Below are 70,464 nucleotides of genomic sequence, written 5' to 3'. Positions count from 1 at the left end.
CAACTACGACATCTCATAATAAGTGGGGAAGCATTTAGTAAATTACTTAAATAATATTATATTTAATGTTACTTCATGCGCAATTTTTGTGGTAATTTCTACTCAAAAAATCCATAATTTTTAGGGAAGTCCAATAGTAAAATATAAAAAGGTTTTCTAATAAGACAAGTGTTGTAAAATATGTCTGTTTAGGCCAACTAATCAACTGATTAGTTGTTGGCAGTAATCAAACTGTCGTGAATTTTTCTAATAAATTGGCCGATTATTCTCAATTATTATAGATTAATCACTTGGCGGTACCTTGTCCGATAACCGTATACAGTTATTTGTTAGTTTGTAATAATCTATAAGTCAATAATACGATAAATTATCATAAAGCTTTGTTCATAAATTGAATGTTTATTTATATATCATTTTGTTGCCTTGAGTATTATTGAATTTATGGATCATTTCGAGTTCATTACTGAAATTGTGAAACTCTATAATATAGATGATATATACTCTTAAAAGGTCACTGACCAAGGTAATTAGCAGGAACACTAATTACCGCGATAAAGTTAGTATGTGGATTAAAAGATGATTAAGTTTTACAAACCACCTGACACGAGATGTCATTTTAATCACATAGATACATGTTCTAGGAACATGGTATTTGACAGACCCCGAATGAAACATTAAATAGAATTGTGTTCGTGTCATTTATGTTTTCATTCAGTGTCAGGTTCTACAGTATGAGGTATTTATCGTTCCCACTGAGAAATATGTATGTGTGATTGTTATCTAACGCTGTCCGTAAAAAGCAGTCATAACGGTAGCTTTTCCATATGTATAGCTTAGCTGAGGAAGTGATAGTTTACCAATAATACTATTTGTCCCTCGTATTTTATATGAGCTATAGCATCACTGGGCCCCTTGATAGAGTAAGATTATCTACTAGCGGTATAATTACAAGAGTAATTATATTTGATAATCTGCTCAAGATCAAGAAAAGATTCAGTTAGCAAGGATGACACACATCTACCTTGAAACTAATCTGATAGCTATGAGACAGAAGAACAGACACAAGTAAATTGTTTACTGGATCGTGATATTGTACTGTACAACATCATCTGTGTAATTGGATGGTCATGATGTATACTGCCAGATACCGCTCATGATTATAGAAGTTAAAACAGTTTTAACTCTATTTACCAACATAACACAGATCCTATTGGGTCACACCATATAGGAGTTAATCGGAGAAACTTATTGTGATTGATTATAAATTGGTTATGATCAATAGTAAGATGGTTATAATTAATTATACGTGTTATAATTAAATTATAAATGTTATGTAAAAATAACAAGCAAAAACATTGGTTAATTTATAAACGTGTGTGACACGTTGTATAAAAGTTAACTGGTTAATTTATAAATGTGCAGGACACGTTGTATAAATTACCGAAACAACAACCGCAAGAACTATAATTGTTCAGAATAATTATACGAATATTATTTGTATTCGGGCCGAGGGCATTCGGGTCTTTTTAGATTCGTCATTATCCGCATGACACGTCATCGATCATATCCAGATGACACATCATCAATCCTATCCACATGACACCTCACCCCCCTAGGTGGCATGCCTTGTCATAGGGGTATTTTGGTCTTTTCACATTATTTTAGAGGCTATAAATAGAGGGGTGCATGAAGAGATTAAAATACTAATTCATTCGTATCGTTTCGTGTCGAAACGAATCAATATTTTCTCTCTTTCTCGGTTTCTCTCCCAAATAGTGTTTCGGTTGAGAAAAGAAAGTTATACGTAGTTGACGTATAATCTTGCGGGTTGTTGTGAAGTATATTTACGGGATTGATGAATAGTTTTTTCCCGAATTTCGCGGTATGTCAGTTTTGCTTATTTGTGAAACTGAGTAGCTGAAAATTCGTGTTTACGGGTTTTCGTCTTTTCCCCATGAATAGGTTTTTGCATAATACCGCGGTTTATAGTATTTCTGGCAAAAGAAATAAATCGCTCTCCGGTTAGTCCTGGTGGATAACCGATAAAGGCATAAGACGTCTGATGCTCCGAGGAGAATCATTCCCGTGATGTAGCTCTACTCGCTCGGTCTGCATTCCAACTGTGATTTGGAAACAAGGTATAAATATGTTATATTAATCTATTTAATTGGTAAGTAGATTAAAGTTTTAGAAATAAATCATGGAGTAGATCTGTAAAAGGATTAAATTGGGTTTTGATGCCAAAGGAATACTGAAGGTGGACCGCCTTGGAAAGTTTTCTGACATACCCCGTTTAATCCTGAGCTTAAGTTGGCCGTAGAAATTTTTGTTCTATGGTCATTCCGCAGCTTAAGCCTAAACGGATTTTGGTTACCCCGAAATCCAGCATTATTTACAACACTTAATAAGATAATAATTTATTAATAATATACTGTCATAAAATAGCATAGATAACGAACGGTTTCTTTGCGCGAAATAAAGGGAGGATTAAAGTTAGGAAGTTGATATGAGTACCCGCGCTACAGTACCCGCATAGTACCCGCATCTAAACTGCCATAACTGCACTTCAGATCTGTAACTTTTTTTTTAATATTAATAGTCAAATTTTGAAGTATGTAGTCCAAAGAACACAAGTATTTATATATATATAGTAAACAATATAAAATGATAAATTAATTATTTTTAAATAATCGTACCCGCACTTTTTTTTTTGAAATTTATGATGTCGTACCCGCACCTAAATTGCCATAATTACTTGTGGGGACCGCAACTGTTCCAGATCTGTAACTTTATTTTTAAATATTAATAGTCAAATCTTGAAGTATATAGTTCAAAGAACACAATTATTTATATCTATATAGTAAACAATGTAAATGATAAATTAATTATTTTTAAATAATCGTACCCGCACCTTTTTTTTTGAAATTTCTGACGTCGTACCCGCACCTAAACTGCCATAATTGCTTCTGGGGACTGCAATCGTTCCAGATCTATAACTTTTTTTTTAATATTAATAGTCAAATCTTGAAGTATATAGTTCAAAGAACACAAGTATTTATATCTATATAGTAAACAATGTTGTAATTTTTACATAACTGCTTGTGAGGACCTAAACTGCCATAATGTTGTAATTAGATCCCTCCTCTTTTTACATATGACACTGAAAATATTAATATCTAAGTATTGAAAGTATTTATTTCGATGCACTGAAGTATTTATTTTTATGAGGTTAACTATTTTTGTTAGAGAAATATTGACGCGGAATTAGTGCCGAGGCTTTGAAAGAGTGCTGCTGGAATTTTAGAATAATAATTAGTTGAGACTATATAATATCTTTTAAGAATAATAATTAGTGAACACAATATAATTAGTGGGGACCATAATACATTATTCCTCTAAATGCGGTACTGTAGCGCGAGTACTGTACGGGTATTGTAGTGCGGGTACATAAATAATTATTCTTAAAGTTAACATATAATAAGGGTTTTAAATAATTATTATGGGTTTTAGTAATGCGTGTAGAGTGCAGACCACGCATTGCATCTAGATCCAATAAAACCAAATTAAACTATTGATTACATTAATCATATTAATTTTTTCACGAGGGCTGATCCACAAATTAAATTCAAAGCATTTCTTTATTGTTCACCTCCCACATGGAGCATTAGTTGTAACCATCACTTCCATCATTAATTTAATTATAATAGAGAATTAAACAATTAAATCCCTAATTTTAAGAAAATAAATTATTCACTTGTCTATATTTTACTCTAACAAGTTAAGTTAAGAGACTTGACATGTACTAAAGTTGTTGGGTTGTACAGATCTCCTCAGAGAATCTCTGTGCACTGGCCCCAATATTTCTAGAAAGCATTAAATATTTTAGCAACTCATAGAGAGAGAAACAGAGAGCATGGTACATGCGCTTTAAATGCAATGCTCGGCTAGGCTTTGGGAATAAAGCTGGAATAAGTCAGGAAATTTTGTCCCTGATTAAATTAAACTATAATATTTTTAATCATGGAAATTTTGGGTAATGGTGGCTTCATGTAAGCATATTATTAATCTGTTTGAATTTAATTAAAAACCCACATTGTACCAAAAATATAATTTCGGCAAAATTTTGAGATGATCAGATAAACCATATTTAATTACATATGAATTTAACAACACTTCTTTTGCTCTTGTTTGCTTTCAAATTTCAGTGAATCCACAAAATGAAGGATTTTCTGCACATTTTTTTTTCAACTTTATTATAAAAAATATCATTATTGTAAGGAACTTCACAGAACAATAAAAATTATATAATGCTCCTGATAAAATTGATAACTACTTTTAAGCGTCTATGAAAGAGGTTGGAGGGTTTGAAACAAGGATCGAAGCGGTCAACGGACATTCACATCAAATTCTATTTGAAGTCCGATAAGAGAGGTTTGAACAACATCGAGATTCCTATTCACTTGATTCTCATGAATCTTAAAACTTTTCAATTTGTATCAAGATTCATGCATTTTTAAGGTTCGCGGAAATCAAGTAAATAGGAATCTCAATGCTGTTCAAATCGCTCTTATCAGACATTAAACATAATCGATATGATGTCCATTAGACCGCCCCTACTTTATGGAACAAATTGTATTATGCTATAAAGTAAAAATACATTTTGTAAAATAAAAAATTTATATTTTGAAAGGATAGTAATTAAGTAATCAACTCTTTTGGAAATGTAAATGTTCTTAGTTTTGGATATCTTAAAAGAAGAAACCGCCTAAAATTGAGGAATAAAGGGCCCGTCTATTATTTCACCCACATCTTCTTAATTCCATTTTGTTTATTCCCCGGCTCTCTCTCTTTCTCTTTCTCTCTCTAAAGTTTACACTTTGTCCAGTTGTAAAGTTAATGGACTACATGGTCCCTCGAAACTCCAACTCCAACTCCAACTCCAACTTGTAAGTTTGTGAGAAAAAGAGAAAGAGAGAGAGAGAGAGGGTAAAAGACAGAATAGAAGGTGCCCTTTTGTATTCTCTCTCGCCTCGCCTTGCTCTGTACTACAACCCCATTTGCCCAAGGCTTCAAGGAGAGATCAGATTAATAGCGTATTTGGTAGGATTAGGAGAGGTTTTGTGGGGTAGATTACGCCTAAATTGGTTGAATTATTGGGCCTTTTAGGTTGCAACTTGCAAATAAGGAGACTTTCCATGAAGGGGTTTATTGGTATTCTACCACTTGGGTTTTTTTAGCGAATTTATAGAGAGGGGGGCAGATTTTTGTGATTTGTGCTGAGAAGCTCTCTTCAAAGAAGCCATGGCGTGTGTGAAATTGGGTTCAAAGCCTGATTCTTTCAAGAGGCAGGGTCAAGCTTGGTACGACGTCTGTTTACTTTCACTTTCCTTCTTCTGAGACCAATTTTTGTTGTTGTTGTTTTGGTTTTATATTTTTTTTGTTTTTATAATCTTTTAATTCTATTTTCGTTTTCTCTATTTGATTGTTGCTGTTCCAAGTTTCTCTTTTTGTTCTTGAAGAATTTGGTAAAGTTCTTTCCTTTTAAGTAAATTTAATTCACAACAGGATCTGAAATTTAGGAAATATATAATAATCTTTTCTAGTAATAACTACATGAAGAAACAGAGCCAGTATATAACCTTCTTGAAAAAAAAATATTGCACTTTTAGTAGCAAGTTCTGTAAAGGGAGCTTGATTTTTTCTAGTTCACTATGCTTTACGAATGACAATCTTAAGAAATTGAGCTATAATTAGTAATTATTAGTTTCCAAAATGGAAATGTAGGTTCTACAAACCCACTGTCATTCTGATTTAAGACAATTGTTTCTTGAGAAAAAAAATGATGCAATTTTACACGAGAACTGAGATGTTCTAACTGTATGTTATACTGGCATCACATCAGTCTGGTTTAATTACCTTTACTCAGCATTTTTGCTGAACAAAGTCTTAATTAAGTTATATCTTTTGTAGTATCTGGTTACTGTATCAAGGAGGGGTACCAGCTATTTGGTACCCAACTCCTTTAACATTTGGTGATTTCAATGAAATTAAAAAAATAAAGTCTTAATAGAGTTCAACTGGCTTATATATGCCCAGTGAAGGTATTTGCTGGCTTTTGTAACTGATACAACAGAACAATATTTATTTCAGGTTATTTTTCATCTTTTAATACTAAGGTTTGATCTATACTGATGTGTGGATATTGTAGGTTTTGTACTACTGGGCTTCCAAGTGATGTCACCATTGAAGTTGGTGACATGTCATTTCACCTCCATAAGGTCTGGTTTTCCCTTTTATTTCTCAGAATTTTTTTTTTTCATGAACTTTTAGTTCTGGCCACAAAACTGCTTAAACTTCAAAATTCGATTTCTTGTATTCTTTGAATTTGTTTGGTGGCATATTAACAGATATTGTATGTCATATACCGGTTCTCTACCAGAAAACAAACACAAAAAATAAAGAATAAAAGAAAAAAAATAAACTTTTCGATCTTATTTAACAATGACATAATTTTTAATTTCAGTTTCCGCTACTATCAAAGAGCGGTGTCCTAGAAAAGCTAATTGAAGAGACTTCCAGTTCTTCCCCATCTGATGGGTCCTACGTAATAAAGCTCTCCGACCTACCAGGTGGTGCGAGGTCATTTGAGCTCGTGGCGAGGTTCTGCTATGGGGTAAAATTAGAACTTACTGCTGTAAATTCAGTACCTCTGCGGTGCGCTGCACAGCACCTTGACATGTCAGAGGATCTCTGCGAAGGCAACCTAATCTCACATACGGAATCCTTCTTGAACAAAGTCGTATTTCGCAGTTGGAAGGATTCATTAAAGGCATTACAATCTTGCGAAGAAATTTTACCGTATTCTGAAAAACTCGGCATTGTGAAAAGGTGCATCGACTCGTTGGCCGTGAAGGCGTGCACTGACCCGAATCTATTCAGTTGGCCCATGGAATATGGCGGGGCCATGCAGAGCCCGGGAGGGAGTGTTTTATGGAATGGGATAAGCACCGGGGCCCGCCCCAGAAATTTCAGTCCGGACTGGTGGTACGATGATGTGGCGAGTCTGAGTTTTTCAATGTATAGAAGGCTTGTACAGGCTATGGAGTTGAGAGGCATTAGGCAGGAGATCATTGCCGGCTCGTTGACTCATTACGCGAAGAAGTATCTGCCGGGGTTGACCAGGCGTCAGACAGCTGGTGCCACTGGTCTAATGACACAACTGTCAGAAGAGGAGCAGAGGAACCTTCTAGAAGAGATTGATGGGTTGTTGCCTGTCCAGAAGGGGCTGGTCCCCACCAAAGTTTTATTCGGGATGTTGCGCACTGCGATGATACTAAAGGCTGATGCCGCTTGTGCGTGGAACTTGGAGAAGAGAATCGGTTTACAACTCGACCAAGCAAGCTTAGAAGATTTATTATTGCCTAACTTCTCATACACAATGGAGACTTTGTACAATGTGGAGTGTGTACAAAGGATGCTAGAGCATTTCTTACAAATGGATCAATTGGAGAACAACGGCATGGCCTCACCGGGATTGATGGATGACGTAGCAGAGTCCCCGTCTCTGACGCCTCTCACGACCGTTGCAAGGTTGATTGATGGTTACCTAGCTGAGATTGCTCCAGATGTTAATTTGAAACTGCCAAAATTTCAGACTCTTGCCGGTATGGTGCCGGATTATGCACGGCCACTTGATGACGGGCTTTATCGGGCCATTGATATTTACTTGAAGGTATGTTTTCCCCTCTTTTTATGCGAATATTGGTACAGCTGGTTGAAATTCTGAATCCACTGGTACCAGTGATTGTGGTCATTTATTTTTTGTTATGAGTCATTATTTCTAGGGAAAATAATACATGAGAATGGTATAAAATGTATTTTTATTTGGGTTGTTAGTAGCAACCTTTGTGTAAACTGTGGTTGAAATATATCTCATTTGTGTAGACACACCCGTGGATGTCAGAAGGAGACAGAGAGCAGTTATGCCGGTTGATTGACTGCCAGAAACTCTCTCTCGAGGCCTGCACGCATGCTGCTCAGAATGAGCGCCTCCCCCTCCGGATTGTTGTTCAGGTTTCTCTCTCTCATTACTTAGGACTCAGTAACTTGTAGTAGCAAATGATGGTCCACAGTTCTGATGTCAGCGAGAAACATTTTATTTTTTTTGAGATACTTGAAGAAAATATAAACTTTGTATAGTATTGCAATTGGTGGGGAGCATATCTCTGTACGATTTTGTGACAATATAAAAGGATCCCTTGTCGTATGCCCCAAATGAAAACTACAACCTATTAATCAAATTGCGATGTTGGTCTTGATATTTCTGAGTTTATAGGGACATCAAGCTATTGATGAAATTATGCAAAGAGTCTAGGGGTAATTTCAGAAATTGTCAGCTTTTGGTTGCATATTTGATACAAACTTGGTGCTATTTTTCCAAATAAAAGGAAAATATAAAATTTGGAACTAATAAAATATTCCATTGCTTTCTTACAGGTACTCTTCTTCGAGCAGTTACAGCTGCGCACCTCAATTGCTGGGTGCTTGCTCATATCTGACAACCTAGATCGGTCCATCCCATTGCGCAGTGGTAACATACCTGTCTCAGGTGAGGCTGGTGGATGGGCCACAGCTGTCAGGGAAAACCAAGTCCTGAAGGTCGGCATGGATAACATGAGGATGAGACTAAACGAGCTTGAAAAGGAATGTTCTGACATGAGGCAAGAGATAGAGAAGCTCGGTAACAAAGGTAAAATTACTACAGGTGGCTGGGGCGGTGTCAGTAAAAAAATCGGATTTAAGTTAAAGTCAAACCAGATGTGTAGTGCACAAGACGGATCTGTTAGTGACCAGCAAAGAGGTTTTAGTGCTAAGTTAGAGAAGCTTCAAGCGAAGGTTACTAAACACAAGAAGCAATTATCTATTGAATAGTTGTAACATTTATTGGTTAGGTTTCAGGTTTCTGGTTAATGGTTGATTATTTAGTTGTAATTTTGGTGCAATTTTACTTAATTTGGTGTTTTGGAGCTTGATCTTGTGACCGCTTGTATTAGTTTCTCCTTCGGGCAGATGGTTTATAAGTTATAACTTGGAAGGAAAAATAGAAATTTGATGTAAGTTCTTTCTTAGACTTTCATTTGGAGTGACTTGTTTATATATATCAGTAAAAAAAATTTGGTGTCTACAATCGTTTAGAAATAAAATTTGGATCATGAAATAAGAGCCATAAGAAAATAATTGTGCAACAATAGCATGAATATAGCTGTACCGGTTGCATATGTGTACCGGGGGAGATAAATATCAGTGTTGTAAATAACGGTATGTGGTCCTTGGACGGACAGGTACCGTCAAGCGATTAATCGGAAATAATTGATTATAATTGGAAAAAATTGGCTGATTAGTTGGGAATATTCATGACGGTTTGGTCACCGCCAATGACTAATCAGCGGATTAATCGGCCTAAATGCATGTTTTTTACAACACCGATCAATGTGAAGAAATTTAGGTTTGAGAATAAATATGAAGAAATTTACCAGTTTAGATTTGAGAATAATGTGTCAGGGTTTGTTAGAAAAATATGCAATATTCCAACTACCATGCATATACTAGTTGTATTATATAAAAAATTGTCATCCTCCTGGTACAAGCTGTCAGAGGGGGGTTCACTTCTGAATCTGGTTAGTTATACTTCTTTTTCAAAGCCGGTTAGTTACAACTTCCAAGCTCCAAGTACATGTCCTACTACTATTTAAAGTGCTCTTGTTAAATGTAAATGACCTACTACTATTTATGGCCGAAATTTTTATTAATAAGAAATATATTAAAAAAATATCGAGATTAGAGAACGCTTTTGCGTTTTATCGAGAGAAACCGTTATGATTTATCACGGCCAGAATTAGCAACACTAATCACCGCACTATTTTAAAAATCCAAAGCCCAATTATATAGAGAGATATACCAGCTGTCTATTGCCTATTGAAGTATTGATAGACGAGACTAGAACCAATTCGGCCCAAATCAATTATCATGACCTCCCAAATAAGAGATACACAAAAACACAAACGGGCTCTATTTCTGAGGATTTGTATTACTTCAGGAAAACCAGCACAATTACATGATTCCTATCTTCTACTTTGCATATGAAAAAAATTACATCTCAGCAGTAATAGATGGAGAATTTAAACTGTAGGAGAATTAAGTTTTTTTTTTTTTTTTTTTTAAAATCTTTGACAGAGGTTGTTAAAGGTACATGGAAGTAAAATTTTGCAATTCGGTCCCTACAATAAACTGAAAATACAAACTTGCTTTACAACTAACAGAATTTAAACCACAGTTCACCCTCTTGCATTATCCTAGTTCCCAGTGTCATAGCTTCCATCCGTGTGCCGTTGAACACCACCGCATTTCTCTGACGCCATAGCAACCAACACATGCACAACATCCAAGACAGTTCCAGATAACCGGTACCGACTGATCCGATACTAGCATTTGTACCAGTAAGCGTTTTTTAATAGAATTTTGTGCAAAATTCATATACCGATAATGCATAGGAACAGGAGAATAGTAGATTTGCAACGGTCTCACGAGAGTTAAGTTTCACACTCCACTTATTTTATTTTTATTTTTATTTTTGCTCCACTTATTTTACATCTCGTTTGATAGTATAAATTGTGGATTAAATTAATTCATCTAAAAAAGTAAAATGTCAAAAATAAATCTATGACTATGATATTGTGCCTTATAGGTCAATTAAGTGTCGAGTATGCTAATTCACCAGTAAAGGAAGAGGAACTTATTCTGAATTAAGAATTCTGGATGTTGTTTTAATTTAAATTTTAGCAGCCTTTGTCAAATAAAAAAAATATTCTGAATTAACTCAGATTTAACTGCATCTTGCTTCTATTTTATTCATCGTTAGCTCATATTGGTACCAAAAGTCAAGCCCATGGGAAAATATGTGTGTTTTTTATTTCTAAGGACGCAACTAGTCACTGCAAATTGAGATTCTTTGTCACGCTGCAAAAGTTGAAAAATGTATAACAGGTCTCCTCGAGATTCGTGCACATATATTAAATTAAGACAACATTAAGCCGAACAGAGAATAATTTTGATAAGATTAATAAATTAATCTTTTCCATAGAAAAGAAGAAGATAAGAATTGAGTTTATTGGAGTAAATAGATACTTGTTTCTTTGTAAAACAAAACATATGCTCCAAAGTCCAAACCAGATTCTAGATTTAAAATTAGTCAATGAACCAAGGCTTGGTGTGAATCCTTGACTAGTGCAAGATAGAACCTAGAAATCCTTAGTTGACTTGTCTTCCCAAAGAAAAGAAAAAAGACAAATCAATTATAGGCAGCAAACAAGAAATCAGTGAGTTTCGTTTGACTGGATAACTGACACATCTCATGCCATAAGTGCGTTCTATCGTCGATGATGTTACCATTACCATGTGTTTGATCTCTATCGCACAATATAATTGTCAATGAACGAGACCGAATCTGAATACTTTTTTAATTTCTTACTATTTATCTCTTTAATTTGCTTCTCTCGTATGAACTCGCACAAACTAAATTAAACTTGTCAAATCCGGTTCTAATGTTCTCTATATCTCTATCTACATGACATCTCTCCTCGTATATACCTTATCAATCTCCATGTTCCTCTCAACAATTTCTTCTTCTTCTATCATTTACTACAAAAAGTTTTTTTTCCTTCTTATTTTTGTGATTTTTTTAAATAAGTAAAAATTATAGTTCGTACATGGAGTGGAAGTAGATAGCAAGAAAGAGGTGCTTGAATTATAAATTATAAATTTTATCCTTCAATTTTTTTAAGGAAAACAATTTAAAATATTTTTTTTGTAATTGTAAGAAAAATTAAAATATTTCTTTGCATGTTACAGAAAAATAAAATGTTTTGGTTAAACTCTTATCCCGGTTCAAAAGTCACTTCTGAGTAAACAAAAAAATTATCGTGATCCTTCTAATACATTCAAATTCTAAGTTATTACATCTATTTTTTTAGAAGTGATTTTAGGAAATATTAAAATATTAAAAATATAAAATAGCTTCTAGGTAAATAGATAGAGTACCTTAGAATTTGAATGTACCAGAAGGATCACGATAATTTCTTCATTTACTCAGAAGTGACTTTTGAATCGGAATCAATAATTAAGATTCAAAATATTTTTATCTTTTTCCTGTAACACATAAACAAATATTTTGATTTTTCTTACAACTGCAAAAAATTCCGACTGAGAAATGTTATCTTTTTTTTTTTTTTTTTGCCTTGACAAGTAATTTTTTTTTTCTATTTTGCTGACAATAATGCTCTTAATTGGTTACTTGTCAATGTAACAAATTATATTTATATTATATTTTTGTAAAAACCCTCTCTTAATATAGGTGTCTACTGTTATTGAAGGAGAGGATTTGTTTATTTTGTAGTTTTAGTTGTTTGTGTTGTTTAATATTAAGATTTAGATGTTAATATTTTCTATATATGGATATAGTTTGTTGTTGATGTTCTGGATGTAGAACGATATATATAATTTTATTTTTAATTAATAAAAATTATACTTGACAACCATTGCCAATATTTGAAAAAAAGAGAGCATAATAATTATATCCCAAACAAAATTCCCGAGCGCTTCTCCCATGTAGTTTAACAAAAAAAAACTTTCAATGCTATTTAACTTCCACTTCCAGCGCTAATATTCAAACATTTAAAGTTCTGTTTATAACATTTTACAATACTATTCACAAACATTTAAACCTCTATCTGCAAATAGTAATGAAACATAAATACATTAAATTAACTTATAAACTTTTTTAACCGCTTAATTTTATATTAAATTAATCCAAAAATTTATTAATTTTGCATGTAAATACATCACCGATAAATTAAATAATTTGAATTTATCGTTTGAAACTAACGTAATAAAAAGTTTTGATAATAAACTCATAAAAAAAACATGGCAAAGCGAGTTAAATAAACCCTACTTATATATATTTTATATTCGCTGAAACGCTGGCGTCAATTAACTAAAACTAAATATAGTTATTTGGTCAATACATTGGAATCCTATTTCTTGTAGATTCCTTAGAATCTCCAAGAGATTCATCAACAAATTCCCATTCCAATGAATCTGCCTGCCACTCAGTAGCCAGCACATATCCAACCTAATTCCCTTTGTTTAGCCAGCGCATACCCGATAACCCGAAATGGACCCGAATCATATCATATCACATCATATTCATATCTTGTACTTCCTAATTAAAGCCAATTTTAACATAAACAATGTATATTTAGCATTCAATGCTCCTAATTTTAAAAATTACTAAATGGCATGTCTTAATTTGTGATCGGATTTGGATTTGCGTATGATCCGATCCGATATGTTCCCGTGTTTCTATTTGTTGTATAAAATTGGTGAATCTAATTAAAGAAAGGAAAGGTTATTATTGGGGTGGTTTATTTTCTCCTTGAATTAACAATTCTCTCTTTCAAATTCCAATCAATCAAAAGGAGAGAAGAGATTCTCTTCAAGCAACAAATTCTTTCTTCCAGTTGAGTTGTAGATTCCAACAGGTTAGTAGTCTAATTTCAATGCTAATTATTTTAATTACTTGTAATTGACTTAAAGGCGATATCGATGATGACATGCACTGTTTCTTGGAATCATGGTTTTCTCCAATGCTTTGTGCTTGTGAGAATTTTAATTAGAAGATTGTGACATGCATATAAAAAATCAATATAATTTCTGGGGTTGGATGATTCTAAGAAATATTATACAACGCATGTAGCATTCATTCTAGATATATATATTTTTTTAAATACTTGACTAAATAAATTTTGGATACTATATTAGACTTTTAGCTGATACTTATTATATTATTGTTTGATATAAACAAGGTACTAATTGCTTGATATAATATTCCTTTTGGGGGAGAAAATCATGTTTAATTTTCACAAATCTTCTTTAATTAACTATGACGAATTATTTTCTACAAAGTATTATTGACATTTATTCATCTCAGTTTATGGGATATATATTTTGGTTAATTTTAAATTCAAATCTTCGAAAAAGAGATTGATTGTTTTTTTTTTCTCGCACCATTGGTACGGTATTGTTTCAGCAGCCTGTCCTTGATGGACCCATACTGTTAGTGCAGTTCCGTCTATTTTTGAAAAAAAAAAAATTCAACTCTGGATATTTGAATTTTAAATTTCTAAAAAAAATGAAAATTCTAGTTTGTCAACAAAGGTGGCAAAAATTCAATATCATATGCTCCACCATCCATTGAAGTAAAGTCTACTGCATGTTGCGTATATTTAATTTAGATTCACATATGCTTCTATGTGGACTTGAGGGATTTTTTTATGTGGACTTGAAAATTTAATTTATTATATACGAAAATTTAATCTATTATTAAAAAAATTGTTCTTCATTTGTTGTCCGTATATATAGTTACTATTTTTATTCCAAAAGACAACTCTTTTTTCTCAAGCTTAAAAAAAACTCAATAGAAATTAAGGCTCCTTAATAAAGGAGTCTTAATTTTTAATAAAGGAAAATAGTTAGGTATATCTAACTTTTATGTTATATAAAAATTAATTAAATCAATAAATTAAAATTTTAAATATTTTTTCAGTAATGTAGATAGGAAGTTTATGAAATTTGGATCGATTTGAAAGACGTTTCATTTATACTTTTAACCGTGGAAATTTTATAATTTTATGATGAATGAACAATTAAATTTTAAATTGACTCAAATTTAATCTACTTATATATAAACATATGTTTTATAAGTTATTTTTGCATTTTCAAAGTCTAAATAGCTAATTTGAAGCGCGCTTCAACATATATATTCTCCATATTGAATGTGCTTGGAGACCAAATTTTACATATTGTGAAAAAAATTTACTCTTCTTTTAAATTTTTTCAAACAATGTTTTAATATGATAAAAAAAAAATCTAAAAAACTAATAAAAAAATCTGAAACACACTGTTTTGAAAAAAAAATAGTAAACTTTAAAAAAAAAATGTAAAATTTGTTCTCTAAGTACATTATAATATGAAGAACATGTTAAGTGCTTCATATCGACTATTTAAATATTAAAAATGTAAAAATTACTTATAAACATATGCTCTCATATACTGATATACAAATGGAGTGGTCAATCTTGATTTAGTATTTGTACTATAAACATTTGATTCTTTTAATATCTGCAATATGTGAGGTTTTATGTACAAAATAAATAATAACTTATATGTGCACTTTTTTACTTCACATGTGAATATGTGATCGACTATGTCTTTACTCTTTCTCGTTTAATGTCCGGAAAGAGCATAAAAAAGTTGAACCATTTAAAAAAAACCCGGTTTTTCTTTGAAACGAGTTAGTGGTATTTCTCAAAAACCGGTTCATTAATCCGTTTTTTTCTCTATTCAATAGCATAAGTGGTCTTCTAATTCTAAACATAACAAACCGATAAAGGAGCCGGTTCCGGTTTATTCTGACCGGACCATCTGGTCAGATCCGATTTTAATAACAGTACTAATCACTGATATCTTCTCCTGAATAAACAGCTTATAGATCATATCAGGAGAAACCTTCTAACAAAAATTCATGGAGGTCACCAAAGGCGATGGCGGCCTCAAGAAGCGCAACTGCTGCGGCAAATTCAATTGCTCGAAAGCTGACTTCCTCCCTGAACCGTCCTTCAAGGACTGGCCGAGTTACTTTAAGGCACTGGGACAAACTGGTTCGAGGTTCAGGGACCGCATCACAGCACGATCGTCTGAGGATTTTGAGCTGCATGAGGTGCGGGCCAGGTCGGGCCATGAAATGAAGAAGGACCTGACATGGTGGGACCTCTGCTGGTTCGGCATTGGTGCGGTCATTGGATCTGGTATTTTTGTTTTAACAGGTGAGATGGCTAAAGAAGTTGTTGGACCTGCCGTCGTGCTCTCCTATGTTGTGTCGGGTGTGTCGGCCATGCTTTCGGTGTTTTGTTATACCGAGTTTGCCGTGGAGATCCCCAGTGCTGGTATGTTTTCAGGATATATGGTTTTATATATTTATCAGTTATATTTTTGTTTCATGCTTAACAGTTAATTTACACTAGAAAATAATGTCTTACTTTCTGAATCCTTCAATTTAGAAACTCTGGTTTTATATATCTGTTCAGTACAGACAGAGGCGAATCCACGTTTGATGAATTCATTTTCAATTTTTTTTTAATATTTATACTCTATTTTAATATAGTTTTAACTAAAATATCATGTATAATGTGAAATTGATCTCATTCGTAGTAGATTTTTTTTATAAATTTGACCCATTCAAGTTTGATTCTATAGTCTGAAAGTCTGGCTCCGCTCCGCCTGTGAGTACAAAGAAATATATATATATATATATATATATATATATATATATATATAAATGACAGTTCTCTCTCTATATATATAGAAAATATTTTCAGAAAAGGATAACCCTAGAATGCAACTTTATATATAAATGACAGTTCTATATATATATATATATAGAAAATATATTCAGAAAAGGATAACCCTAGAATGCAACTTTCAATAACTTTTTCCTTTAAGATATACTACATACATGCATGCATGACTATAGTTATGAATTAATATTTCTGAAAGTATATATATATATATCTTTAGGAGATTACATCTTAGTTGGTTACCATATGACCTCAGGACTTTAATTTTTTTTTTGAAAGCTTCAGGTTCTCGTCGAGTATTAAATATTGGTTCAGTTATTATATTCATTGTTGAGTTAATTAATTGGTTGCAAATCATTAGTATTAACCAATGTTCATTACTATCAAGTGCAACGCCAAAGGACCTATATAGCTAATTACAATATTCTCCAAGTATCTTTGACAATTCAATAACTCACCTAACAATATTATCATATTAGTATCATACCAACAAAATAAAATAAAAAGAAGAAGAATACATCATACACGCTAATTAACTAGTCCAACACACCCGCCCCCATGTGCACCTATCTTAGCATTAAATGCTTCATTCCATTCCATTTATATATTGAATTTTATATTCCATTTAGAGGTAATTAATTAATGCGTGTCTTGAAGTAGATAGTCAGTACTCTTTAGAGTGTGTATATATATATTAATAAGGTATTAACAGCTGTTGTTACGTACAAGGAGCTACAAATTAAACACATATATTGAACTTAAAGGCACCATTATTTCGTTGTTTCATCAGAAAACTATCGCATTGTAAGACATGCATACAGGCTGTAACAAATGATAGTGAACAATTAATCTGTGTAAAAAGAACAAATACAACATATGCACTTGCTAGAATAATAGTGGTGCAGTTATTAAAAACGAATCATTCTATCGTGTTTCTATTAGCTATTTATCTGTACATTTTTCTCTCAAGTTTTTGTGTTTGACTGTATAATATATTTTGTTTTAAAAACTCTGTGCAATGCATCTTCATTTTCTTCTGGAAAATCTGAATTGATTTGATTTAACACCTTTTCTTCTTATCAAAATTAAAATTTCTACTCCTAATACCTTATATATCTAGTATCGATCTTTGACTAAGCTAATAAACAACTATTACATTGATAGTCAACAAAAAGGAAAAACACGATCTCTCTGTTGAATTTTTTGTCAGATTGGACTGTTTATTGGACTTAATGTACCTTTTTTATAGAATTAATTTTCAAAGTCGCCTTCAAAATAGTTCTCATACATACATTACTAGTTTACTACAATGCATGTGAACTGTTTGACAAATTACCGACCCACCCAATTTTTATGACAGGCGGTTCGTTTGCGTACCTCAGAGTGGAGTTGGGAGATTTCATGGCATTCATAGGTGCTGGAAACATTCTACTCGAGTACGTCATAGGTGGGGCCGCCGTGGCCCGTTCGTGGACGTCATACTTTGCCACGCTATGCAATCACAAACCGAACGATTTCCGCATCCACGTATCCAGCATTCAAGAAAACTACAACGAGCTTGATCCCATTGCGGTTTTCGTCATTGTCGTTATCTGTCTCATTTCTGTTTACAGCACAAAGGTATGAATAAACCTTGAGATCAATGGATTAAATAATTAATCTTGATGTTAACACTTCTTGAATTTATAATTTAAAGCTTTAAACTTTTTGGTATGACAGGGCACATCGCGCTTTAATTACATCGCATCGATCCTTCATATGATCATTCTTGTATTCATCATCATTGCGGGTTTCACAAAGGCGGATACCAAAAATTACAGCGACTTCGCGCCACATGGTGCACGTGGTATCTTCGCTGCCTCAGCTGTTCTGTTCTTTGCATATATCGGCTTTGATGCGGTGTCGACCATGGCTGAAGAAACCAAAAAACCTAGTAAGGATATTCCAATTGGTCTCGTCGGCTCCATGACAATTACTACAGTACTGTACTGCACCCTTGCAGTTGTGCTTTGCCTCATGCAGCCTTATACAAAGATTGACATCGACGCGCCATTTTCAGTGGCCTTTAAGGTAATGCAACATCTCTTTCTTCCTTATTTTTTCTTATAGTGTACCTAAAATTAATTCACAAATTTCATTGGCATTAATTACAGGATGTTGGAATGGATTGGGCCCAGTACATTGTTGCATTTGGTGCACTCAAGGGAATGACGACTGTTCTCCTAGTCTCTGCCGTTGGCCAGGCCCGATACCTGACTCACATCGCCAGATCACACATGATCACACCATGGCTAGCTAATGTCAACTCGAAGACCGGTACACCGATCAATGCTACAATTGTCATGCTAACAGCAACCTCTATCATCGCTCTTTTCACCAACTTATCCATTCTCTCAAACCTTCTCTCCATTTCAACCCTCTTTATTTTCATGCTCGTAGCTGTTGCGCTCCTCGTACGACGCTACTATGCCACTGGCGAAACACTCGATGCTGATCGCAACAAACTCATAGCATTTATTGTGCTCATTATTGGTTCTTCGATTGCAACTGCTGCATACTGGGGTTTGGATTCAAGCGGTTGGATTGCGTATGTCATCACCTTACCAATTTGGTTTTTCTCGACACTGGGACTCTGGTTTTTTGTACCACAGGCCCGGGCGCCGAAAGTATGGGGTGTGCCTTTGGTACCATGGCTTCCCTCAGCATCCATCCTGATCAACATATTTTTACTTGGTTCGATTGATAAAGACTCGTTTGCCCGGTTTGGATTGTGGACCCTCCTGTTGTTGGTGTATTACTTCTTCATCGGTCTTCACGCATCGTATGATGTTGCGAAGGATGAGACGGTTGCTAGTGCCCCTCCAAGGTTGGAGGAGGGAATAGTTGACAAGTGAGGGTTTGTATCAATGTGCAGATAGTGTGTTTTTCTCTGTTTTATTTTAAAAGCATCATAGGTGTTGTAGGTGAAAGATGAAACACAAAGTGTGGTATAGTTAGTAAAAAATTAAGTTGTTTCAAATGAGCAAAAGAATGTTAATTTAGGCAAATTTAGGATTAATGTTTGGATTTTCTGATTCTTAATTACGAAAGAAAAGTCACCTTTTCTTTTTCATTTTCTCAATTTCTATTATTATTATTATTATTATTATTATTATTATTATTATTATTATTATTGTTATTGTTATTATGATTATGATTATTATTATTATGATTATGATTATGATTATGATTATGATGATGATGATGATGATGATGATTATTATGATTATGATGATTATGATGATGATGATGATGATGATGATTATTATTATTATTATTATTATTATTATTATTATTATTATTATTATTATTATTATTATTATTATTATTATGTAAATGAAAAGGAATCTAATTCTAGCATTAGTTTATTGTGAAGGTCGTTTGTGTAAAACTAGATAAGAATGTTAACAATTGTGAATTTGTGATGGGTTCATTACCAACAATGAAAAGTAGAAAAGTTAATTGGTCAAATTAAAGAAAAAGAAAAGGGAAGAGAAGAAGGATCATTTGCTTAATTACGAAGAACTAATAAAGGCTTCATCACTCATATATCACCATTCATTATTCAAGTTATAATTATGTTTGGATGATGAAGAAATAGCCGGGTTAGCAAAAAAGTTGAAGTTAGCGAAAAAAATATTTTGTTATTCTAATGTAGATGTTTCGAACAATAAAAATAACTCGGTTTAGTTCACTATTCTCTATTTTTATAATTTATTAGATTAACACAATTCTCAAATTTTGAATTAAGCTGCTCGCTGTTGTCGCTCCAAACATTTGTAGGGGTGTCAACGGACCAGGAGCGGATTCAGGATTTTCGTCAGAGGGGAGGCAAAAAAATATTGAATCGGGTTTAAATTGCTTATCGGATTTAAACCCATTAACTAATTGGGTACTCGATAAAAAATAATATTTTAACTTATATTTTTCAATACCCTGACTTATAATTTCTGATCCTATAACTTATAATTAATATTACCAATCATGATTCAAGAAATTTATTTTGATTTTAACACTAAATTTAACCCGAATTACAAATCAAATATCCAGAGGGGGGCAAAAAAATTTCTAGAGAAGGACAAAGTCGATCGGTACCAATAGATTACCACTAAAACTCGAAATCCAGTAGATCAGCCCCTGTCAACGGCTACGATGCGGGTTGGGTAAATAGATCTACCCCGTATCTATTTAAAACAAGAAAAAAAAAGAAAATAATAATGAATATAGTTAATTTGTATTATAATTTTTTTTTATTGTTTCATGTATCATTTTTATATAAATATATATTTATATAATTTTTTTTTTAAAATTATTTTTTACGAGAACGAATAAGATAACAAAAAAAATTATTCTTATCTATAAGTTAATAAAAAAAAAATTCTTACTCTTGTCCTTATTTTCAAATACAATACGATCCGAGTAATAGGGTGCCATTCACACTCTAAACATTTGTGGTCCATAGTTTGTAGAAGGTCAAATCACGTAGAATTCATTTTCGGCTCTTTCTTGGGTACTGCCAAAGCCAAAGCATATATGAGCGATGAAAATTTAATCTACTATATAAGAAACATAGTTATTACAAAAATTGTTCTTCATTTGCTGTCCATGTATTTAGTTACTATTTTATTCCATAAGACAACTCTTTTTCTCAAGCCTAATAAAAATTCAGTAGATCAAAGGCTCCTTAATAAAGGAAAATTCTTAGGTGTATATAAATTACTTAAACTAATAAATTTAAATTTTAAATATGTTTTCAGTTTTTTATAGGACGTTTATGAATTTTGGATCGATTTGAAAGACGTTTCATTTATACTTTTATCGTGGAAATTTTATAATTTTATGATGAATGAACAATTAAATTTTAAATTGAAATTGAGTCAAATTTAATATACACTCATATCTATATAATTAATAACATATATACACAACTAAATTTTTTAATTAATTTATTTTTCTTAAATACCATGTATCGTAAAATTTAAAATATAAGTTAGAATTAATCTAATATAAATAGAAATGAAACTTCTTCACGAAACCAAAACCAGTATTAAATTAAATTAATAGTACACATCATTCTCATATCAATCTCAATCTCATAGCTAGTCTCATTCTGCACTGTTTTGACCGCAACCAAAAATTGGTCAACTTAACGAATAAACCAAACATTAAATGCTACACCACATCTCATACGCTTGCTTCAACGGTTTAATCCATTGGCCTCATAAATTGCTCAATATATTATAATACTAATGACTCATATCTTCTCCTCAACAAACAGCTCATAAATCACATCAGGAGAAACCTCCTAACAAAAATTCATGGAGGCCACCAAACGCGATGGCGGCCTCAAGCAGCGCAACTGCTGCGGCAAATTCAATTGCTCGAAAGCTAATTTCCTCCCCGAGCCGTCCTTCCAGGACTGGCCGAGTTACTTAAAGGCACTGGGACAAACCGGTACGAGATTTAGGGACCGCATCATAGCACGATCGCCTGAGGATTTTGAGCTGCATGAGGTGCGGGCCAGGTCGGGCCATGAAATGAAGAAGAACCTGACATGGTGGGACCTCACTTGGTTTGGTATTGGTGCGGTTATCGGAGCGGGTATTTTTGTTTTAACGGGCCAGGAGGCGAGATATGTTGTCGGACCTGCCGTGGTGATCTCCTATGTGGTGTCGGGTGTGTCGGCCATGCTTTCGGTGTTTTGTTATACCGAGTTCGCCGTGGAGATCCCCAGTGCTGGTATGTTTTGCATGCCTTGTTAACTCAAATTCAGTATATATATATGTGGTTTTATATATTTATCAGAGTTATAATTTTTATGCTTAACAGTTAATTTACACAAGAAAATAATATCTTACTTTCTGAATCATTCAGTTTAGATACTCTTCTTTTATATAAATGACAGTTCCAAATAGAAAATATTTTCAGGAAAGGATAACCTAGAATGCAAATTTCAATACCTTTTTCCTTTAATGTTTAGTTTCAAGTTTCAACTGCAAAATTTTGATTAAATTACTCGATCAACTTAAGATATATTATAGAAATATATATACTACACACAGCATGGCCATAATTATGAATTAATATTGATGTACATCGTTGTGTATAATTTTCTTCTGAAAGAAGCTTTAGGAGATTACATCTTAATGGGTTTGCATATGGTCTCTTGACTTTTCTCTCAATTTTTTTTAAGCTTGAGGTTCTCGTTGAGTATTAAATATTGGTTCAGTATCATATTTTCGCCCAACAACAAATGTTCATTGTTGATTTAATTGGTTGCAAATTAATCATTAGTATCAACCATTGTTCATTAATTAGTATCGAGTGCAACGCCAAAGGACTTAGCTAATTACATTCTCCAAGTATCCTTGACAATTCAATAAGAGTAAGGCTACGGTGGTATGAGTTGCATAGAGGGCCTCTATGCAACGGCTCAATATTTGAGTTTTCAAAGTCTTAACGGTCGATTCAAACCGTTCAACAGGATCTTCATATGAATATGTACTTGCAAATCAAATTTTATATTTTTTAGAATTTTTTTACTATTTTTTTTAATTTTTATAAAATCAAATATCTGAATGGTGCGGAATTTTTTAGATCAATTGATTTTCTAAAATCTAAAAAAACAGTAAACTTTTTAAAAAAATATAAAATTTGGTTTGCAAGTACATATTCATATGGAGATCATGTTAAATGGTTCAGATTAACCGTTAGAATTTTAAAAACTTGAATATTGAACCATTTCATAGAGGCCATCTATGCAACCCATAGCACCGTAGCCTTGCTCATTCAATAAAGCACCTAACAATTAATATTATCATGTTAACAAGTTCAGTGATATTAATTAATTTTGAATTCAACTTTTAGTAAACGAAGTTGGGACGATCAATGACCGGACAAAATTAAAGGAAAAAAAAGAAGCAAGTGAATAATATGAAATAAAATATATTTTGGACTAGTTAACTGTTAAAATACATTGGATTCAACGGCATACTATATATATATATATAATATCCAAATATTGAGCTTTCAGAAGGTGTTCCTTTTTTCTTATTGTGGGACCCATCCGTTAGAAAGGGAGACGCTACCTAAGTCAACACAAAGACTAGTTTTCCCATATCAATTCATTCTAATACTATTCTATTTCTACTATTCAAAATTAAGAACAATAAACAAAATTTAATTAAGTCTTGGTACCAACTTTGCTGTAACATATTGATATAACACCGATTTTTTTATTTATATCTAAAAAAAATATAAATTTAAAAAACTAACCGAACCTCTTGTTTATTTCCAAAACTACCCAAACCGGAATTTTTTTTTCCAGTTTCAATACCAATTTCCAAAAATTAGATATTAAATCCGGAATAAATTTTTCCGGATTTAGAATTTTTTTTTTTAGGAAATTTTTTTTTAGGAATTTTTTTTTCGGATTCTTTATTTATTTTTTTAGTTTTTATAATTTATTTTTTTTTGTATTGAAGTATTACAAATATTTAATATATTTTTTTAAAAATAGATGGAATACTATATAATTTGATTTATTCGAAAGACTGCTACAAATAATGCGGATCAACATTTTTCATGCTGAATTTTTTATGGCCATAAGAAAAATTAATATAATATAATATATGTATATGTATATGTATATAATATAATATATGTATATGTATATATAATATAATATATATGTTAAAATGTGCTTGCATATCAAATTTTATATTTTTTTTGAATTTTTTTTACTATTTATTAAGTATTTAACAAAATCGCTATATTCAGACCATTGAATTTTTGTACCCATCTTAATAAATAGTAAAAAAATTTAGAAAAATGTAAATTTTGATCTGCAAGCACATTTTAAAATATCCATCATGTTGAACGGTTTGGATTGAATGTTTGGACTTTGAAAACTTTGAAAATACCGATCGTTGAATGCCTACCGTTGAACGAAAACTTAAACTGAATTTTTGAGGCACTAAACGAGGGTTCCAATGCCTCATTTTTTTATACCTCATCATACCTCATATTTTATATCTTCATTTTCTTCATATTCAAAGTCTAAATTGTCGATCCGAACCGTTCAACATGATATTCATACTAAAATACGGTTAGGGATGAAATTTTATAATTTTTGAAATTTTTTTACTATTTTTTAAGATGGGTAGAAAATCACTGTTTTTTGAACGGTTCGGATCAAATAAAAATTTTTGTTGAACGGTTCGGGTTGAATAAAAATGAAAAAAAAACAATTTCCTAAAAAAAAAAAAATCCTAAATCCGGAAAAAATTATTCCGGATTTAATATCCAATTTCTGGAAATTTTTTTTCCGGAAATTGGTATTGAAACCGGAAATTTTTTTCCGGTTTGAGTAGTTTTGGAAATAAACAAGAGGTTTGGTTAGTTTTTTAAATTTATATATTTTTTTGGATATAAATAAAAAAAATCGGGATATAACACCTCCATAGAGCCTTAAAAATATTTAAGTTACAACAAACATGTTGATAAAAGTTCTGGACGAATTTTGTGAAACAATGTATATTTGGTTGTAATCAAAATATATAATTTTTTATTTAATGATGCCTTTTACATATAAGATATGATTTCTTCATAATTGAATTAATTGACAATCTTCGAGGTACTTTCAAGTCAACTTAAAAAGTTTATTTTATTTTATTTGCCAACTCACAAGTATTTCAAATTTTAAAAAAAGATTAGTTTTATAAATGATGCATTTGTTGAAAATGTAGACCCTGTACCTATCATAAGTCATTCAATTTGAATTTTATTGGATCATGAATTAAGAGCTATTGAATTCATGAGACCGAATCTCCTGCACCTCTGAGGGCAAAAAATTTCTGTCCCTAGAGCCACTGTCGGATGGGTCTGAAATGAATCCGAGATCAAATATTTAAATAATAAAAATCATCTGAATCCACCCGGCAATGGCTCTAGAAACAAGAATTTCCTGATCTGGTTGGTGAATTCATACTATTCAATATATTAGTCAAGTCCAGCACACCCCCATGTGGACCTATCTTAGCATTAATTACTTCATTACATTTACTCTTTCACAAATATGAGGAGGGTTCCAATGCCTCATTTTTTTCATACCTCATATTTTATATTTTCGTTTTCAAAGTTCAAATTGTCGATCCGAACCGTTCAACAAAATATTTATACTAAAATATGCATGGAGATGAAATTTTATATTTTTTGGAATTTTTTAAGATAGGTACAAAATTACTGTTTTTGAACCGTTCAAAAAACAGTAATTTTCTACCCATCTTAAAAAATAGTAAAAAAATTTCAAAAATTATAAAATTTCATCCCTAACCATATTTTAGTATGGATATTATGTTGAACGGTTCGGATCGACAATTTATACTTTGAATATGAAGAAAATGAAGATATAAAATATGAGGTATGATGAAGTATAAAAAAAAATGAGGCATTGGAACCCTCCTCCACAAATATATATATCCAGCTGTGTGTTTACTATTATCTTAGAGGTAATGCACGTCTTGAAGTATAGTCAGTACTCTTTAGAGTGTATATATATTTTAAGAAGGTATTAACAACTGTTGTTAGAAGGAGCTACAAATTAAACACATAGAATTTAGCTTTATCCCTATTTATATATTGAACTTAAAGGCACCATTATTTCGTTGTTCCGTCAGAAAACTATAGCATTTGTAAGACATACAGGCTGTTAAAAATGATGGGTACAATCTGTGTAAAAAAGAAAAGAAAAAGAAATACAAAATACAACATTAATTTGCACTTACTAGAATAATAGTGGTGAGTGCGAATTTTCCCAGACCTTTACCCTGTACAATTTATTTTGTTTTAAGAACTCTGTCCAAGCATGTTCATTTTCTTCTGGAAAACCTGAATTGATTTGATGTAACACATTTTCTTCTTATCAAAATTAAAATTTGTACTCCTAATAAGTCAACTTCGGTAATTATATATTTTATCTTGTATGGATCCTCCAGTAAGCTAATAAACACTATTACAATGTTACATAGATAATCATGAAAAATGGTAAATACGATCTCTCTGTTTAATTTTTTGTCAGATTGGATCATTTATTGGACTTAATGTAAATTTCTTCACGAAATTAATTTTCACAGTCGTCTTCAAAATAGTCTCATATATGCATTACCAGTTAATTTACTGCAATGCATATGAACTGTTTGACAAATTGCTAGCCCGATTTCTCTGACAGGCGGTTCATTTGCGTATCTCCGGGTGGAGCTGGGAGATTTCGTGGCATTCATAGGTGCTGGAAATATTATACTCGAGTACGTCATAGGTGGGGCCGCCGTGGCCCGTTCGTGGACGTCGTACTTTGCCACATTACTCAACCATAATCCGAAAGATTTCCGCATCCATGTATCCAGCTTTAAAGCAGACTACAACGAGCTTGATCCCATTGCGGTTGTCGTCATTTTCATTATCTGTGCAGTTGCTGTTTACAGCACAAAGGTATGAATAATATAAATCTTTCGATCAATCAATTAAGTAATTAATATCGATGTTCACTCTTCTTGAATTTATAATTAGCTTATACATATTTTTTTGTATGACAGGGGTCATCACGCTTTAACTACATCGCATCAATCCTTCATATTATCGTCCTCGTATTCATCATCATTGCAGGTTTCACAAAGGCGGATACCAAAAATTATAGTGACTTCGCGCCGCATGGTGCGCGTGGAATCTTCGCTGCCTCAGCTGTTCTGTTCTTTGCATATGTCGGCTTTGATGCGGTGTCAACCATGGCTGAAGAGACCAAAAACCCTGGTAAGGATATCCCGATTGGACTTGTCGGCTCCATGACAATTACCACAGCATTTTATTGCATCCTTGCAGTTGTGCTATGCCTCATGCAGCCTTACAAGCAGATTGATCCCGATGCGCCGTTTTCAGTGGCCTTTGAGGTGATGCAACATCTCTCTCTCTCTCTCTCTCTCTCTTATAGTGTAACTAGAAATTAATTAACAATGTTAATTGACATCAATTACAGAGAGTTGGAATGGATTGGGCCAAATACATTGTTGCATTTGGTGCTCTCAAGGGGATGACGACTGTCCTCCTAGTCTCAGCTGTTGGTCAGGCCCGATACCTGACCCATATCGCCCGATCACATATGATCACACCATGGTTAGCTAATGTCAACTCGAAGACCGGCACACCAATCAATGCTACAATTGTCATGCTAACAGCAACTGCTATTGTTGCTTTTTTCACCAGCCTATCCATTCTCTCAAACCTTCTCTCCATTTCAACCCTCTTCATTTTCATGCTCGTAGCTGTTGCACTCCTCGTACGACGCTACTATGCTGTTGGCGAAACACTCGATGCTGATCGCAACAAACTCATAGCATTTATGTTGCTCATTATCGGTTCTTCCATCGCAACTGCTACATATTGGGGTTTGGATTCGAGCGGTTGGATTGCGTACGTCATCACCTTACCAATTTGGTTTTTTTCAACATTGGGGCTCCGGCTCTTTGTACCACAGGCACGAGCACCAAAGCTATGGGGCGTGCCTTTGGTACCGTGGTTTCCCTCAGCATCGATCCTGCTCAACATATTTTTACTTGGTTCGATTGATAAAGATTCGTTTATACGGTTTGGATTTTGGACACTCCTATTGTTGGTGTATTATTTCTTCATCGGTCTTCACGCATCGTATGATGTTGCGAAAGATGAGACGATTGCTAGTGCCCCAGCGAAGTTGGAGGAGGGAACAGTTGACAAGTGAGGGTTTGTAGTTTGAATCATGTGTGGAGTGTGTTTTTTCTCTGTTTTATTTTAAAAGCATCACAGGTGTTGTTTGGGGGAAGATGAAATATAAAGTGTGGTATAGTTAGTAAAAAAGTTATTTCAAATGGGTGAAAGAATGTTAATATAAGCAAATTTAAGATTAATGTTTGGATTTAATTGTTGATTCTTAATTACGGAAAATGAAAGCAGTCACCTTTTCTTTTCATATTCTTCATTATATAGTTACGGTGTCATCATAACAACAAATTAACCACATATATGAACTCATTAGAAATGAATGTTTGGGATCCCTTGCTAAAATTATTCGTGAGAATTTTGATGCAGATCCGATAACTTTTATATTGAATTGAATTTGATATCCATCGTCCCAATTCCGACATCATTTACAATGATTGATGACATTGAAATGAAAATTTATGGGAAATGGTTAATTCTGCATAAAAATGAGGACTAAAACATGGAAGAAGAAGAGAGAACCTATTTCTAGTACTATGGGCCTTAGCCCATATATTTTCTCTAGAATTGTGATTTCTCTTGGACCAGCCCATTAATTTTCTCGGTGCGGGTTCAAAGTGCATCTCGGAACCAATCTAAAAACCCGTTACCCATTCCACCATTCTCAAAAATGTAAATATATTAACAGACCAGTTTTACCTTCATGTAGCGCACGGACTATAAATTCAAACTAGCGCAAAGTCTGGTTTGTGCGCTGCATGAATAAAAACTACTCTGTTAATAGTCTTTACCCTTCTCTAAAACCCTTGCTTCTCCCCTCTACACCGCCGCTTTCGCCTCTTTCTAAAGCCCCCGTTTCACCTCTCTCTCTGTGTCTCCCTCCCTTCAAAAATTGTTAATAAAATTTGAAGTAAAGATTACTTGAGGAAAGTAAACTCGAGAAACCTATATTGATACTTCAGATAAAACCCTGGCCATGAAGCCTCGAAATCGCAAGACCAATATCCCTTCAAAGAAGAAGAAAAACCAAGACCACGATGATTTCTTTGAATCGGCGGCAAAGAGGCGTCGCAAAGCAGCCTTAGACGAGGCCATAGAGAGCGATGACAGTGATGAAGACGCCATGAACGGAGGCGAGACGGAGAACGGAGAGGATGAAAATGGTGAGGTCGAGGAGACAGCTGATGAGAAAAGAGTTAGGGTTGCGACAGAACACATAGCGAAAATCAGAGCTTTAGCGAAGAAGATTGAGGAAGAAGAAGAAGACGAGGATGATGGAGAGAGAGAGGATGAGAGAGAGGGGAAGAGAGATTCGTTAGTAGCTGAGATTTTGCAAAGAGATCAGCTTGAGGAGAGTGGTAGAGTTACGAGATTTCTCTCTAAGAGGTAATTGTTAGTTGAGGAGGGTTCAAATGCCTCTATTTTTTGTGCCTCCATTTTTTAGAACAAAAATTAGTTAAAATTTAAAACATAAAATGTCAAAATAAAACCATTAGATACAATCTATATCATTTTCTCTATGCACATGTAGAAGATCATTACAATTTGATTAAATTTTGATTAGTATCAAGAACTTGCAAAAATACACCGATGTGGATAAATTCTGGACATTGATCCAACTTTCATAAAAAATAAAAATTGAAAACTGATAATGTTTTATGTGCATGTAGAGAAAATAATATAGATAACATCTAACAGTTTTATTTTGACATGTACATTTTAGAACTTTTGTTATTAGAAAATTTAAAAATGGTGGCACAAGAAATAGAGGCATTTGAACCCTCCTGTTAGTTTTCATTTGGTCTTTTTTTCATGAAAATTGTCAGTCTGAGATGCTTTATTTGAAAGTTCTGTTACGAACTGTTTAGTATTGTTGTAAATTTAGACTGATCAAGATAGTTTAAAAAACAGCTAGACAGTGAAAGATCTATTTTTAATTCTTAAATGCTCAAATGATCAAGTTCTTATGACAATTTATATATTGACCAAGTGATAAATAGGTACTCTACTATTCTATTATGTTTCAAATTTGTTAAAAAGAGAGAGAATAAAATTTCAGGGTTGTAGACCCAATACCAGAAGATGGGTTCCGGGTCCTGATCAAGCACCGTCAACCTGTTACTGCAGTATGTTTATCAGAGGATGATTCGAGGGGTTTCTCTGCATCAAAAGACGGGTCGATAATGCATTGGGATGTTCAAACGGGTCAAGTAGAGAAGTATTTGTGGCCAACTGAAGATGTATTAATTTCACATTATGCAAAGGCTAGAGAGAAACCGTCGCAGAAGAGGAGTAAACATGTGCTGTCCCTGGCTGTCAGTTCTGATGGACGTTATTTAGCAAGTGGTGGCCTCGATCGGCATGTACATTTGTGGGATGTCAGGTCAAGAGAGCATATCCAGGTACTTGTAGTGAAACAATTTTTTTTTATTAATTGCAGAGAGAACCCTATTTTCTTGTATGTGAAATTAACATCCTTCTTTTTGGATTGTTAACAACATATGAGGCTTTATATCAAATGGCTCTTATTATAACTAGTTGACTTTGATGCATAGTTGACTTTGATGCATATCACCTGGATGGCCTGTTTAGTTCTATTTGTTCTTGAGTGCTCAGTTTTATCATGTAATTAATTGTTTCGCTATGAATAGACATTTCATGTGTATGATTTGCAATGTTAAGAATTTTGAAGTTTGATTTTTGGGGATTTTGTGGCTAAATTGCAAGGGAAGGTAACCGGGTCTAATTCTAGGCTTATATCCTAAACCCTAATATAGGCATGTTGAATTTTCTGGGGATTTTTTCAGCACGATTTGGAATTTCTAGTGTCAAACAGATGATTGCAACTGTTGGAGATTTTTTGGGAATTTCAATGAGGTTGTTCTGAAATTTATAAGGTATATCGGGTTTCATGCCAAGCCCAAGCCCAAAGAACAGGTAAAATTCTGTACCAATTGGTACGTGTTGAGATTTTGAAGGTAAAAAATTATGTTAGTACAAAGTTGTATGAACAACTTTTTGCCCAATTGCAAGGAGGACCAAATAATTGATGGTTGCTATTTTGAGGAGCATAACAGTAAATTTAAATGTGCTAGGCATTCCATGGTCACAGAGGGCCTGTGTCGTGTCTGGCCTTCAGACAAGGTACCTCACAGCTCTTCTCGGGCTCATTTGACCGCACGATAAAGCTGTGGAATGCTGATGACCGGACCCACCTTGACAACTTGTTTGGCCACCAGAGTGAGATTCTGACGATTGACTGCCTAAGAAAGGAACGGCTTCTGACAGCAGGCCGGGACCGAACAATGCGACTATGGAAGGTAATATTTAGGTTCATAGTCTGTAAACAAGACATGCTCAATTGTTCGTAGAACTTCTTTTTATTGTAACTCATACAATGCATCAATGCATGACAAGATATTGGAAAAGGTTGCTATTATTCTTGCAGTTACTCAAATTTACATGGATATTTTATTTGCGATCAGTTCAACAGGGACTTTTCTTTTGTATTGATTGACCAGTTTAGGAGCTTAGAAGATTTTTTTCCTCCATTCCAAAAGTTAAATGTGTAAATTTGGAATGGTTTTAGATGGCATACGCTGTTTGTTTTCTTCTATAATATATAATTTGGTTTATTTTTTCTTAATAAAGGTTCCAGAGGAGTCACAGTTGGTCTATCGTGCCCCTGCCGCATCCCTGGAATGCTCTTGTTTTATTAATGATAGCGAGTTTTTATCTGGTTCGGATGATGGCAGTTTGGAATTGTGGGGTATAATGCGAAAGAAGCCAAGTCATATTGTTAAAAATGCTCATCCAATAGCACCATCAACTAATAATCAAAACATTCCGGTTGAAAATGGCACAAAAGAGGTGACTCAAGGTAACTTTCAACAGTTATGTTGGCAAATTATTTACATTATTTTTGTTCTTGGTCCTGAAAAGTTTTTTGTTTTTGGAAGTTAACAAAGTCCTTGTCAAGTAAGGTTATCACAGTTTCTCTTAAAAAATCTGACACAATATCACATTTTCTCTTAAGAAAAGTAAGGGTATCACGTAATAGTCAAACCAACTATATGTCTAAAAAAAATTGATGTTATTTCTCCGAAAGATTTTGGTCATTGCAAACACAATGTAGTTGAGCTCCATTCACAATAATGGTTTGCATTTATACAAGTTTGCGAAATATTTCCTGGTTTTGTGGTTTTGGACTATTTTTGTGTTATATTTTAAGAAATTGAGGCCAATTTGGTACACAACCATGATGCTTAATTCAAATTAAAGTGAATCTCAACTGCTCATTTGAGGATTTACTTAATTCAAAAGTGAATCTTAAGCTTTTGTTATCCAGAACTTTGATTTCTTTTATTTGACTTGATATATTTTTTCACAGAAAATGTGAAAGGAAAAAACGGTTTGTTGACTTGTTCCTCTGCACAATCATGGGTAAGTTCAGTTGCGGTATGTCGAGGAAGTGATCTTGCAGCATCCGGAGCTGCCAGTGGCACTGTTCGTCTATGGGCTCTCGAGCCTGAGTCTAGAGGAATTCACCCTTTGTACAATTTTCCCCTTGTAAGTGTACTTTTTATCATCTCATTTCCAATTTATGACATTGTAAATGAACTTTTTTAATGTTAAAATATGTACCTCGAGTTTTCTAAGCTCTGGGACGTTTGGTTGGGTGTTAGAGTAAGAGTAAGAGGTGTGTAGGCATTTGTCATACAGCCTATTTTAAGAAAGAACTAACAATTTATTTCATCAGGATGGATTCGTCAATTCTCTTATGTTTGCTAAGTCAGGACGGTTCCTCCTTGCTGGGGTTGGTCAGGTCAGATTTCTTGCTTCGATTTTCTATTCTCCTCGCTTGTGCAATTCTTACTTTGATTCATATGTCATATTATTTTTTTACTGTTTGTTATACAGGAACCTCGGCTTGGGAGGTGGGGGCGTGTTCGTACGGCCCGGAATGGTGTGGCAATTCATCCCATTAGGTTAAAGGAAGAGAACAAAACTGCTTAATGAATCTTTTTACGGGCAGTAAAATGAGTGGTCTTTGTTTTGTGTTCTGTTGTCTGTATTTTGTAGCAATTGGGGAGGTTTACCCTCTTAAAAATTTTGGCCAAAAACCGATGTACAATTTAGTTATTTATTTAAGATTATTCTTTATTTAGTTAATGGAGTCTCAATTTTCTATGTTTGAAAGAAATAGGATTTCTAGCATTTTGCAACTGAAAAGATCAACAACCAAGTACTTTGCTACCAGTTGTTGTCAGGATGACAGTATAGGGTTGTGGTTTTGTATAACATTACACTCATTCATCAATTCAAGTTACTTTGGTTATATGGTTTAAATAACTATCCTTTGATAATATGAAAGATTTATGTAGAGTAAGGATAAAATTATAGGAACAATTATATTACTCCTCCCCATTCCATCCCCCCACCATCCCCCCACTCTATCTCTCTCCAAATTAGTTTGATCTCATTTCGATCTCGTTCGTATTTCTCACGATTTATGAAAAATTTTGCGAATCTAAAATCACAAACGTTTTCTACGTAATTTTCTCTTTCAAATGAGATCCATGATGACATACTTTCGGACAACTCGTTACAGAAGTATTTATCCCTCATCATGCAAGTATTTATATCTATACAGACATATGAAAATATTACTATCAATTATTATAAGTATTTATACTGACATATGAAAGTATTAATATCATGTATTATAAGTATTTATACTGACATATGAAAGTATTAATATCATGTATTATAAGTATTTATACTGACATATGAAAGTATTACTATCAATTATTATAAGTATTTATACTGACATATGAAAGTATTAATATCAATTATTATAAGTATTTATACTGACATATGAAAGTATTAATATCATGTATTATAAGTTTTTATACTGAAATATGAAAGTATTAATATCATGTATTATAAGTATTATATGCAAAAAAATACTTTCAAGTATAGATATAAATACTTACACGATGAGGGATAAATACTTCTGTAACGACTTGCTCGAAAGTATGTCATCATGGATCTCATTTGAAAGAGAAAATTACGTAGAAAACGTTCGTGGTTTTAGATTCGCAAAATTTTTCATAGATTGTGAGAAATGTGGACGAGATTGAAATGAGATAAAAAAACTCACCTCTAAAAACGTGCATGGTCCCCCCATGTGATTTGAGATTCCCCCCACCCTCCATGAAAAAAATGTGCATGGTCCCTTAAATACTTTCGTACTTAGAGATAAATACTTTCGTTCTTAGAGATAAATACTTCTGTACGTAAGTATTAATACCTTATGAAAAAAAAATGACAGCTGGAGTTTTTTGACATTTTGTGCGGGGTTAATTGCGGGGTGGGAGGTGCGGGGTTAATTATCAGCCTCCAAATTATAGATGTCAATAGTTTTGCTCTAATGTTTGCTTTTTATCTAAATTGACAACACTAATAACTGACAAACTATTGCTTAAACATACTATACAGAAATCAGAAATGAAACGACAAAGTATTTTGCTACCAGTTGTTGTCAGGATGACTGGATATGGTTCTGTGGTTTTGCGTGACATTACACTCATTCGTCAAATATTAAAGTTACACTGGTTATGGTTTCCTCTTCTTTAAAATATATGGTTGATTTTGAAAATTCTCAGAGGTTCTGTCTGGTTTCATCGTAGCATTATATTTTTTTTTTAAAATTTCGGTCCAACAAAAATACTCGAGATTAGTCAGATATATTCATTCTACTGAAATATAGATAAAACAAGGATATATTTACAAAAGAACCGTTAAATAATTGGGTAAAGTATTAGAATATTTTGAGAAGTAGAGTTTATAAAGCAAATTGCAATGTCATTACATGCATTATCTGATAAATGTAATTTCTAAGCATTTTCACCTTTACCATTTCTCCATTTTTCGGCTTTGCCCGAGAATAAAAATAAGTAAAAAATAAGACAGAAGTGGATCAATTTTTAAAAATGAGCCGATGATTAGCATTCCAAGCCCAAAACCGAAGTCGATAAGGCTCCCGTGAAAGCATCACTGCCTCACTGCTCCATTACTTCGTGATTCAATCAGACTCAAACATTTTTATCTTTGATTTTAAAGTTCAAACAAAAAATTTAAACTGCTCAACATGATATCACATTAAAATGTGCTTTGAGATCAAATTTTATATTTTTTTTAGAGACTTTTTACTATACTTTAAAATAATTACAAAATCACTGTTTTTGGATTGTCCACAATTTATTAAAAAACATTCATTTTGTACCTATCTTAAAAATTAGTAAGAAATTTTCAAAAAATGTAAATTTTTATCTGTAAGCATATTTTAACGTGACTGTCATGTTAAACGGTTCAGATTTTTTTGTTTGAATTTTAAAATCAAAGATAAAAATGTTAGAATATAATTGTGTCCCTTATGATATACATGGTTGGATTTGCGTTTAGATGCGTGCGGCTCAAATTCGCTGATCTGCACCAAAATTCGCCAAAATAATCGTCCAGTAACTGCAGCCCTCCAGTGCGCTCTGTGTCGGAAATTCTCCCTTGCCTGTTGCGGTGTTACCTCTCTCTTTCAAAGGAAAGATCCCGTTCCGGTACCGAATACCGATTGAACTGGTCACTGGAGATGAGTTACCGGCGACGACCAGCGGAGCGAACTACAAACGAAAGAGTCTCTGCTGTCCATTCATCAGAGGAGAAGCCAAACAATACCGGCGACTCCCGGTACAGATCGGAGTCGAGATCATGGCCGTTGGAGCAAGAAGAGACAAGGATATGGTTGATTTGCCTCGTGATTCGTGCAATTAACGGCCTAATGGTGCAAACCTACTTCAATCCCGACGAGCATTGGCAATCTCTTGAGGTCGCCCATCGCCTCTCTTTCGGGTACAATTTCTCTCTCTCTATTTCTCCTCCTGTTTAAATAAAGTTCGAAAACTCCTGTGGCAACACATGCACTGCATATTGTACCTGTTACCGTACCAGTATGGCATCTTCCAGTACTGGTACACAATTGATGCCCTCCCCCTCCCCCTCCCCCTCCCCCTCCCCCCATTGCATTGCTTCCTGTAAACCATCACTCGTGATGCCCTCTCATGTTTCACTCGTTGGAATTAGCACTATTTTACCCATAATTACCCTTCCTGTATTATTCGTTCTGCAAGCATGTGGGCTGCTATCTGATGACCATTGAAAATCACCTCATTGCACTGTTTCCATATGAACCAACAATTACACATAAAGAAAGTGGCCCACTCTGTTTTTCTTGTCTCATCTTGCATCATTGTGCTTTTCCATCATTTTCTCCATAGCTGCTGTACCTCCTTGTGCTCTCTCTATCTTTCTCTTTCTTGTTAACTACAATGCTCTTTTATTATGATCTCTCTCTTTTTTTTTCCTTTGTGTTCTTTTTTGAAATGTTCAAGTATGATGAATGCTCTTGTAAAACTAGAAATATCTTAGTTTGCCCTTATAAAGCGACCCAAATATGAAATATACACTTCGGTTCCTAATTTGGGCCATGGAGGCATTTGTTTCTTTCTACAATTTGTCGTGTTGTATATCTGGTATCTATTGTTCTGTAAGAGTCGTTATGAAATTTTGAGGGGTATAACTGATTTTAGCTATTGGCATTGTGAATTGCACATTTAAATCTTCATTAGCCTATGTTTAGAATTTTTACAATTTTTGAACATGATTTCAGGTATGGGCATCTGACATGGGAATGGAAGGAGGGGATAAGAAGCTACCTTCATCCCTTGATATTTGCTCTGTTATACAAAATTTTGGCTTTTCTTCATCTAGACACCTCTATAGTAATGGCATGTAATTCCTCTTTTTATACTTCTCGTTTTCTTTTTCCCCTTCTTTTTGGTTTTGTTATTTTCAATATTTGGTTATATGTCAGGGAACCGCCTATTAGTAATTGAGCCTTACAAGCAAGCTACACTGCATACCACCTGCCCCTAAATTTAAAATGAAAAATAGAGAATATATTGAATAAAAGATACACATTCACAAATGAGCCCACAGAAGAAGATAAATATTTATATGACTGCCCTGTTCAATTGCTTTATTTAGCAGGCACCTGCACAATGATATGTCCTGGTAAGGTCTATATCGGTAATTCTTTAGCCGCAGTTCTCTTTCCTTGAACAAACCCTAAAATGCTAAACCCTAAATGAGTTTGTTGACCAAATTTCCAGATTTGTGCGTATTTATTTGAAAACTTTGCTTTTACAACTTTGAAGAAGTAATGCTAGGAATTGAAATTTATTTTTTCATATTTTGTTTTTTTATTCAGTCTAAGGCACCGAGGATTCTGCAATCAATATTTGCATCTATTGGGGATGTGTATCTATACAAGCTCTCTAAACTTGTTTTTGATGAACATGTTGGCAAATGGGCCGTATCCTTTCTTTGGTACAATGAACATGCTCTGTACCTTTCGTTGTTGGTACCGAGAAAAACTAAGGGTATGGTATTGGTACAATTTTTGCGGTTTTTATGGTGTCTTCTTCTTCAAAGCCTTTATTCCAAAACAAGTTGGGGTAGGCTAGAAATGAAACCCAACTGAAATCAGCAACACGGGAACTTCCTAAGAGGTCACCCATCCTAGTACTACTACTGCCCAATTTGTGAGGGTTTCATTTCCATAAAGAGGCTGTTTTTATTTTTACCGCTGGCTTGCCAAGCCTATCACAAACCCTCCTCCTTTTCCCCGGCTTGGGACATGCTGTGTAGAAACTACACAGGCGGAGTTGCGGTTTTATGGTGTCTTTAGGTAATATTTAGATGCCGTATATTTACTTCCACTCAAGGACCAACTGTCATATAAGTACCTTATGAAAGTTAATTTATAAAATACCATCCTTTTCTCACTCATAGAATGATGAAAAAGGTGAGTATTATTTAAGAAATTTCAAAAGTGGTTATGTACCTTAACACCTCGCTTTCAGCTGTTTTGTCAAATGGTCAATTGGTTCATGTTTTTTTGTATAACACGAACTTTGTCAAATAGCTTGGAGACGGTGCTAACAACAGTCGGCATATTCTATTGGTTTTTGGCAATTGCCACCTCAAAAAAATCTAAATTAGATGCTTCAAGGAAATTAGCTCTAGCTATTGCAGCTTTCGCTTGTGCTATACGACCTACAAGTGCTATAACTTGGTTTTATGTTGGTTTGATGGACCTATTTCAAGTTCGGTCCCAATTCAAGTTTATATTTCTGGAGGTAATTCCTGTTGGGTAAGTACACAATCGCACTTTGTCTTTCCAGCTTTTGTTTTGTATTTATGCCATGAAATTATTTCACTTCTACATAGTTGATCAAAACAATCTTCATTATAACATACATGCTAGAAAATTGCACTGGTAGTTTATGTTAACTCTCCTTTTCATTTCTTCTCTTCTAGCATTGTTTTCCTTCTTGCTTATCGGGCATAGGTTGATTTTGAGTCATGGACTAAATTTTGTAGTCATATGTTAATGTGAGGACATACAAATATTTGTAATCAGTTTTAAGAATATATGGGGTTACGCAATTGCAATAAGAAAATATGCAATTTGAAATATTATATGGTATGTAAGAGCAAGTGCATTAAAATGCCAAACAATTGCAAATACTGATGTAGCAATGTGGCAATTGCAACATCCATTGTAGGAATGTAAACCAGTTGCTAATTAGTCACCTTGCTTTTTTAGCAATCTTATTGACATTGCCACATCAGCAATTACAATTAATTTGCAAGGCCTATTGTAGGGTTTTTATAATAAAATATATTAAAATATTGAATGAGTTTCACAAATTAAAATTGCGGGTCAATTGCCTACGGGCAATTCTCCTAAAAATAACAAAATTGTGGATCAATTGTAGGGATAATGATGGTTTGACATTGTTTGAGGGATAATTGCTCAAGTTACTGATGCTGTAGAAGAGGCCATCCTTTGCAATCGCAGGTATGCACATGCTGTAGAAAACCTGTTTAATGCCCCTTTTTTGTGTTGAACAGGTCTTTCGTTCTTGCATTGACATGCTTGGTGGATCGGTTGATGTACCAATCTTGGGTTATTGTACCATTTAATTTCCTGAAGTTCAATTTTCTTTCGTCTGGAGGTGACTATTATGGTACCCATGTGTTCCACTGGTACTTCACACAGGGCTTTCCTTCTATGGTTTGGACATTTTTACCCTTCACGATTATTGGTATTGTGAAATCAAGAGAGAGGAGGCTTTCAGGTCTAATTGCTTGGGTGTTGGGCCTATATAGTGTTCTTGGTCACAAAGAATTCAGGTAATACCCTTATTATTCATTTAATTTGCATGGTATACTTGAAAAGTTTGTAATGTATGAATGTAACCACAGACAACTGGACATGTCAACATAACAATTTTACAAAGAAATTAGGGCATGAGAACATGCTATCTGTTCTATATTTTAAAGGGACATATGAGATTACCTTGCTTTTCAGGCAATACTCATGATATGTCATCATTTTGTAGGGGCAGATTTTGAAACTGAATCTGTATATAATCAAACAGTCTATGAATGCATAGATGTACGAGCATTGCAAGTATCTGTATATAATCAAGTAATCTGCATGCATGCATTCATGGTACACTTAGCTATTGGAAATTGTATTTTTGGATATAATAAGGGAGCACATGCATCATCCCAGAGTAAATCATATGCATGGACGTTTTTGTGCATGTAACAAATGTCCCTATAATTAGGGATGTAAAAACATGCGGTTCTGTGTGGTGTTGTGACTAGTCACGTCGTGATGTGGGTCATGTGCCATGCCTTGATCAAGTCAAATTTTTGCGTGCCATGACCAAATTCGGAGAGACGATCACGACACGTTACTCACACACGCCATGACATTTGGTCACTTTAAATTATTTTTTTTGTAATTTAAGTTAGTTTATTTAAGATTCACCATTCAGTCAAAGATCTAACGGTCTTGATCACGCGTGACCATGTGCCATGCCATGGCTAGACTAGTTCGCGTGCCATGTCGTGCTGTGCCAATTTCCAAAGTATAGCCACGTCACGTGACCGGCACATATGTTGTGCCATGCTGTGACGGGACCATGCCATGACATATCCGGTCACGACCCGACTTTTTTACATCCCTACCTATAATATGCATTTAATGATGAAATACACAGGTTTGTTCTCCCAGTGCTCCCAATAGCATTGATGTTCTCTGGATATTGCTTGGCATCTATGGAGAAGCGAACTTCTCCCCCTGATACCAAGACGACAAAAAAGAGAACTACTTCGGTTTCTGAAAAGAGCGGGAACAATTCAAAATTGAAGTTTGCTATTGCATTTCTAGTTCTGACTAATGTTCCCATGGCAGTGTATATGTCCTCAGTTCATCAGGTAGTGTTTCTTCCATCTTTTTGTTCTTTTCTTTCCTTTACTAACTCTTTTATGAATGAGGCTATGTTACTATTCATAGCGCGTATTGATCCGTACTATGAATCAATATTTCCATATTCAAAGTCCAAAAAGTCGATATGAACCATTCAACGTAATCTCCATATGAAAATGTTCGTGTAGATCAAATTTTACATTTTTTAGAATCTTTTAACTATTTTTTTAGATAGGTAGAAATCAGTTGATCTAAAGAGTCTAGGCCATTCAAAAGTAGTGATTTTCTATCTATCTAAAAAAATAGTAATTTAAAAAAAAAAAATGTAAAATTTGTTTGAAAGTTTAGTTTCATATATAGATCATGTTAAACAGTTCAGATCGCGAGTTTGATATTTGAAAATGAAGATACTGATCCATAGTACGGACCATCTGTGCTATACATAGTACCATAGCCTCACTCTTCTTTTACTGTGATATTTTAAAAAGTTTGATTCTTAAGAATAGACAAATAGAAACGTTCCTCAATTATCTAAACAGTTCAAATATATGTATCATTTAACTGTGGTTACACAACACTTCAGATAAGCATATACCTTTCTTTTTCGTGCAAAAGTTGCTATGTTATTGTGCTTCTTTTTGTATAAACAAGAATGTTGTGTTTGTTGCTTGATCAGAGAGGAACGGAGGATGTGATGCAGTACCTTTCAAAGGAGGCACATAAAGGAAAAGTCTCCAGTATTCTATTTCTCATGCCTTGCCACTCTACTCCTTACTATTCATCTTTACACTACAATGTAACCATGCGTTTTCTCGATTGTACACCTAGGTATGTTGTTTCTAATGGTCCAAATAAGTTTCAGGCCTTTTGGATTTTATTTTATTTTGTAAAGAAAGATGAGTGTCAAGCCCTCAAATTCCATTGATCAGGGACACCAGAGGTGCCATTTTACAAAAAATTGAAAAAAATACAGCAAGTTAAAATAGAAAAGAAATGGAAGGAAAAAGAGCAAAGATTACAAAAGAAGGCCTTCTAGATTTGTATTTACTTCAAAAAAGGTTCTGGGTTTAATATTAATCTGTTGCTAGCATTATGATTAGTTTTTTTTGGTCTTGGCAACTTATATTATGCAAATTATATTACAACAAAGATTCCTCATGTTTTCAGTCAGCCAATTATTTTTGGATTAATTGCATATAATGACTGACCATTTAAATTGGCTTGTTTTAAATTCCATCGGTGCTTATAAAGTGTTTTTTTTTTTATATAAATTGCCTAAAATTTTGCTTTGGTATGTGGAGCAAACATGAGAAATGGTGGGTTTTTAGCAGATTGATTATAAATTGGTGCAATTGGAAAAAGATTATTGTTTATATATATTTATTCGTTTTTACAGTGAGGAAAGAGGTGTCATGGATGAGTCAGATCAATTCATGTCAAACCCGTCTGATTTTGTAAAGAGCGTGTTCAGCAATTCACATTTGTTGAATTTCAGTCATATAGTTCTATTCGAATCTGAAGAAAAGCATTTGAGAGATCTTCTCTCTTCACATTTTGTAGAGGTACTCTTTTTTTAATTCCACATTCAACTGATAAGCATGTCAAGTTGAAACGAAAGTTCACAGTCATTGTGTTTTTTGTTATTAATTGATTGTTGGCTAATGTTTTATTTATGTACAATTTTGAACAGGTGAAGAGATTCTTCCATTCTCACTTCAAAGTGGACAGAGATCTTCAATCATCTGTTGTTGTTTATAGCAGGGAGATTTAACTGTTTAATTTTATATTAATGCATCAATATATGTTTGTTTGCTTTGTATCGGCAATCTTTTAGATGTTATTCTCAAAATTTGGAATTGAGTCTCCGAGGAGAGATGAGGGCTCATGTCAGTTATTGGGTCTAAAACCTGACCCGAATGCTCTAACAGTAGGTATTAGCATTACTGGGTGTTAGTATAGAACTAGGTCACTAGTTGAGTGCCAGTTCAACACTATGTAATGTAATTATGTAAGCATCACATAAGCATTGTGTCGGCACAACAAAATTACCAGCTACAATTCATTAAACAAAAGTGAATGAAGGAGTTCAGGTTTTAACGAATGCGTATCCTCTGCATTAACTCAAAAGATTGCTCTTTTGAGTTAATAAATCTTAACCGTCTGATTTTAAATGGAGTTAATTCGGCTTTTGTTTATAAATTAGAGGGCCCTTTAATATTAGTGTGGATCTAGTATGCATGAATCTTAAAACATATCGAAGAGTTGAAATTCATTAACTCAAAAGATTTTTTTTTGAGTTAATGCAGAGGATACGAATTCAGTTTTAACAGGGCAAAGTTGAGAGAAAATTTGTTTTTGGACCATACTGTCCTCTCTTTAAGAAGTAAACTATAAAGTTGTGTTCTAATCTTTGAAATTTGAAAAGTTATAATTACAAAGGTGCTTATTATTATCAGATTTATATATCGGTACAAATCAGTAGAATGGCTTTTTAAATCTCATCAAGTAAACTGGAAGCACATTTTTTATGTAATTTAATAAACAGAACATAAAGGTATAAAAATAAAATAAAGTGAGAATCATACAACCTAAAATAAAATTCATTTAAATTAAGCATAGTCAACAATATTTAATTTAATTCGTCTAAAAAATATAGTAAAAGTAAAACTTCTGTAGTCCGTACACAATAAAATAAGAATTTAAAATTGTTTAAAAATAAAAATAATAAAACATTTTGAATAAGTTTGTTAAATTGAAACTTGAGAATTTGAAATGATCTTGAAAAATGTTGGAAAGAAAAATAATATAAAAGATGAAAGTAAAAGAAATGATATATCCATTTATTACTTCCCTTATATATTTCCTTATGTTGCATTAACCAGTTACCAGTATCTTCCTTTAATCACTATTTTTCAGCTTTTTGAGTTTCCTTTTCGGAGAGAAAACAGTACCTTTGTTCTTGACGTAGGGGTAAAAACGGTATGAATAATATCTTATATGTATCCGAAAAATTAGATCTAAATATCTGATATTTGAATTTTTGTGTGAATAAAAATACTGATATGGTTTTACGTTTTAATTATTTGTATTCGAATAGTACATATATAATATATATTTTAATGTATATTATACAAAAATTATATTATTTACTATTATATTATAATTAGATAAATATTACAAATTTTAATATTTTGTAATACCTTTTCAAATTATTTTCATAAATATCCGGTCTAATTCGAATTCGTATTCATATCCATCAAATACCCGCTTCATATCTGTATTCGAAAAAAAAAAAGAAAAAAAAATATAATTATGATTTTACCGCTTTAAGCTCCGTATCAGCTCCGTTTTCACTCCCTACGGCGCTGTACGAATTAATATATGATCTGTTAAAATCTGCACTCATTTTTCTTTTTTCTTGATTCTGATTCACGGGTCAATATTTTTGTGATTATTTAACCCGCTACATACTTTTCAATTAGCTAGATAACTCACTATTCCGAGCTCGAAAAACCACCTCTCCCTCTGACCCTCTTCATTGCCGCGTGAGTGGCGTCTATCCAGTCCAGTGCTCAGCTCCTCACCCACCCAAAAGAGCTGCTCAAAAGGATAAAAGCGCACACCCGATCAACAGTCGCAGTTCCAGATATCTCGAAATAGCAATTTTAGTTCGCATTTATGCAACAAAACCTCTCTTTATCTTCTAATGCGCATCTTCTTAGACCCCCATTGTATCGCAAAAGCGAGCATCTCTTGCGATGGAATTGGCGAAGAACTGGTTCAGGAGGAAAAATGGAAGCACTGCCATGGCCGAGGAGAAGGAGGAGGTAGTGTCCAAGCAGACTAAAGAGAGAGTCGAGGCAGCGAAGAAGTACATAGAGAACCATTACTTACAGCGTGGCAGGATCTTGCAAGAGAGGCAACTAAGGTAACATTTTCTTAAACTTGTGTTCTTTCTCTCTTTTTGTGATTTGCGTCAGCTAGACTGACAGAATGATGATGCATTGTTAGAGAAGATAACACATTGTCAAGCTTGAAATTCTTTAACTAGGCCTCATTTGAATGTACTTTTCTGTCTATTAAATTTTCAATCTATGCAACCATTTGCAGTGCTCTTCTGTTTTGCAAATTGTTGAGAATATATAGGATGAATTACTCAAGTGGCAATGTTATATTTTTAAATTTTACCTTTTATTTTCTAACTCCTGAATCTAGCACATTATCATTAGTAGGGTTTAAAATGCCCCATTGTTTTCGTGCCTCAATCATGCCTCACATCCTTATCTCCATTTTCACAGCCCAAACAGTCGATCCAAATTGCTCAGCGTGATCTCCATATTAAAATGTGCTTCGAGACCAAATTTAATATTTTTTTTGGAAAATTTTACCATAATTTTAGACAGGTACACAATCACTGTTTTTGGATGGTCCAGAATCTTCTGAAATACAGTGATTTTGTACTATCTAAAAAAATTGTAAAAAGTTCCCAAAAAAATGTAAAGTTTGGTCTCCTAGCACATTATAATATGGAGATCATGTTGAGTGGTTCGGATTGACTATTTGGACTTCGAAAACGGATATAAGGATGTGAGACACTATTGAGGCAGGAAAGACATGTGGCGTTTGAACCCTGCTCATCTTTCTTTTGCATTATGAAATCTACCAAACAAATTAAAAGAAAAATGAAAATGTAAAAAAAAAACAGAGAGAAGTAATGAATGGATATTTTCAGGAGATCAATACTGGAACGGAGGCTTGGGGAGAAGCACATGAGCAGAGAGGAGAAGCACAGGATAGTTAAGCAACTGGAGAAGAAGGAGAGTGAGTATATGCGGCTGCAAAGGCTCAAAATAGGGGTCAAAGATTTTGAGGTGCTGATGCAGATCGGCAAGGGTGCTTTCGGTGAGGTCAGGCTCTGCCGTGAGAGGACCTCCAATCACATCTTCGCCATGAAGAAACTCAACAAGTCTGACATGATTCGCCGTGGCCAGGTACTTGGTATTCTTTTTTCTTCCTCTCGTTTGATATCATATGATATATTGCAATTATTTTTTATTCTTTTGGAAAATGTTATGTTAAAATTGTTAATCAACCAACATTCTAGAAGCTGAACTTAACGGGGAAAGTATGGAAGATTGGGTTATAATTTTATTCTCTTAATTCTTCAGTCATGTGTCATATTTTATAAATGGACCCATATCTTGCAAGAATCTTTATGCGAGGAAATTAACTTTACAACAGATTCAAGGGGCATATGATATGGTTTGCTTCTTCTTTTTTTGTAAGGTATAGTTCATATGAGGAATATGTGATGTTGTTATCGGTTTTCTTGTACTATGAGATATCATCTTTTGTGTTGAAAATTGAAATTTTAACTCCTATCTTGAGTTTAAGAGAGCATCACTTTTTGTGAGAAGTTGAAATTTATCTATTACTTCTATAGTATAATATGAATAAACTCTGTGTTCTTCTGGGAACAATTTGGCCAATGTTGGTCTTTTGCAAATTACCGAGGATTAACACATAATTGTAGTTATCATACAAAATATAACACATTAGCAATGAACAACCAACTTACATGGGCTTGTTTGTGAATTACATTAAAACTTCTCACAAAAAATGTGAGGCAAATTGCCAAACTGATATGATTTTGCCTCTCTTCTTAGTTTTTTTTGTACTTTCCTCCGAAATCTAGCCAAATCAAGCTAAATTTGCAATATTCTAATTTTGATTATAAGTAAAGAGGTAACTTTTACTCTTTTTAGGGGCAATTTGGTCAACTCTGACTTGACTTAACTGTTCTGAGATTATCGTTTCATTTGGAAATACCAGAAATTGTTTGCACTCTTGGGTACCAATAAAGTTTTCTATTTGCTTATTATTTGTAATTGGAGAAAAAACTTTTCTATTTGCAAACAACATTAAATTTTTTGTGAAACTGATCAAACTCCTTTTGATCCCCTATTGTGAAATTTTGTGTCAGGTGGAACATGTAAGATCAGAGAGAAATCTACTAGCAGAGATTGAAAGTGAGTTTGTAGTGAAGCTGCACTACTCCTTTCAAGACGAGGAATTCCTTTACCTTATAATGGAATACATGGCCGGAGGTGACATGATGACGCTTCTTTGTAGCAAAGGAATACTCACAGAGGAAGAGGCCCGGTTTTATATTGCCGAGACTGTTCTTGCCATTGAATCAATCCACAAACACAACTACATCCATAGGTAAGTTCCTCGATTGAAGGATTCCCATAGGTCCCATTTGTAACATGTGAAATAGTGAAAGAATTGAGGAGAAGTGGAATTTGGAGTAGGCTTCTATTTCATACTATTCCGATCGTGTTCAGTTAGTGGTGGAATAGTATTGATAAATGGGTCAATTCCATCTCTTGGAAAAGGTTAATCCCTCTATTCCACCATCCCCATGGAATAGAGAATTGGCTCATAGGAGGGACTTAAGTGTAAATAATCAGGGATTTGATTGCAAAAGTTCAAACCCAATTCTACTTTTTCCATTTTCACAATTCCATTTGGCGGGAATGGAACCTCTATTCTACTCTATTCCCCTTTTCCACACTTGCTGAACAGGCACATATTCCAGAGTAGATTGCAATGTCGAAGAAATGGTATTAGCATGGTTTTTCTCAATTTTGTCATTGTCTAGGTTCTCATTTTCTTAAATCTTTGCTTTGTTGACAGTACTGTTTGAAAAATAGTAGCATTTTTTGCAATGTGTAGCATAGTGCTGGTTTTCTAATTTTAAAGGTTTAGTAATTTAGGCCTGACTACACCTCATTTAGTGCTCACTGTGCTCCTATTTTAGCACTCAATTCTGCCCGAATGTATTAACATCTATGAAAAAAATGCCTCAGGTGAGGTCAAGTAGTGTTGATTATTCTTTAGTTGTTAAATTGCCTAAATTAACCTTTATACTAGTAATATTTTCGAAGGATTCTCGTACTATAGAACATATTGTAATGTTGAGGAAATGATATTATCATGGTTTTTTTTTTTTTCGTTTTTGTCATAGCCTTTGTTCTCACTTTTGTCTTTATTTAAAAAGACCAGTAAAAACCTTAAAAAGTTTTACTTTGTCAACAACACTGTTTCAATAAAAAAAAAAAAAACACTGTTTAAATAATAGTAACATTTTTGCAATGTCTAGCATGGAGCTGGTTTTCCAGTTTTTGGGATTACCAGTTTCGGCCAGACTACACCTCATTTAGTCACTGTGCAAAGATTTTAATTGCTCCTGAATTTAGCACTCAATTCTGTGTGAATATATCCACATTTATTGAAAAGAAAATGCCTCAGATGAGCTCGTGTTGGTGTCAGATTTTGCTTCAGTTGTTAACCATTGCCCAAATTAACCTTTGTATCAAAACTATATTTGGTTTAAATTATGCAGAGATATAAAGCCAGATAATATGCTCCTGGGGAAGGATGGGCACGTAAAACTAACGGACTTTGGTTTATGCAAGTCTTTGGATTTGGAGTACCTCTCAGATATAAACGATACCTCAAACGATTTGAATTCAAAATCCACCATCGATTCATGGATTTTTAAATTAAGGCGATCTTCGAAAGAACAGCTCCAACAATGGCAACAAAACCGACGCTCTATGGTAACTATTTTCCTTTTTTTCTTACTAGGAAATTTTCAGAAGGATCCTTGGATTATCTTTTATTTGGGCTAAAATTCAGTGCAGCAAAATCTTGCTGACTTTGGTGAGACTTCTTTATCTTTTAAATTTATTTTGGCTAAAATTTTCAGGCTTTTTCTACAGTAGGCACACCAGACTATATTGCGCCTGAGGTTCTACAAAAGAAAGGATATGGAATGGAATGTGATTGGTATTTATACATTCATAAATTTGTCCATTGTACTATTTTGCAACTTTTGATAGTTTCAGACTAACTTAAATTCTATATAAATTTGGAATCTAGGTGGTCCCTTGGAACAATAATGTATGAAATGCTGGTTGGATATCCTCCTTTTCATTCCGACGCACCTATGTCAACCTGTCGCAGGGTATAATTTATTCAATCAAAATGGGAACTTAGAGATAACACATTATTTTTAACAAATTTTTTTATATACTTTGTATGTTATTCAAAGGTAATTAACTGGAAATCAAATCTAAAATTTCCTCAAGAACGGAGATTATCGGAAGAAGCGAAGGATTTGATAAGTAAACTTCTATGTGGCGCTGATCAGAGGCTCGGTAAAGGAGGTGTGCATGAAATCAAGGTTATTTCCTATTTTGCCCCTCAAAATACCCTTGATTATCGAAAGAAAGATAATCGAACAAAAACACTGGAGCGCATTGTAAAAGAAGTACCATGGTGCCAATGCTTGCAATTAAAATTTTGTAGAAAAAATAAATGTATTTCTGCTAAACATTTTTTCAGCGTTACATCATTGCTCGAACGGATCAATTACACAATTTTCTTCTTAATTGAAAGGAAGTTTTTAAAATTTCAGTCTCACCCTTGGTTTAATGGGGTACAATGGGAGATACTCTACCAGATGGAATCAGTACTTACACCAGAAATCAAGGATGATCTGGATACATACAACTTCGATGATTTACAAGAGGTATGTGTAGTACAATTTTTGTATTTTTTGTGTCCCAAGGATTAGTAATAGTCATGCAAATATATTTTTGGATTAATATGCAGTCTTGTATTCAGAATGGAACTAAATGCAAATCTGGCAACTGGAGAACGGTAGCTAATTTTTTTGATTTTCTATATTAAATCTTAAATCTGACCTCTTTGTGATTATATCATAAAGCTTTGTTTATAATATTTTGTTATTTCTATGGCAGATGCTTTCTCCAAATATTACAAATTTCATGGGGTATACATTTAAGAATTTTGATATAGTCAATGATCATCAAATACCCGAATTAGGTGCTTTTGAGTATTCCTTTTTCACTTCTCATTTTTTTCTTTCATAATTTGCAAAAAAAAAAAAAAAAAAAAAAATTATGGACATATCTGAATTTAATGAGCAGCTGAACTGCAACGGATGAATGGCAAAAGCCCAACACCCATTTCAGCAGCATCAAATGAGCAGCGGAAGTTCAAAAATATGAACACGGTTAGACGCACCCCTATCCAGTGTGACATGACGAAATGCCGGAGAGCCTCTTGTGCTTAATTACCTTTCTTTTCAATTTGTTTACGTCCTGATTCAATCTCGAATAGGATAACCTCGTAAAAATCATCATCTGATCTCTTGTTTATTTTGAGGTCTCTTTGTAAATCTTGTAAAGCACGGGATGCTGCACCTATTCCTGTGCTATTGCCATGGATGAAAATACTGCACAAGCACTCTTAGTGTTCTGTAATTTATTTTTTTCTTACCAATTACAAGTGCTGGTGTGCAAATGCTTGAAAAGGAAAGTAATTATCAGACAAATGGTGCCTCTACAGTGGGTAAAGATTTTAACAAAGCAGTTTTGACTTTATGTAGCCCACGAATCATATGGAGAGCTGTTTTAATTTTGTAGTCCATGCGTTGCATGAAGCTAAAACTGTTTTGTTAAAATCTTTACCCTCTACAACTAAATGGAAACGAAGTTCTGTACCCCTACGTTGAATGTTTGAACAAAACACATGCATGCCGAATTGTATTCAATTAGTTAATCTGAAGAAACAAAGTTCCCAATGCATGCATTTAGATTCCATGTGTAGTTTGGTTGTTCTAAAAATATATATATATAAAAAAAAAAAATTAGCGTGATATAGTAAAGAAAAAGAAATTCTTATTGTATCTATGTTGTACACTTAATTGAATTTTAAAAGTATTTATACGTAACATGTACATTAATATTTATAGTTGAACTCACATATATTTGCATTTCGTATACAAAGTGTTTGTCATTTTTTTTCCTACATGATGATAAGAAAGTTCATATCAAAGATTTTGTTGTGCCAAAAAAAATGTATAACTATTCCTTATAACGTAATAACGTATGATACAAACACTTTTTTTTCTTAACAAAGTATGAACACACTGAAGTATAGATAAGGGCTGTAGATAATAGGATGCACTTATCATTCAAAAAGAAAATTCTAAACATTTGATAGCTCTTGCATTAACACTTACAAGCATGAATTTCCTCAATTAGCGCTGGTAAAAGGAATAAAATCATTTATACAAAAAAGAGCATGAACTTGCTTTCCTCTGTTTCATCAATTATGATGCATTAAATGCCAGATTTTTCCCAACAAAGCCACAAAGTTTCTAAAAGGGAAACAACAAACAGAAATAAAATTAGGTTTCAAGTCAAAAAAGCTGTTCTTTCAAGACAACTACAAAAAAGCCTACTCTATTACACTATGAACATTCCATAGCACATTAATTAGCACCTCTACTCTATCCTATTCTTTTCTGTACCATGCCATCTCTTAAAAGATAAAAACCTAGCCTAAAATTTAACTTCAAATAAAACCAAATTATAATACTAAGCCCAAAAGCAACATTAATCCCCACAAAATCCTTTTCCCAGAACACCCCTCCTCTCCAGCACCAGAGGGAATCACCGGAAGCGGCAACTCAGTTGCATTGCATGCAGGCAAAATCTTCAAGCAGTCATTCCTCTCTCTGCAACTGGGTCCCGCAATGCAGAGCCCTCTATTACCCCCTAGCTTCAGCTTGCCTCCAGTGCGTACCGCAAAATCGGCCGAGAAAGGTACAGGTCCATGCAATCGGTTCCTCTCCAGGTTAACCTCTCTCGCGGTACTCTCTAACCGCTTAAACTGCACCGGCACTGTACCCTCCAGTAAATTATTATCCAGTGCTAAATAACACAGTTTTTCCAGAAATATACCCATAGAAACAGGAATACTGCCACCAAGACCGAGATCAGAGAAACCAATTCCGACCAAACTGCCCCCTGTTTTCTCCCAAATTTCTGGTATCTGCCCCCCTATACGCCGATTCCCGCTCAAGTATATCTCCTTCAAACCCACCATTTCCCCTATACTAGACGGTATACCACCCGTTAACCGATTGTAACTCAGATCCAAAAGCTCCAATTTCTTCAGACCCGATATCTGGCTCGGTATACGACCGTTAATCCTGTTGAAACTCAAATCCAGCTTAATGAGATTAACCAACTGGGTTAACGGGTCGGGTATGGAACCAATCAAACGGTTATAGCTGAGATCAAGTATCTTGAGATTGCTGCAGTTTGAGATGGATGGTGGGATCTGACCATAAAGGCTGTTCCTCGAGAAAACCAGCTGCTGTAGTGTAGGGGGCAAAAGAGGAATTTCGCCTGATATCGCAGTTCCAGTGATTACAAGGCGTCTGAGGGGTAAAATTGAGGCATCCATGTCGATCTGACCGGAGAGAGAGGGGTTGTTGATCAGTACAAGCTCTTCTATAGAGGACGGGAGGAGAGAGAAGAAGTTTGGTGGGAGGGTTGTGTACGAACTGGGTGATATGAAGCATTGGAAGAAGAAGAGTTTTTTGAGAAATGGAAAGGAAGATAGGAGGTTGAACAGGGAAGTGGCATTGCTGGAAGTGAAGTTGCATGTCGGGTTGGGAGTGAAGTCAGAAACATAACCGAAGTTGAGTTCTACAATGTGAATGGAAGTGGTGTAAGTGCAGTCGCTTGAGGTGGAGTTGCATGATGAGGTGGTGAAGAAGTCGCATACAAGACCATGAGGACCGGAGACGCAAAGGTCATCTGAATAGAGAGCTCTCCAGTTGACGAATGGGTTGATACTCTCCAGTACTTTGTACGCAGCTGTTTGCTCCCCTGGAGGGAGGCTGAGCGCAGACGTACTGGAGGAGAAGAGGAAGAGGAAGAGGAAGAGAAGAGAAACGAGAAGATCCATTGATAGTGGGTTTTGAGTGAGGGATACTGAGAATGAATTCCTTTTGAAGACTATGAAAGAGGAGATAACAGCTGTTACAGAAAAAGAGAGAAGGTAACAGGCAGAAAAGCTGAAAAAGATGGCCGCAAGGACTGCACGCAGGCGCTAGAGAGAACAGAGGGGGAAATTTGGTTTCCCTAAAGGAACTCAAATTTTGATTTTGAATCTGAACTGTTCGACCTATTTAGCACTAATATTATAGTACTTAAATTCTAATCGGACGGTTACGATTAGTACTCAAATTTTAGGTTACTTTAGGGATACGGACACAAGAGGAGGGTTTTCTTCTTGTCTTGTTTGCATTGAGCTGTTATTGATTAGAGTACCCAATAAAGCACCACAAGACGACATTTACTGATCTATGTAGGTTAGAGGGCGGTGCGAAGGTGCAATATAGGGGGATGGGAGTCAATGACTAAGCAAAATGCCAAAAATAAAGGCGCCGTAGAGAAAGCCCAATCCCCATCCGAATGTTCCGCTGTTTTTCTTCCCTCGTAAAATGAGACCCTTTTCCTTCTTTTCTCAAATGACCGTTTTATCCTCCCTCAGTCCACACTGAAAGTTTTGGAGCGAACTCCGCTGCTCTCCAAATAGGAGAGCAGACACTGTTATTCTAAATCTGATCATTCATCTTTGTTGAGATTTGTGCACGTAAAAACTTAAAAGTTGGATTTGAAATAACAGGGTCTTGCTCTTCTATTTGCAGAGCAGCGGGCAGAGTGGCATCCGAAAGTAAAAGCCCCGCTGAATATGAAAGAAGTGACTTGAGAACGATGTTATAGAATTATTTACTAGTCGGACCGTTAGGTTTACCGATTTTTTAAATGTTAATAACTTAAATATTAAAACTCATATATTAAAGTGATCTATATTATTTTTCTTGCATGCACATAAAAAAATTATCAGTGAATTAATAAGTTGAAAATCAATATTCAGAATTTATCTATATCAATTTGCAAGCTCTTGATAACAATAAAAACAAAATTGACATGTTGTAGTCATTGATATATGAATATATAAAATCATATAGAACAAATCTAACGGTTTTATTTTGATATTTGAGTTTTGAAATTTTAAGTTATTATGTTTGAAAAGTAAAGATATGATGAATTTACAAAAAATAGAGATATTTGAACTCTCCTCTATTTTAGAAAATATAAATAGAGTTGTTAATTTTTTTGAAAAATTATTAATGTCAAACTTTAAAAATTTTAGTTTTGAATTATCATGCTACTTCAAACCAGTATTGTAAACAACGTCTGTTAAGATCGATTAATTAGCCAATTAATTACTGACAGTGATCAAATCATTATAGATTTTTCTTAATAATTAATCAATTATTTCTGATTATAACTAATTATTTCTAATTAATTACTTAGCGATTCGTACAAGTACATAGCGTTATTTAAACCACTGCTTCAAACTTTTAAAAAGATTTATTTTATTCGGAGGGTTAAATCGTCAGAACAAAAAAATTCCAAAACACTTTAGAATGATCATGGGACCACCCAATCCCCACAAATTATCATAAAATCATTTGCAGAATAAAAGACGCAAAAGACAAAACCTGAAGCTTCTACAGTTTTAAAATCAATAGGTCAAGATGTGTGTCCGGTATAAATCCAACGGTTCGTATCAAAAGAAAACCTTTGCTGAGGGCTGAGGCAGCTACGATTACGAGCAAGGACAAGAGACGTGGTGGTGTGGAGAGAAGGTCGAAAAAGCACTGTGTCCAGCCGCCGACAAGAACCAGGACACGGTCTGACAAAATCAGATCCGATCGGTTGGGGCCCACTAGGGTCCTACTAAGAAGAGAACCGCTCCTATGTAAAAGTTCTGGTATGGTCTTCTGTGTTTCATGTCTAATGCTCTGTAGTTTCTACTTTCTAGTTCTGGTGTGGTTAAAACCAGTGTCGTAAAAAACAGTCTTAACGGAAATTTAATCGGCCGTTTAATCATTAATGACAACCAAATCATTACAAATGCACTTAACGGATCCATGTTTGTGGATAAAATTGCTGATGAAAACGATTAATCGGCCGTTTTACCGTTTTAATCATCTGTTTATTCCCGTTTATTTATGTTTATTCCAATAAATATTTATTTTTCACATTGATTTTTTTTTTCTGTGATAGTGTGTGATAATAAGTTTTATAAATCATATTTTGTAGTTATATTTGTGCTTAGACATATATCCAATATTTTTTATTCATGTTTATTCTTCTTACTTACTTTGAAATTGATTAATTCTTCTGTTATTTATATACCATATATTTTTCTTATTTACTGATGTAATTTTTTCAATTAGTACGACATGTTCATTTATTAAACTAAGTTGTTATCATAAACTAAAATTAGTGATTTTATGTTGAAATGTTTTGTTTATTTCAAATAGTATGTTATTAGTATTTGAAAATGCTTAATTCTTGAATTAATTTTTTCATTAAATAAATGTGTTACTTATGAAAATTTTTATGCATTAAGAAAATATAAACATAATGTCATATTATAATAATGCAACTAAATTAACTTAAGTTTATTTGATAAGTTTAATGAGTTAAATAAATTATTTTTTAATAAATTGTAATATATATACATAAATTTAATAAAAACATTATATTGTCTGCATAATTCCGATTAATCGGCCGCATACCGATTAATCGCTTGATGGTACTCCGTCCGCCCGACGACCGCATACTGTTATTTACAACACAGGTTAAAACAAATCATTATTGTTTTTCTTTCGGCCATTTTCAAATAACAGATATTGTACGACATCAAAACTTTCCCCATCTGAGGCCTTTTATCGAAAAACTCTTTTGGTAATGTACCGTTTCTGTTTCTTTTGTCTTTTGGTTTATTCTTTGTGTTTATGTCCCGGACGGTGAATCCTTGAAAATTAGATTTAAGATATATATACCACTTACGTCCATTTAGATTGTCAATTTATCTTATTAACTCTGGAATTTGAATATTTTGTCGTGTAAACAACGAAATCTGGCAACGCGGGCCTCTAAATTTTGTGAAGCTTTTGAATATCTGGGTATATATGAAGAGCTTTAAGGCTGTATATATTGGGCCAAAAGTTTTGTGGGCCTTTGGTACAAATTGTGATCTGTATTTGTTTCATCTATATATAAATACAGTATACAGGAGTTCACACAATTAATAAGAAGAAATTAACAAGACAAAACTGCAGTTTATTTATTATACGTATATTATTGCTCACTCTCTAGTCTCAGCATGCTGAAATTAAGACTATATATAAAGGAAACGATAGAGATAGAAATGATGTTCAAGGAAAGAGCTCATAGATTGAGTTAACCCCGACTGTGTCCACTCTGTAATTAACAAAACCTGCTGCTTGGAAAACATTGTGCCACTCCTGCCTGTTGCGCATCTTTACAACAAACGATATCATCATATTTATATCATAATAGAGGGTTGTCTCGATCGCATCCTGGTCATCTGTCTCCAAGTCTATAGTGAGGTCAATTATGATAACCTTACCGCCAGCTTCTACGGGTGAAATTGCCTCTCGGCATTTCTGAAGAATTTTAATGCAATCATCATCAGGCCAATCATGGAGAACATGCTGCACGTTATATAATCTTATGATTACAATATTTAGTATGTTCTTCTAATTGTAACCAGAATATATATATAATCTTATAATCAGAGATAACCTTGAGGATTATATTACTGCATCAGCTGCTGGTATTTTCTCAAACATGTTGCCCCCCACGGCATCGAATAACTCATCGCATTTCAACACATTGGATATGTCGTGCAGCAGATCGAACACTGTGCACCTCAATTCAGAAAATGTTTCGGCAATAACTTTTACTGTAGTTCCGGTGCCACCTCCTACATCCACGAGACTCTTCATCCCATCGAATAGTTGAGGACATGAGGCGACCACATCTTTCATTGAGCAAGTTACCTGATTACTCATGGACATCAAATTACTGAAGCCAACACTGAAACAACAAATTTAACCAACATAATTGGGGAATATATATATAGAGAGTAAGGCTACCATACATTGCAATGTATAGGCATGTTTGTATATTGAACTATAAATCACCGGCTTCAAAGTCCAAATAACCGATCCAAACCGTTCATCTTGTTCTCCATATTAATATGTGTTTGGAGACCAAATTTTATATTTTTTGGAATTTCTTTACTATTTTTTTAGATTTATTGAAAATCGCTGTTTTTTATGGTCCATATTTATCTGAAAAATAACGATTTAAAAGTAAGTTCTTTTAGAGGCATGGCTTGCCGCTCATATGCGTGTATACAATCTGAAATTTTCAACTCGGCAGCACACCTAAGTGTAAATGGTGAGATAACACTTTCGGTTAGGTGCAGGAATCTTGAGAGCTCCATTTCTCTTTTACTATTTTTTGGTCCTTTTGTCTAATTAGAAGGGGTTTGTTGAAATGATATACCGTTGGTGCCAAGAGTGCTTGTGCTAATGATGTCCTTATATAACGGATGCATGTATTCTTGTAGCGTGAATTTACTGTCCGTTTGTAATTTACTTGAGTCAGGTACCAGCTGGGAGGATACGGATTCACATGTCTCTCTCAATTATATGATCCAATTTATTAGATTTACTACAAAAAAAAGTCAAATCATGAAAAGTGATGTAATAGATTGGTGATAATATTTCTCTGTTAGAAAGTGATGTATTGCGAAAAAAAAAATTAGTTAGGGGAGAATTTTATCTATACTTAATTTTTTTTTCAAAATTACGTATTTGTTTTCCATGGATGATGCATCTAAAATTCATAATATCATATTTACCCAGGAAAAGTCTGATCGGAAAAAGAAGGCCCAATAATATCATATTTACCCATATTCTTAAGATGTCGAATTTTTTTTTTTCTATAAAATCATTTTAAATTACAAAGAAATTATTTTACCTAAAGAAAAGTCTGATCGGAAATTTAGTCTGGAAATATACTTTCATATGTAAATAATGTTGAAAGTATATTTCCAGACTAAATTTTACATTTTTTTTTTGTATATGTTTACTATATATCTTTCTAGATAGCAAGGTATAGATAATCACTACTTTTAATGGAATATAATCTTTAGTTCAAGTGATTAATTTCTACCTATATATATAAAAAGGTAAAATATTCTAAGAAATATAATATTGTATATACAAATACATTTTAATATAAAAGTCGTGTTGACCGGTTCAAATTAATTATCAGAACTTTAAGTAGGTATCATTAATTTGCAGATAATTCTTAAGCTGTTGATACTTGGGCTTTCTTTTTCCGATCAGATTTTTTCTTTAGGTAAAATAATTTCTATGTAATTTAAAATGATTTTATTGAAAAAAAAAAATTCGACATCTTAAGAATATGGGTAAATATGATATTATTGGGCCTTTTTTTTTCCGATCAGACTTTTCTGGGATAAATATGATATTATGAATTTTAGATGCATGGAAAAAATACGTAATTTTGAAAATTTTAAAAAGTATACATTTGGATACAACACCTATCACCGACATTTTTATTTTTACCCCAAAAAAAATACTTTAATAATAATAACCAACTTGCCGCTGAAATTTTAAATATACCTAGCCCGTGGAAAATATCCACGGGTGGAATTTTTTAATCGGCCCCATGGAAAAAAATTCACCGGCGGGATTAAATATTGGGCCCGTGGAAAATATCCATGGCCCGGCCATTTTTTTTTTTTGCGCTTTTTCATTATAAATAGAGGTTTTCAGCTATGAGAGAGAGAAGAAATTCATTCTGAAAGAGAGAAGGAGAAAGAGAGAAAGAGAAGAAGGAGGGAGAGAAAGAAGTTACTGTTCAGCTGCTAAATCATGTATTTTTATTTTTCTACAATTGTTCATTTACGTATTTACTATTTATATTCGTATGTACTGTTCATAGACGTATTATTATTTACTGTTCATATACTGTGCATGTACGTATCTACTATACAAATACGTATTTAATGTTCATTAATGTTCATCTATTGTGCATATACGTCTTAACTGTTCATCTACTATGCATATACGTCTTTACTGTTCATATACTGTACATATACATCTTTACTGTTCATTACTGTTCATATACTAATGTTCACTACTATTCACAACTGTTCACAATTGAAATCAATAAACTGACAAAATATTTACCATTTACGAATGTAGTTTATTGACCATGCCTATTGGAATTTCAATACATTTTGGAGGAAAATTCATTTTTGACCAGAATGGGGCACGTTACTCCAAATCTCTAGTAAATACGTATTGGGTCGATGAAAATTTCTCATTTGAGCAGTTGCAATCGCTTATTTATGAAGTGAGCGGCTACAATAGGAATCGCTGGAAATTACAAATTCAAGCCCGAATGGTCCATGCAGGAAAGTATGTCAGAATCGCATTGGGAGATGACGGGGCATTAAGAGGCCTGATCGCGCAGGTTGTGCGGTCCGGCGAATCATTATTGGAAGTTTTTGCATGCAGAATTTGCAGAGAGTCAGGGGCTGGAAGTTCAGGCCAAAATTCGACAAGTCCATCAGCGAGTAATACTGCATACCACAATACCGACTCCTGGCATATAAAATGTCCTCACTCTGTGTTGAAAAAAGTAAACAACATAAGAACCTGAAAATACGACAACTCGACATAATTTAAACTTCAAAAAAACAAAGAAAAAAAGTAATCAAGTAACTCTCGGGATGTCAGGAAGACTCGGTGCTCCTTGTGACTCATCCATAACAGAGGACTAAAATATTTCGGGCTGTTCACGGGAATGGGCTCATCAACAGGTTCGGCTGGTGGTGGTCTCCTAGGCCGTCCCCTAGCCATCCTACGTTTAAAAAAAATTTAGACATGCTACAATTGGCTAAAATACGCTAAATTAGGCTAATATGAAAAAAATATACTCAAATATACTAAAATACGCTAATTGCGCTGAAAATAACCTAATTGCGGTAATATGGGAAAAATATATTATTCGGGTCAAATATGCTAAAACAAGCAAAAATATTCTCTATCAATGCTAAAATACACTAATTGCGGTAAAAATATGCTAAATTAGACTAATATGAAAAAAATATGTTATTCGGGTCAAATATGCTAAAACAAGCAAAAATATTCTTTATCAATGCTAAAATACGCTAATTGCGGTAAAAAAAATGCTAAATTAGGCTAATATGGAAAAAATATGCTAAAACAAGCAAAAAATATACTCAAATATTCTAAAATACTCTAATTGCGGTAAAAATATGCTAAATTAGGTTTGTAACGCTTCTGAATTCGGGTATATTTTAAATTTAGAATCCAATTTGAATCAAAATAAAAATAAGAATAATATATATAGTTCAGAAAAAAAATAGCAAAACGTTTTATTAATTTACATGAAAGTTATATCTAAATTCTGCATATAAATTTTAATTATGCATTTCTTAGCCCAATTAGTAAGCCCAAATTAGAAATATGCAATCCTAAGTTTAGCCCACATCCAATAATATAACCAACCAAAGTCTCTCCTCTCTTCTCATTCCCAATTGTTTCCTTTTCAATTATTCCTGTAAGTCTTTCTCTTTCTCTTTCTCTCTTCTTGGCCGCCCCCCCATCTCTTTTTGGATGCCGCCGGCCCTCCCTCTCTCTTGTTCTCCCTTGTGCCGCCGCCCCCCTTCTCTCCCTTGGCTGCTGACCCGCTGACCCGAGCCCCACCCTTGGCCGCTGACCCGAGCAACCCCAAGGCCGCCAGCCCCCTAGGCCGACAGCCCCCTGGCCGAACCCCTCCCTCTCTCTCTTCTTCCCCTTGCCGCTGCCGCCGGCCACTACCCTAGCCGGACCCCTGCTGGCCGAACCACAGCCCTAGACCCGAACCCAAACCCTAGACCAGAACCCATTAACCCTAGACCCGAACCCATTAACCCTAGACCCGAAACCCATTAACCCTAGAGTGTGATCCTATGAACCAAAATTTTCTTCAGGGGGCAAGCCCCCTAAGACCCCTGTAAGGGGGGGGGGCCGCCCCCCTCTAACCCCCGGCCCGCTTACCGGCAAGCGGAACCGCCGATTTAATATACGGGGTAAGGAAACCAAAACCTAAACCCAATAACCCAATATCCGAACCGAACCCCTTCCCTCTTTAAAGTCAATCAAATTAGTACGAGGGTCAAGGTTAATACCAATTTAATAATACCAAATTGAATTGTGGGGAAAACTGAATTGAGGGTTTTAATTATGTATAAATTCTTTGGATTTAAAAAGAAATAAGAAGTTAATTAAGCGTTTAAAACTTAGGAGCAAACCGCGTGAATTTAGGAGACGCTGAGAATACGCGAGATCCTGACAACCGCTCAAACGAAGGCACTGAAAATACAGGTGCGGGTTCCTGGTCTTTTTACAAATAATACAAAAAAATGCATGGATTGAGGTAAGTAGTCCTTTTTCTTAATCTGGTGGATAAACTGCATGTTGTGAATGTCGAACAATCGTTTGAATTTGTGTAGAATTGCATGATAGGAACTCTTGATGCATGAAATTGAATTGATAGGAATTGAATTGTGAATTTGAGAATGGGGAACTTGAATGAATCGTTTTAAATTGGGGCCGTCCGTGTGAGGCGGCTCTGCATGTGTTTTTGAAAAGCGGGCTGTCCATGTGTGGCAGCCCAGTGTGTGAACAGGACATAACAGAACAGAACAGAACAGAACAGAACGGGTCGCCAAATTCGCGGCGGTTCGCCGGATGGGTCCCCGAAATGGCCCATCTAGAGTGTGATAATCGGGTCGTCCTTGCGTGGCGATTCGCCGGGTTTTCATGTACGGGCATGGATTCCCAGAGTGTGGAATTTTAAAACCTTTTGAAATGAGTTAAAAAGGGGCGGGAATAAAAACTGGTTATTTTAAAGTGATTTGCATATCCGAATTGATAGGGACATGGGGAAAAATTCAAAAACCTTCTTTTTATGTTATTTGGGGAATTAAATGCATTGATTTGTAAAAGCACCGGGCTGGAACTAAATCCCGCACTGAGAGTTAGTTCGATCTCTCACCGTACCACCTGTTATGTGGGTTCCAGGAAACGAAGAAGAAAGCATGGAGGAAGGCCGCGGGTGAGGAAATTAGCGGAAGTTGTTAAGATAGCCACTCTCTGTTTATTTTATATTTGTATGAACAATATATTGTGTGGACATGGCAGTGACTGTTTGACTAGCCATGTCTGACATATTGTCCCTTTTCTGTTTGTTTGTGAACTCCATTTATTTTTAAATAAAGTGGCTTGTTGAATGTTTTTATTGATGATGTATGTGATGTGCTTAACGCCTAGCGCATAAATGCGCGGCGGGTTGTCCGGGGGTGTGACAAGGTTAATATGAAAAAATATGTTATTCGGGTAAAATATGCTAAAACAAGCAAAAATATTCTCTATCAATGCTAAAATACGCTAACTGCGGTAAAAATATGATACATTAATATACAAAAAATATGTTATTCAGGTAAAATATGTTAAAACAAGCTAAAATATACTCACATTGGCTTAAAATACGCTAATTGCAGTAAAAATAAAAATGTCGGATAATTTCATATATCAATTTTATTCTAGTTTTAAAACAATAGACCGAAATTTTTTTTTTTTTACATTTTAAATTTGAGTGCAAGCAAGGCTCAAATAAATTTAGATTTCATTTAATTTCAATTTCAATGCCGAGCCCACAAATTCAAATTTCTAATTTTACCTCTAGGTCCCTATGATAGGGTGTTATTACCAAGGGCCTTATTTTTAGCAGATCAGCCCCTTAAAGAAAATTGCAAAAGGGCCCTTGACAGTTTTAAAAAGGGTGTACCAGTACCATGAATCTACTGGTACCGAGATCAATAGTGTATCTACGGTTCATGTAAGGAATACACATGACCAATTTAGATGAAAAAGGAATAAGTACAGCCCAAGTCGAGGTTGGTATTAAGAACCAAAATTGATTCGTCAAATCAATGATTTCTAGTAAATTCTCAAGTGAAGATTTTCATTTCGATATCAAACCCCCACACGAAAGATCATCAACAAGAAATTTATCACATCACACAAGCAATATCAGATATGAGCCCCCGACCAATTGTAAAAATCAGCGAGCAATTTAGGCAAGCAAAAGGGCGTAGTCAACACAAGTCCAGCCGGGAAAATCAACAACCCGCGCTAGACAATTCATAAATGCCCAAATCAGCTTATAAAACCTGATAAGGATCAATTCATCATACGACAAGCATACGTCACTTCATCAATTAAAAAAGATTTTAAATATTTACCCGTTATAGTGCGAATCACAAAGAGGCAAGAACAAGAGGGAAGGAAAGCCGGTACCACGGCAGTGGCTTTGCCTCGCCTCTCGACCCTTCAAAATTCAGCGACAGTGGGGGTTTCTCGGACGGAGGCGGTGGCGGTGGTGGGCCTCCAGTGAGGCGGAAAAGAGAGAGGGGGCGGGGGTTCGGCGGCTGGTGTGGAGCTTCACGGAGAGAGACTGGGTGGAGAGAAGGAGCGGCGGTGGATGTGGGGCTTCACGGAGACAGAGCGACGGGAGAGAGAAGGGTTTTTTTTTCGATTTAACACTCCGGGCTGTAGATATTTTCCACGGACCCAATATTTAATCCCGCCCGTGGATTTTTTTCACGGGGCCGATTAAAAAATCCAACCCGTGGATTTTTTCCACGGACTGGGTATATTTAAAATTTCAGCGACAAGCTGGTTATTATTATTAAAATAAATTTTTTTTGGGTAAAAATAAAAATGTCGGCACCTATCAACACAAGGCTTGAGAAAATCACCATTTCAAATTCTCAAGAATTTTCTTCTACAGATGCAACTAATCATGCTAAAATTCTCCCCTAATTAATTTTTTTTCGCAATACATCACTTTCTAACAGAGAAATATTATAATGATTAGATATGTTATAATAATTTTAATTTATTAGTAGATTAGCTCTTTAAAAAAAAATTGGTGTTGTTTTAAAAAAAATGGTGCTGTTTTAAAAAAAAAAAACAGGCTTGAATCAAACCCGGACTAACCCCCACTCGGCCCGGACCGATCCTTGTTAAATTTGGACCAAGGATCTAGCATAGGTTTGATCTAACTCTCCAAAATGAGATCTGTCGAATCCGTAGACCCGCGGGACCCGTGGCTCGGGCGGGTTCGAACCGTGTGGACCCGACCTGACCCGAATTCAAAACACTAGGCTGGAATTAAGAAGTGGTTGTAGGTTAGCATAGACTAGTCTCTAGTCAAAATTCATATCTTCATTGGCGCCAAGTAAATATTTAGCAAAAAGTCAAAAAGAATTCGGAGTTTGCATGCAACTGACTGATCTACTTGTTCCAAATAATCAGTCATTGAGATGAGTAATATCTGGTGAACAATGTACAAATAATATCACTCTATCAGGATCGGATATCATAAAAATTTGATACTAATTATAATCAGAATTGCATAAAATAAACATCCGACCTTGATAATAAGCTGCTAATGAGTTGAGTCGGCTAGCGAATCAATGAGTTGAGCGGCTCAATATTTTATAACGAATCGGTCTCAAAATTGAAAAAAGGGCTAACTCGACTCGGTTCGATTTTGAAAGAAAAAAACTCAGCTCATGTAAACACTCGGTTCAACTCGGCTCGGACTGCGAGCTCGCGAGCTGGCTGGTGAGCCAGCTCATATTTTGTCCTTTGATGAAAAAATGGAGATCAATTAACCCTTTAATGAAGGTAGATTGTCTATAGTGTCAGATGTCGTGTCACTGTAATATTTTTTTGGAGTACAATTGCAAAACTTTTCTGAATGATCAAATGATTAAGCTATATATTTCTATATTGTTATTTACTACAGGGAAAAAGATTGATGAATTTGTATGAACGAAATCTTTGGTCTCATCAAAGGACTGTATTCTCATCTTCAAATTCCATTTTTTTTTTCAAATTTCAATTATTTTCAATTTTTTTTAAAGAAATTTGAAAAAAATGATCATTTCTTTCGTTTTTTCAAATTATTTTTAAAGAAAACTTTTTCAAATTTCGATATTTTTTTTTTCAAAATTTCAAAGTTTTTCAACATGTAATATGAGCCGACATTTTGAAATTATTTTAATGAAATAATCATTTTTTATCAAATGATCATTTCTTTAAAAAATGATCAAAGTTTTTCAACATGCATGTCATTTAAAGTCAATATAATATCTCTATCCCACTTCGATCATTTTTTTAAAATAAATAAATGATTATTTTTTCAACATGTAATATGAGCCGGCTCATGAGTCGGCTCACGAGCCGAGCCGAGTTGAGCAAAGTGTTTACATGAGCCGAGCCGAGTTAGAGCCAAATCATTTTGCTTCTCTCATTGAGTCGAACCTTAATCATTAGCAGCCCTGATATAGAGTATCAAGATCGGCCATTTACAAATTAAGAACAAATACTAATAGTCGAGAAATTATCAGGATTGGCTATTCAAAGAGATCCGATCTTAATACCCTCACTTTCTAGATTGCATAATAGAACACAGCCGACCTTGATAGTTTCTGAATTATCAGGATCTGATTTATGACGATGTCCGATCCTGAATCAGTATAGTGTTAATAAAGCCTAGCCCCTCGTCTCCAGCGCCTCTCTCTTCTCTGGGCAGTCATGTCGAACCAATCAAGTGGTGACGACGAGCCTTCATCATCTAAGAAATGAGGAAGAGGTGCTACTAGTCAAAAGAAGTTGGATACTTGGATGTGTTTGCTGAAAGCTGCAACACAAGAGACATCAATAATATAGGTTGGCATTGGGATAAATTTCTCAGTGACAACTGGATCTTCAAAAAACGACTGTCAATTAATTTGATTGAATGTTTTTTTTTTTTTGTGTTTTTTTGGATGCATTAGCACCAAAAGTTTGATACATTTTGTATTTAGTTGACTTGTAATTTGGATAATGTGATATTATTACTGTTTTTTCAGTTATGATGTGATATCTGATTGGTATATTTTACTTAGTGTGTTCTCTTGAATTATCTGTGTTTGTGACATTAATTATTAGCTAGCAAATTTGGTGGGAGCTGCGGCATTAAAAAAAATTTTCCGAAAAAAAAGAACGTATAATCATAGTCAGCTATTAATATGCCCGATCTTGTTACTTATCTTACATCAAAATCGGCTACTTAATATATGTCCGATCTTGATAGTAAAATTAGGGTTAGTTGTACGACCGATCCTGATAGTTACAATCAAGATCGGTTGTACGACTCATTCTGATAGTTCTGACTTTCGGTATAGCTCTGATTGGGATCGCCCCATAATATGATCTTCGTAGCTATAAACATCTGATCCTGATTGGAAAGATAGAGACTTTCTTTTACAAAAAAATAAAATTATTTAGTTTCCAACATATTCTTGGTACCGAAGATATTGTCTTTGATCTAGTAGATCAAAGATTGATTTTTCCCCATCTGAGGCCTTTTATCGAAAAACTCTTTTGGTAATGCAATATTTCTGTTTCTTTTGTCTTTTGGTTTATTCTTTGTGTTTATGTCCCGGACGGTGAATCCTTGAGAATTAGATTTAAGATGTATATACTACTAACAAACATTTAAAAAACTGATGATCCATTTAGATTGTCAATTTATCTTATTAACTCTAGATTCTAGAATTTGAATATTTTGTCGTGTGAACAATGAAATCTGGCAACGTGGGCCTCTTTTGTGAAGCTTATGAATTTCTGGGTATGAAGAGCTAATTGAGCCGATATATTGGGCCGTTGGTTTTGTGGGCCTTTGGTATAAATTGTGATCTGTGTTTGCTTCATCTATATATAAATATAGTATACAAGGTCTTCTTCACACAATTAATAAGAAGAAATTAACACGGAGAATATTGTAGTAATACATTTATATCATATGTATATATAAGTCCGACCAAACTGCAGTTTATTTATTACACGTATATTATTGCTCAATTTCTAGTCTCTGCTGAAATTAACAATTATATATATAGGGATGGGCTATGCTACTCCATGGAGTAAAACACGTTTGTACTCCATGCCGTATTTTCATTTTGAAAATTCAAACGACCAATCCGAACCATTTTATGTGATCTCCATATTGAAATGTGCTTGGAGACCAAGTTTTACATTTTTTGGAATTTTTTTACTATTTATTAAGCATTTTTCAAAATTTTTGTTTTGTTGTGAACAGTAAAAAATAGTAAAATTTTCTGGACCATCGGATCAGCAATTTTCAAAAATGCTTAATATATAGTAAACAAATTCTGAAAAAATGTAAAATTTGGTCTCCAAACACATTTCAATATGGAGATCACATCTAACGGTTCGGATCGGTCGTTTGGATTTTCAAAATAAAAACATGACGGTGTGGAGCACCAACTCATTTTACTCCATGGAGTAGCCTAGCCCATCCCTATATATATATATTAATGACTCAATAATAAGGAAACGATAGAGATAGAAATGGTGTTCAAGGAAGGAGCTCATAGATTGAGTAAACCCCCATAGTGTGTACTTTGTAATTAACAAAACCTGCTGCTTAGAAAACATTGTGCCACTCCTGTTTGTTGCGCTCCTTTGCAACAAACGCTATCATCATTTTTATATCATAATAGAGGGTTGTCTCGATCGCATCCTGGTCATGTGTCTCCAAGTCTATAGTGAGTTCGATTATGATAACCTTACCGCCAACTTCTACGGGTGAAATTGCCTCTCGGCATTTCTGAAGAATTTTAATGCAATCATCATCAGGCCAATCACGGAGAACATGCTGTACGTTATATAATCTTATGATTAGTATATTTAGTATGTTCTTCTAATTGTAACCAGAATATATATGTAATCTTATGATCAGAGATAACCTTGAGGATTACTGCATCAGCTGCTGGTATTTTCTCAAACATGTTTCCCTCCACGGCATCGAATAACTCATCGCATTTCAACACATTGGATATGACGTGCGGCAGATCGAACACTGTGCACCTCAATTCAGAAAATGTTTCGACAATAACTTTTACTGTAGTTCCGGTGCCGCTTCCTACATCCACGAGACTCTTCATCCCATCGAATAGTTGAGGACGTGAGGCGACCACATCCTTCATTGAGCAAGTTACCTGATTACGCATGGACATCAAATTACTGAAGCCAACACTGAAACAACAAATTTAACCAACATAATTGGGGAATATATATATAGAGAGTAAGGCTACCATACATTGCAATTTATAGGCATGTTTGTATATCACTACAGCAAAACGGAGCTTCAGCGACCGGTATCAGCGACCAGTAGTGACGCCGGTCGCTGATGTTCAATTTTTCATCAAATATAAAAATTTCCACTCAAATTTCGGCGACAACTGTATCAGCGACCGGCGCCAGTACCGGTCTCTGAAAGTTTTTTTTTTTTTTTTTTTTTTTTTTTTTTTTTTTTTTCGCTGAAATTTTGGGAGTAAATCGCGTGGGCGCCAGAACCTTCTCCTCCGCGCGCCAGAACCCAATCGAAACCCTTCAAATTTTGATCGAAACCCCAAACCCTTTTTCAAAATTGATCTCCTCTCTCTCGCCTCAGACCAATGGCCCTCAGCATCTCTCTCTCGCTCTCTCGCCTCTCTCGACGCACCATCTTTCTCTTGCTCTCTCGCCGGACCAGCCAAGACCGAGCCGTTTTCGCATGCGGGTTCACTTCCGACTTGACCAGGTAACTCTTCTCTTCTTCTCTTCCCTCTGATCTAGAACTTGGCAAATCTCATCAATTGTAGTCATGGAAGAAGGAGACAGTCAAGATTCTCAATGCATTGATACAGGTAACTCTCCCTTATTCTCTCTCTAGATGGAAATGATGGAGGAGCTTGGATTGGATGCACACCAAAATCAGCCTCAGTTGAACCAGAAGCGAACAATAGAAGTCGATGTGTGAGTTCTAGCTCCTCTCTCTGATTCTACCAATTTATTATTATCAGTACTAACATTATTAATATTGCAATGCTTATTAGTTCAAGGAAAAAATAAAAGAAACAAAACAAAAGGTCATGAGTTTTCTTTTTAATGTATCACAGTGTGGTATCAGCCGTGCTCAAGGAGATGACAAATGGCACCTTCTCATCTGAGGTAGCAATCATGCTTAACAAGGTGAGCTTCCTTTATTATTAAATTGTAAAATAAATAGGACAGATAGATAGAGAACATAAACTCTGATTCTGGTAAAATAAATAGGACAGATAGATAGAGGATTTAATTTCATGCAGTTTAGGCTTTAATTTTGATCAATTTGGATTTTTTTGCTATTTTTAATGAATTTTTGAAGTTCAGCCTTTGAAATGGGAAAAAACAGCAAAAATGACAGCACTGTTCCCAGTTTACCCCTGTGTTTAGGCTACTGTTTGGTATAGTTAGGGAGCCCCAAAATTTATGAAAAATTACCAGCATATATAACACCATGTCTTGAGAATTTTCATATAAAGAACATTAAATTTGGCTTAGTAAAACTCTTGGAATGAATTTCTAAAGTTGGCTACGATCTTTTCTTGACCTCCTGTGACAGATCAGCCAGTGCAGGCTGATCAAAAGTCTAAATCCAAAATCCACTTACACAGTTAGATAGAGGACAGAAAAACAAGTGGTTTAGAGCCAAAGTTTTCTCCATTTGGATTTTTCTGCTATTTTCTAACCATTTTCAAAGTTAAGACTTTTCAAAAATATGAAAACAACATATTATACAGAATTTAGCATGATGTAACAGATATAATTGCATCTTTTTTCAGACAGACCACCTACAGCTTGTCAACAAGAACCTTCATGACCAGGTTATCAATTAATTCTAGGTCACAAGAAGATTTTAGTGTTTGTGGATTAGCTCATGTAATTAGTATTGTCAAAATGTGATATTATGTTTGATTTAGCATGATGTAATATACTCTTGCTTTGATCGATTTTGTTTGATTTGAATGTTGTTTATATTTTGTATGTTTAGATGTTGTTATTTATGTTTGATCGATGTGAATGTTTGGTATGTGTGGTACCAATTAAATGGGGGAAAGTGAATAACAAAAAAAAAACCCAAAAAAATTGACAGAAGGTTATCAGCAACCGGTTTTTGACTATCAGCGACCGTTTATTTCGTCGTAGATATGTTTTTCTGACGTCAGCAAAAATTAACAGCGACATAAAACAATTGGTCGCAGAAAAAGTATCAGCGACCGGCCGACGTCATTCAGCGACCGGTGACGTCAGCAGAAGAGTATCTGCGACAAGGCTTTCAGCGACCGGAATTGACTTTCTGAGACCGGAATGACTATCAGCGACCGGCGACGTGACTATCAGAGACCGGAAAACCGGTCTCTGAAAGTCTTTGTTGCTGTAGTGTATTGGACTATAAATCACCGGCTTCAAAGTCCAAATAACCGATCCAAACCGTTCATCTTGTTCTCCATATTAATATGTGTTTGGAGACCAAATTTTATATTTTTTAGAATTTCTTTACTATTTTTTTAGATTTATTGAAAATCGCTTTTTTTATGGTCCATATTTGTCTGAAAAATAACGATTTTCAATAAATAAAAAAATAGTAAAAGATTTCCAAAAGTGTAAAATTTGGTCTCCAAACACATATTAATATGGAGAACAAGTTGAACAGTTTGGATCGGCTATTTGGACTTTGAAGCTGGTGATTTATAGTTCAATGTAGAAACATGCCTATGCATTGCAATGTATGGTAGCCTTATATATATATATATATATATATAGAGAGAGAGAGAGAGAGAGTAAGGCTACCAGACATTGCAATGTATAGACATCTTTGTGCATTGGACTATAAATCACTAGATTCAAAGTCCAAATAACTGATCTAACGGTGCCTTGTGATTTTACTGTTATCGTTGGATCATCAATTTTCA

General features: G+C 34.4%; 8 protein-coding genes across 12 annotated transcripts; 6 read left to right on the top strand and 2 right to left on the bottom strand.

Moving 5' to 3' along the window:
• The first annotated feature begins 4,873 nt into the window (after window positions 1-4,873).
• On the top strand, window positions 4,874-9,032 carry LOC144572099 (Phototropic-responsive NPH3 family protein). Its single transcript, XM_078321509.1, has 5 exons — window positions 4,874-5,360; window positions 6,209-6,278; window positions 6,524-7,732; window positions 7,945-8,073; window positions 8,497-9,032. The coding sequence occupies exons 1-5, from the start codon at window positions 5,302-5,304 to the stop codon at window positions 8,929-8,931; spliced, it is 1,902 nt and encodes a 633-aa protein (XP_078177635.1). The 5' UTR covers window positions 4,874-5,301; the 3' UTR covers window positions 8,932-9,032.
• A 6,296-nt stretch (window positions 9,033-15,328) lies between these two features.
• On the top strand, window positions 15,329-19,434 carry LOC144572358 (cationic amino acid transporter 1-like). The gene is made up of 4 exons (XM_078321902.1): window positions 15,329-16,058; window positions 17,830-18,089; window positions 18,189-18,539; window positions 18,623-19,434. Exons 1-4 carry the CDS (start codon window positions 15,638-15,640, stop codon window positions 19,361-19,363), a joined length of 1,773 nt encoding a protein of 590 aa, XP_078178028.1. The 5' UTR covers window positions 15,329-15,637; the 3' UTR covers window positions 19,364-19,434.
• Window positions 19,435-21,739: 2,305 nt separating this feature from the next.
• LOC144572357 (cationic amino acid transporter 1-like) lies at window positions 21,740-28,506 on the top strand. Its single transcript, XM_078321901.1, has 4 exons — window positions 21,740-22,247; window positions 26,737-26,996; window positions 27,101-27,451; window positions 27,538-28,506. Exons 1-4 carry the CDS (start codon window positions 21,827-21,829, stop codon window positions 28,276-28,278), a joined length of 1,773 nt encoding a protein of 590 aa, XP_078178027.1. The 5' UTR covers window positions 21,740-21,826; the 3' UTR covers window positions 28,279-28,506.
• Window positions 28,507-29,052: 546 nt separating this feature from the next.
• Window positions 29,053-33,592, top strand: LOC144572887 (U3 snoRNP-associated protein-like YAOH). Its single transcript, XM_078322571.1, has 7 exons — window positions 29,053-29,642; window positions 30,316-30,658; window positions 31,352-31,576; window positions 31,908-32,136; window positions 32,647-32,825; window positions 33,016-33,081; window positions 33,177-33,592. The coding sequence occupies exons 1-7, from the start codon at window positions 29,233-29,235 to the stop codon at window positions 33,270-33,272; spliced, it is 1,548 nt and encodes a 515-aa protein (XP_078178697.1). The 5' UTR covers window positions 29,053-29,232; the 3' UTR covers window positions 33,273-33,592.
• A 2,192-nt stretch (window positions 33,593-35,784) lies between these two features.
• Window positions 35,785-42,669, top strand: LOC144572524 (Alg9-like mannosyltransferase family). 2 transcript variants are annotated; one of them, XM_078322124.1, is made up of 9 exons: window positions 35,785-36,164; window positions 36,982-37,099; window positions 37,582-37,686; window positions 38,237-38,526; window positions 39,291-39,572; window positions 40,451-40,667; window positions 41,336-41,487; window positions 42,056-42,221; window positions 42,350-42,669. In XM_078322124.1, exons 1-9 carry the CDS (start codon window positions 35,905-35,907, stop codon window positions 42,428-42,430), a joined length of 1,671 nt encoding a protein of 556 aa, XP_078178250.1. In that variant the 5' UTR covers window positions 35,785-35,904; the 3' UTR covers window positions 42,431-42,669. The 2 variants fall into 2 exon arrangements, with proteins under 2 accessions (XP_078178250.1, XP_078178251.1); XM_078322125.1 differs by having other exon boundaries at window positions 35,844-36,164; window positions 36,982-37,103; window positions 42,350-42,614.
• Window positions 42,670-44,204: 1,535 nt separating this feature from the next.
• Window positions 44,205-50,010, top strand: LOC144572731 (uncharacterized). Of its 3 annotated transcripts, none has more exons than XM_078322403.1 (11): window positions 44,205-44,587; window positions 45,392-45,650; window positions 46,643-46,884; window positions 48,068-48,284; window positions 48,434-48,513; window positions 48,607-48,691; window positions 48,779-48,910; window positions 49,145-49,258; window positions 49,354-49,389; window positions 49,491-49,575; window positions 49,680-50,010. In XM_078322403.1, the coding sequence occupies exons 1-11, from the start codon at window positions 44,418-44,420 to the stop codon at window positions 49,823-49,825; spliced, it is 1,566 nt and encodes a 521-aa protein (XP_078178529.1). In that variant the 5' UTR covers window positions 44,205-44,417; the 3' UTR covers window positions 49,826-50,010. The 3 variants fall into 3 exon arrangements, with proteins under 3 accessions (XP_078178529.1, XP_078178528.1, XP_078178530.1); XM_078322402.1 differs by having other exon boundaries at window positions 49,342-49,389; XM_078322404.1 differs by lacking the exon at window positions 49,354-49,389.
• A 1,116-nt stretch (window positions 50,011-51,126) lies between these two features.
• Window positions 51,127-52,515, bottom strand: RIC7 (ROP-interactive CRIB motif-containing protein 7). Its single transcript, XM_078321693.1, has one exon. It carries the CDS (start codon window positions 52,513-52,515, stop codon window positions 51,127-51,129), a length of 1,389 nt encoding a protein of 462 aa, XP_078177819.1.
• A 3,231-nt stretch (window positions 52,516-55,746) lies between these two features.
• On the bottom strand, window positions 55,747-67,789 carry LOC144572625 (myricetin O-methyltransferase-like). 2 transcript variants are annotated; one of them, XM_078322271.1, is made up of 2 exons: window positions 67,435-67,789; window positions 55,747-56,149 (listed from the first exon to the last, which is right to left on the bottom strand). In XM_078322271.1, the coding sequence occupies exons 1-2, from the start codon at window positions 67,702-67,704 to the stop codon at window positions 55,850-55,852; spliced, it is 570 nt and encodes a 189-aa protein (XP_078178397.1). In that variant the 5' UTR covers window positions 67,705-67,789; the 3' UTR covers window positions 55,747-55,849. The 2 variants fall into 2 exon arrangements, with proteins under 2 accessions (XP_078178397.1, XP_078178398.1); XM_078322272.1 differs by lacking the exon at window positions 55,747-56,149 and adding an exon at window positions 66,984-67,343 and having other exon boundaries at window positions 67,435-67,691.
• Window positions 67,790-70,464: the final 2,675 nt, after the last annotated feature.

Source organism: Carex rostrata, chromosome 20 (assembly GCF_964058835.1).
Source record: "Carex rostrata chromosome 20, lpCarRost1.2, whole genome shotgun sequence".
Classification (NCBI taxonomy): domain Eukaryota; kingdom Viridiplantae; phylum Streptophyta; class Magnoliopsida; order Poales; family Cyperaceae; genus Carex; species Carex rostrata.
This window is presented reverse-complemented; position numbering and strand designations above follow the sequence as displayed.

Coding starts and splice junctions, on each gene's coding strand:
- LOC144572358 (XM_078321902.1), top strand. CDS start 15,638: ATGGAGGTCACCAAAGGCGATGGCGGCCTCAAGAAGCGCAACTGCTGC. Junction 18,090..18,188: donor TTTCTGTTTACAGCACAAAG/GTATGAATAAAC, acceptor TTGGTATGACAG/GGCACATCGCGCTTTAATTA. Junction 18,540..18,622: donor CATTTTCAGTGGCCTTTAAG/GTAATGCAACAT, acceptor CATTAATTACAG/GATGTTGGAATGGATTGGGC.
- LOC144572731 (XM_078322402.1), top strand. CDS start 44,418: ATGGAATTGGCGAAGAACTGGTTCAGGAGGAAAAATGGAAGCACTGCC. Junction 46,885..48,067: donor AAACACAACTACATCCATAG/GTAAGTTCCTCG, acceptor TAAATTATGCAG/AGATATAAAGCCAGATAATA. Junction 49,259..49,341: donor ACTTCGATGATTTACAAGAG/GTATGTGTAGTA, acceptor ATTAATATGCAG/TCTTGTATTCAGAATGGAAC.
- LOC144572887 (XM_078322571.1), top strand. CDS start 29,233: ATGAAGCCTCGAAATCGCAAGACCAATATCCCTTCAAAGAAGAAGAAA. Junction 31,577..31,907: donor GAACAATGCGACTATGGAAG/GTAATATTTAGG, acceptor TTCTTAATAAAG/GTTCCAGAGGAGTCACAGTT. Junction 33,082..33,176: donor TCCTTGCTGGGGTTGGTCAG/GTCAGATTTCTT, acceptor TTTGTTATACAG/GAACCTCGGCTTGGGAGGTG.
- LOC144572357 (XM_078321901.1), top strand. CDS start 21,827: ATGGAGGCCACCAAACGCGATGGCGGCCTCAAGCAGCGCAACTGCTGC. Junction 22,248..26,736: donor CGTGGAGATCCCCAGTGCTG/GTATGTTTTGCA, acceptor TTTCTCTGACAG/GCGGTTCATTTGCGTATCTC. Junction 27,452..27,537: donor CGTTTTCAGTGGCCTTTGAG/GTGATGCAACAT, acceptor CATCAATTACAG/AGAGTTGGAATGGATTGGGC.
- LOC144572524 (XM_078322124.1), top strand. CDS start 35,905: ATGAGTTACCGGCGACGACCAGCGGAGCGAACTACAAACGAAAGAGTC. Junction 39,573..40,450: donor CTTGGTCACAAAGAATTCAG/GTAATACCCTTA, acceptor TGAAATACACAG/GTTTGTTCTCCCAGTGCTCC. Junction 41,488..42,055: donor TTTCTCGATTGTACACCTAG/GTATGTTGTTTC, acceptor TCGTTTTTACAG/TGAGGAAAGAGGTGTCATGG.
- LOC144572099 (XM_078321509.1), top strand. CDS start 5,302: ATGGCGTGTGTGAAATTGGGTTCAAAGCCTGATTCTTTCAAGAGGCAG. Junction 6,279..6,523: donor TGTCATTTCACCTCCATAAG/GTCTGGTTTTCC, acceptor TTTTAATTTCAG/TTTCCGCTACTATCAAAGAG. Junction 7,733..7,944: donor CCATTGATATTTACTTGAAG/GTATGTTTTCCC, acceptor TCATTTGTGTAG/ACACACCCGTGGATGTCAGA.
- LOC144572625 (XM_078322271.1), bottom strand. CDS start 67,704: ATGTCCATGCGTAATCAGGTAACTTGCTCAATGAAGGATGTGGTCGCC. Junction 56,150..67,434: donor CTGATGCAGTAATCCTCAAG/GTTATCTCTGAT, acceptor TATAACGTGCAG/CATGTTCTCCATGATTGGCC.
- RIC7 (XM_078321693.1), bottom strand. CDS start 52,515: ATGGATCTTCTCGTTTCTCTTCTCTTCCTCTTCCTCTTCCTCTTCTCC.